Raw genomic sequence first — 72089 nt, 5'->3', positions numbered from 1 at the left:
GAGAGTCCCAACTTTCAGGAGGTACTGGGGACTTGGGGATCAGAGTTCAGGAGCCAGAGCAATCCACCGGCAAAAATATAAAACTGCATATCAGGCGTGTGGAGCTGGAGCAGGGACCAGCTGCAGGAAGGCTGATATCTCTTGTTCTAGGCATAGTAGAGACAAGCTGCCAGTGTCCACCAAAAAGTCAAAGCTTTTAGAGTATACCCTCAGAAAAACTTTTAAGGGGGGTACACACTATACGATTTTAGCCTAAAAAATAAATGATAGTGACACAAATGTCGCTATCATTTATTTGTACGCTTATATCGTCCAGTGTGTATGGGGGCAATATTGGTGACTGATGAACGATGCACACTCCCACACGTCATTCATTACCAATAGTGAGCTGACATGCAGCTCAACCCGTCAATGTTGGGCTGAGCTGCACGTTCGGGAATACCGGCGGTGACGTCACTGAACGTTATAGCTGAACGATAACGTTCAGTGTGTACGCACTATATTGTTGAACGCTATATTGTTCAACATATAGTCGTTCACCGCCAGAATTTAAACATCGGGTAGTGTGTACCCGCCTTTAGTCAGACAGAACCCGAGATATCTGGCTGGGAAGAGCAATTAACAGGCTCGGATGGGGACCACTGCTTTGAAGTCAGATATCTCCAAAAATCTGGTACCCCTGGAAAAAGGGGACCCTCAGCTATCAGCCTAGGCCCAAATACGCCTGGGGCCCTTGGGCAACTGCCTGGCCCTGACCTCACACCTTTGTGACATAGTCCATGGAATTCTATATGTGCTAAGCTTCAATTCATATACCGGCTTCATATACCAGCTTCATATACAGGGATAAGGTAACGTCCAGCATTCCATATGCTGCAGAACTACACATCCCAGCATTCTATTCCAGTTTTCGCATGCCCTACACTAAAACTGGAAGGGCATGTTGGGATGTATAGTTCCACAGCAGCTGGACATGCCACATGCTAACCTTCAAGTTCTTACTAGGGCAAAACTCACAAGCCTAGACAGATTAATAAACAAAAGCATTTTAGATTACTTTAGAAATAGCAGTGTATGCTGTAACACTTTATAAAACCTCCTTTATCCGCTTCCATGATTAAAGATAAAAAATAACCAGCGTTTCCCTGACCATTATCATAGAATATATTTTTTCACTTACTGTATAAAGCAAAGAACTACAGCATAGGGGTAATTCATTTAGGCATGTGGGCTGCCATGCAGGGAAAAGCTCAGAGTTACATGCCCAGAGTTATTCAATTATTTGGCATTTTCCACCCGCGGTAAACTGGATTAACGCACGCTTACTCATAGATTACTCATAGATTCCAATAAAAGTGCTGGTATCTATGGGATTCCCACACATTTAATGCAGAGTCTGCATTTTAATCCAGATTTTACCTAGCAGCTCCTGAGGCTGCAAAGAAAAATCCACCCTCTGGGGCTTAGTGCGTGGGGTTCCCCGCACCAAACTGAATCTCCTCCATAATACCAGCCCCAAGTCAGCTAAAATGGAGGAATTTTTAAAAGCATGCATACGGAATCCAACTATCACTTTCATATGTACTAAAGATACATGGGTTCTGTTCCCCTTAATACTTAGCTAATTTCTGAAAAAAACATTTACAAATTAATAAAACCTATAATTTTATTTTATTTTATTGTTGGTGTTTCCAGATACAAAAAATAGCACCCAAGGTTACAAAAAATGAGAAAAATATCAAATGAATTTATATATTTTTAGTGATCATTCAGCAGGCAATGTAGTTTGCAGACAATTAAGGTTATGCCATCTTTTCTTTTCTTATTTTTTTTATTGTCAGTATGGTCCTAAATATAAAATGTAAAAGGTTACAGTGCCATCTAGTGGCAGCAGGGAAAAAATACTTTACTCACAGAGATACGCATAGATCTCTATAATACAACAACGGTAAACATAAAGGGGGTAATTCCAAGTTGATTGCAGCAGGAAATTTTTTAGCAGTTGGGCAAAACCATGTGCACTGCAGGGGGGGGCAGATATTACATTTGCAGAGAGAGTTAGATTTGGGTGGGTTATTTTGTTTCTGTGCAGGGTAAATACTGGCTGCTTTATTTTTACACTGCAATTTAGATTGCAGATTGAACTCACCACACCCAAATCTAACTCTCTCTGCACATGTTATGTCTGCCTCCCCTGCAGTGCACATGGTTTTGCCCAACTGCTAAAAAAGTTCCTGCTGTGATCAACTTGGAATTACCCCCAAAATCCAAAGCATCCGCCCCTCTATTCCTTCTTTACTCCCCAACCCTTTTTGTTTTCCTATTGTTATTGTTTTTATTTTTGCTGTTATCTTAATTTTACTTTATACTCTATTTGTAGTATATGCAGGTTTCTTGATTATGTCTCACCTTGATGTTTATACTGTGTATTTATTTATTACCAGTTATTTATATAGCGCACACAAATTCCACAGCACTTTACAGAGAATATTTGGTCATTCACATCAGTCCCTGCCCCAGTGGAGCTTACAATCTATATTCCCTATCACATGTACACGCACACACATTCATGCTAGGGTTAATTTTGTTGGGAGCCAATTAACCTACCAGTATATTTTTGGATTGTGGGAGGAAACCGGAGTACCCGGAGGAAACCCACGCAAGTACGGGGAGAATATACAAACTCCCCACAGTTAGGGCCATGGTGGGAATCGAACCCATGACCTCAGTGCTGTGAGGCAGTAATGCTAACCATTACACCATCCGTACTGTTTGATATATATAATACAGGTTGAGTATCCCTTATCCAAAATGCTTGGGACCAGAGGTATTTTGGATATCGGATTTTTCTGTATTCTGGAATAATTGCATACCATAATGAGATATCATGGCAATGGGACCTAAATCTAAGCACAGAATGCATTTATGTTTTATATACACCTTATACACACAGCCTGAAGGTAATTTTAGCCAATATTTTTTATATCTTTGTGCATTAAACAAAGTGTGTCTACATTCACACAATTCATTTATGTTTCATATACACCTTGGCCCTCATTCCGAGTCGTTCGCTCGGTAATTTTCTTCGCATCGCAGCGTTTTTCAGCTTAGTACGCATGCGCAATGTTCGCAATGCGACTGCGCCAAGTAATTTTGCTATGAAGATAGTTTTTTTACTCACGGCTTTTTCTTCGCTCCGGCGAACGTAATGTGATTGACAGGAAATGGGTGTTACTGGGCGGAAACACAGCGTTTTATGGGCGTGTGGATGAAAACGCTACCGTTTCCGGAAAAAACGCAGGAGTGGCTGGAGAAACGGAGGAGTGTCTGGGCGAACGCTGGGTGTGTTTGTGACGTCAAACCAGGAACGACAAGCACTGAACTGATCGCAGATGCCGAGTAAGTCTGAAGCTACTCTGAAACTGCCAAGTAGTTTGTAATCGCAATATTGCGAATACATCGTTCGCAATTTTAAGAAGCTAAGATTCACTCCCAGTAGGCGGCGGCTTAGCGTGTGTAACTCTGCTAAAATCGCCTTGCGAGCGAACAACTCGGAATGAGGGCCCTTATACACAACCTGAAGGTCATTTAATACAAGATTTTTAATAACTTTGTGTATTAAACAAAGTTTGTGTACATTGAGCCATCAGAAAACAAAAGTTTCACTATCTCACTCTTGCTCAAAAAAGTCTGTATTTCGGAATATTCTGTATTTCGGATATTTGGATATGGGATACTTAACCTGTAATACCCCTTTCACACTGCATAAATAACCCGGTATCAGCAGTGTTATTCCTGGGTTAAATACCGGGTCAGGTGCAGTGTGTTTTTGGGAGGCTGGGTGACGTGACCTGCGATCCCTGTAACGGGAAACACGGTGCTGGTGCGCCAACCGGTATTGGCCAATTTCTGCAATGCATTCGCATTTGAAATGCAATCGCATCGCAGGGCGGTGCTTCACATGCTGGGCTGCCTTGCCCTGTGCTGGGCGGCTCTCAGCGTGCAGTTTATATCAGCAGCAGTTCTGTGATTTTAGCAAAACTGCTACTGAAGCTGAATAACCTACTGTATTCTATATTTCAATTTCATATTTTGTATTCATTAAGCATACCTATGCTAATGCGCCATTAACATACAGGTTTTATATGGTCTTAGCAGGCATTACAATTATTCCATACATACAAAACAGCATAAAGACATGATTTAGCATATGCAGTAAATTGCACATGCAACAATTTAAATGGGCAAGTGTCCAGTTCTTTTGTAACACCTATTTGTGGTGTAGTTACAAATGGGTTTCAAATCATTCTTTTGTAATTAGTTCAATGCAATGCAGTAAGTTCATAGGGATGCATGTTCTGGTTTTTGCGTGGACATATAGAATTCCGTGGTTTTCCCCCTCTCATTAATAAGGTAACTTCAAAGACTAAATTCCACTTTGAGATGGAGATGCTGGAAGCCCCATATTCCACCAATCCCTCCAGAGCCGGCCCTAGGCATAGGCAAACTAGGCAATTGCCTAGGGCATCTATATGCCTAGGGGCACAAGCAGCTTCTGCTGATTAAAATGATATGTGGCATGCCTATATTCTGTGTGTAGCATTTTGTATGCAGATACAGCCACAGTCGCACACAGTATATAGGCCTGCCGCATATCATTATAATCAGAAGCTGCTTGTGCATCCTAGCCACAAAGTAATGCAAATAAAATGCATTATCATAAAAAATAGGCACCCGACGTTAGCAGAGCTGCCAGTTGACCCACGCCAGGAACTATATGTGTCATTATGTGTATAAGGTATTAAATAAGATTTTACTCACCGGTAAATCTATTTCTCGTAGTCCGTAGTGGATGCTGGGGACTCCGTAAGGACCATGGGGAATAGACGGGCTCCGCAGGAGACTGGGCACTCTAAGAAAGATTTAGTACTACTTCTGTGCACTGGCTCCTCCCTCTATGCCCCTCCTCCAGACCTCAGTTAAGGAAACTGTGCCTGGAAGAGCTGACATTATAAGGAAAGGATTTTGGAATCCAGGGTAAGACTCATACCAGCCACACCAATCACACCGTATAACTTGTGATAAACTCACCCAGTCAACAGTATGAACAACAACAGAGCATCAACAATGGATGCCCACATAACATAACCCTTTATTAAGCAATAACTATGTACACGTATTGCAGAAAATCCGCACTTGGGACGGGCGCCCAGCATCCACTACGGACTACGAGAAATAGATTTACCGGTGAGTAAAATCTTATTTTCCCTAACGTCCTAGTGGATGCTGGGGACTCCGTAAGGACCATGGGGATTATACCAAAGCTCCCAAACGGGCAGGAGAGTGCGGATGACTCTGCAGCACCGAATGGGCAAACACAAGGTCCTCCTCAGCCAGGGTATCAAACTTGTAGAACTTAGCAAATGTGTTTGTACCCGACCAAGTAGCTGCTCGGCAAAGCTGTAATGCCGAGACCCCTCGGGCAGCCGCCCAAGAAGAGCCCACCTTCCTAGTGGAATGGGCTTTCACTGATTTTGGAGGCGGCAAACCAGCCGCAGAATGAGCCTGCTGAATCGTGCTACAGATCCAGCGAGCAATGGTTTGCTTTGAAGCAGGAGCACCCAGCTTGTTGGATGCATACAGGATAAACAGCGAGTCAGTCTTCCTGACTCCAGCCGTCCTGGCTACATAGATCATCAAAGCCCTGACTACATCAAGCAACTTGGAATCCTCCAAGTCACGAGTAGCCGCAGGCACCACAATAGGTTGGTTCAAATGAAAAGATGACACCACCTTCGGCAGAAATTGCGGACGAGTCCGTAATTCTGCTCTGTCCATATGGAAAACCAGATAGGGGCTTTTACATGACAAAGCCGCCAATTCTGACACACGCCTAGCCGAAGCTAAGGCCAATAGCATGACCACCTTCCACGTGAGAAACTTTAGCTCCACGGTCTTAAGTGGCTCAAACCAGTGGGATTTCAGGAAACCCAACACCACGTTGAGATCCCAAGGTGCCACTGGTGGCACAAAAGGGGGCTGAATATGCAGCACTCCCTTAACAAACGTCTGAACTTCAGGAAGAGAAGCCAGTTCCTTTTGAAAGAAAATGGATAGGGCCGAAATCTGGACCTTTATGGACCCCAACTTCAGGCCCATAGTCACTCCAGACTGTAGGAAGTGCAGGAACTGACCCAGCTGGAATTCCTCTGTAGGGGCCTTCCTGGCCTCACACCAGGCAACATATTTTCGCCATATACGGTGATAGTGTCTTGCTGTCACGTCCTTCCTAGCCTTTATCAGCGTAGGAATAACTTCCTCCGGAATGCCTTTTTCCGCTAGGATCCTGCATTCAACCGCCATGCCGTCAAACGCAGCCGCGGTAAGTATTGGAACAGACAGGGCCCCTGTTGCAACAGGTCCTGTCTGAGAGGCAGAGGCCACGGGTCCTCTGTGAGCATTTCTTGCAGTTCCGGGTACCAAGTCCTTCTTGGCCAATCCGGAACAATGAGTATTGTTCTCACTCCTCTTCTTCTTACGATTCTCAGCACCTTGGGTATGAGAGGAAGAGGAGGAAACACATAGACCGACTGGAACACACATGGTGTTACCAGTGCGTCCACAGCTATCGCCTGAGGGTCTCTTGACCTGGCGCAATACCTTTGTAGCTTTTTGTTGAGACGGGACGCCATCATGTCTACCTGTGGCAGTTCCCAGCGATTTGTAATCTGAGTGAAGACTTCGTGATGAAGTCCCCATTCTCCCGGGTGGAGGTCGTGCCTGCTGAGGAAGTCTGCTTCCCAGTTGTCCACTCCCGGAATGAACACTGCTGACAGTGCTTGCACGTGATTCTCCGCCCAACGAAGAATCCTGGTGGCTTCCGCCATCGCCACTCTGCTTCTTGTGCCGCCCTGGCGGTTTACATGAGCCACTGCGGTGATGTTGTCTGACTGAGTCAGCACCGGTTGGTTTCGAAGCAGAGGCTCCGCTTCACTCAGGGCGTTGTATATGGCCCTTAGTTCCAGGATATTTATGTGCAGACAAGCCTCCTGACTTGACCACAACCCTTGGAAGTTTCTTCCCTGAGTGACTGCCCCCCACCCTCGGAGGCTCGCATCCGTGGTCACCAGGACCCAGTCCTGTATGCCGAACCTGCGGCCCTCGAGAAGGTGAGCACTCTGTAGCCACCACAGAAGAGACACCCTGGCCCTTGGGGACAGGATGATCAGCCGATGCATCTGAAGATGCGATCCGGACCACTTGTCCAACAGATCCCATTGAAAGATCCTCGCATGGAACCTGCCGAAGGGAATGGCTTCGTATGATGCCACCATCTTTCCCAGGACTCGCGTGCAGCGATGCACCGACATCTGTTTCGGTCTTAAGAGGTCTCTGACTAGAGTCACGAGCTCTTGAGCCTTCTCCGCCGGGAGAAATACCTTCTTCTGGTCCGTGTCCAGAATCATGCCCAGAAAAGGCAGACGCGTTGTAGGAATCAGCTGCGACTTTAGGATATTCAGAATCCAGCCGTGCTGTTGCAACACTTCCTGAGAGTGTGCTACGCTGATTAGCAACTGCTCTCTGGACCTCGCCTTTATGAGGAGATCGTCCAAGTATGGGATAATTGTGACTCCTTGCTTTCGAAGCAGCACCATCATTTCTGCCATTACCTTGGTAAATATTCTCGATGCCGTGGAGAGCCCAAACGGCAACGTCTGGAATTGGTAATGAAAGTCCCGTACCACAGATCTGAGGTACTCCTGATGAGGTGGATAAATGGGGACATGCAAGTAAGCATCCTTGATGTCCAGAGACACCATAAAATCCCCCTCTTCTAGGCTTGCAATGACCGCTCTGAGCGATTCCATTTTGAACTTGAATCTTTTCAGATAAATGTTCAGGGACTTTAAATTCAATATGGGTCTGACCGAACCGTCCGGTTTCGGTACCACAAACATTGTGGAATAGTATCCTCTTCCCTGTTGAAGGAGGGGAACCTTTACCACCACCTGCTGGAGATGTAACTTTAGAATTGCCTCTAACACTACTTCCCGTTCCATGGGGGAAGCTGGCAGGGCCGATTTGAGGTAACAGTGAGGGGGCATCACTTCGAATTCCAGCTTGTATCCCTGAGACACAATCTGTATAGCCCAGGGATCCACCTGTGAGCGAACCCACTGGTGGCTGAAATTTCGGAGACGCGCCCCCACCGCTCCTGGCTCCAGTGGAGCCCCAGCGTCATGCGGTGGATTTAGTGGAAGCCGGGGAGGACTTCTGTTCCTGGGAACTAGCTGTATGGTGCAGCTTCTTTCCTCTACCCCTGCCTCTGGCAAGAAAGGACGCACCTCTGACCTTCTTGCTTCTTTGTGATCGAAAGGACTGCATTTGGTAATACGGTGCTTTCTTAGGCTGTGAGGGAATATATGGCAAAAAGTTTGACTTCCCAGCCGTAGCTGTGGAAACTAGGTCCGAGAGACCATCCCCAAACAATTCCTCACCCTTGTAAGGTAACACCTCCATGTGCTTTTTGGAGTCGGCATAACCTGTCCATTGCCGAGTCCACAGGACCCTTCTGGCAGAAATTGACATTGCATTTATTCTAGAGCCCAGTAGGCAAATGTCCCTCTGGGCATCCCTCATATATAGGACAGCGTCTTTTATATGCCCCAGGGTCAGTAAAATGGTATCCTTGTCTAAGGTATCCATTTCCTCAGACAGATTATCTGTCCATGCTGCTACAGCACTACACATCCAGGCCGACGCAATTGCCGGCCTCAGTAAAGTACCTGAATGTGTATAAACAGACTTCAGGATACTTTCCTGCTTCCTATCTGCAGGATCCTTTAGGGCGGCCGTATCCTGTGACGGCAGGGCCACCTTCTTAGATAAGCGTGTCAGAGCTTTATCTACCCTAGGGGAGGATTCCCAGCGCATCCTGTCCGTTGGCGGGAAAGGGTACGCCATAAGTAACCTTTTGGAAATCAGCACTTTCTTATCGGGGAAATCCCACGCTTTCTCACATAATTCATTTAACTCATGTGAATGGGGAAAAGTCACCTCTTGCTTTTTCTCCCCATACATATAAACCCTCTTGTCAGGGACAGGGTTTACCTCTGATATGTGCAAAACATCCTTCATTGCTATAATCATGTAGCGGATGGCTTTAGCCATTTTAGGCTGCAACTTTGCATCATCGTCATCGACACTGGAGTCAGAATCCGTGTCGATATCTGTGTCAACAATTTTGGATAGTGGGCGCTTCTGAGACCCTGACGGCCTCTGCGCTGTAGGATCAGGCATGGGCTGAGACCCCGACTGTCCCAAGGCATCAGCTTTATCCAACCTTTTATGTAAGGAGTTTACATTATCATTTAACACCTTCCACATATCCATCCAATCAGGTGTCGGCTGAGACACGTCATTCATCTGCACTTGCTCTGCCTCCACATAGCCCTCTTCGTCAAACATGTCGACACACGCGTACCGACACACCACACACACAGGGGATGCTCTATATGAGGACAGGACCCCCACAAGGCCTTTTGGAGAGACAGAGAGAGAGTATGCCAGCACACACCCCAGCGCTATATGACCCAGGAATCACACAGTAACTTAGTGTTCACCCAGTAGCTGCTGTATATATAATTAATGCGCTAAATTTATGTGCCCCCCCCTCTCTTTTTACCCTTTCTACCATGAGTCTGCAGGGGAGAGCCTGGGGAGCTTCCTCTCAGCGGAGCTGTGGAGAGAAAATGGCGCTGGTGAGTGCTGAGGAAGAAGGCCCCGCCCCCTCAGCGGCGGGCTTCTGTCCCGCGATTTTGTGTAAAATTAATGGCGGGGGCTCATGCATATAACAGTGTCCAACTGTATATATGCTGCTTTTGCCATGAGGTACTTAATTGCTGCCCAGGGCGCCCCCCCCTGCGCCCTGCACCCTACAGTGACCGGAGTGTGTGGGTTAGTGTGGGCGCAATGGCGCACAGCTGCAGTGCTGTGCGCTACCTCATATGAAGACAGGAGTCTTCTGCCGCCGATTTTGACGTCTTCTTGCTTCAACCCGCCGGCTTCTGTCTTCTGGCTCTGCGAGGGGGACGGCGGCGCAGCTCCGGGAACGGATGACAAGGTCAGGTTCCTGTGTTCAATCCCTCTGGAGCTAATGGTGTCCAGTAGCCTAAGAAGCGCAACCTAGCCACAGTTAGTATGTTTGCTTCTCTCCCCTCAGTCCCACGTAGCAGAGAGTCTGTTGCCAGCAGAAGCTCTCTAAAAATAAAAAACCTAACTAAAATACTTTCTTATTAGCAAGCTCAGGAGAGCTCACTAAAATGCACCCAGCTCTGTCCGGGCACAGATTCTAACTAAGGTCTGGAGGAGGGGCATAGAGGGAGGAGCCAGTGCACACCAGTAGTACTAAATCTTTCTTAGAGTGCCCAGTCTCCTGCGGAGCCCGTCTATTCCCCATGGTCCTTACGGAGTCCCCAGCATCCACTAGGACGTTAGAGAAATAATGTGTAACATATGTGTAAGGGGCACTATGTGTGTCATTATGTGTATAAGGGCACTAATAATGTGCGGCATATGTGTAAGGGACATTATGTGTGTTATTATGTGTATAAGGGCATTAACAATGTGCGGCATATGTGTAAGGGAAATTATATGTATAAGGGCATTAATAAGGTTTGGCATAATGCGTAAGGCGCATTATGTTTATAAGGACATTAATAATGTGTGTCATGCGTAAGGGACATTACTGTGTGGTATTATGTGTATAAATGCATTACCAATGTGTGGCATTATGTGTATAATGTGCTCTACTGTGTGGCGTAATGTATAGAAAGGGCACTACTGTGTGGTCTAATGTGAATAAAGACCAATATGGTGTGGTGTAATGTGAATAAGGAGCAATATGGTGTGGGGTAATGAGAATAAAGAGCAATATGGTGTGGTGTAATGTGAATAAGGAGCAATTCAGTATGATGTTATGTGAATGAGGGGCACTACTGTGAGGAGTAACGTATATAAGGTAAAGTGGTACTACTGTGTGATATAATGTGAATAAGGGACACTATCGCATGACAAATTGTGAATAAAGTTGCACTACTAAGAGGCATAATTTGAATAGGGGATACTATTGCGTGGCCATGCCCCTTGCCAGCAAAAACACATACCTTTTTGGGCTGTGCGCCGAATGTGCACACTGTTCTTATTTAAATTACAGGGGGTAGGAAAACAAAAATAAAGGACTGCTGTGGGTGGGGGGTGATGGTGTTGGGAAAGAGGTGCAGGGTCAGAGGCGGAACTAGCAGTGGTGCTAGGGGGCACCAGCCAAAATCTTGCCTAGGTCATCATATTGGTTAGGGCTGGCTTTGAATCCCTCCTTACCAATCATAAAGTGGTATCCATGGCATGTATGTATCACAGAGGGCAGAGGCGCGTCCATTTTCACGTGCTGCTCCCTTTCTCTGGAATTCTATACCTTTCCCCATCAGACTCTCTACCTCTCTACAAAACTTCAAATGGGCTCTTAAGACCCACTTCTTTACCAAACCCAGCCAAATCTCATCCTAACCCTATGTTCCACGCTCTCTATGTACCCCATCTGTGTCACCCCTGTCTGTCCACCCCTCCCCTTAGAATGTAAGCTCTCACGAGTAGGGCCCTCTTCCCTCATGTGCTTATCCTTTTCTTACTTTAATAATCCTCAACTGCCCAAATCCCGCAGTTTTGTGGCCACCTTGGGACTTATCTCTATGTCGTTTACTAGTGTAGTTATGCTTAGTTACCCTGTACTTGTCCTATATTGTCTTCAACTGTAAATCACTGTTTTCCTGTTTTGATTATGTGCATATGTACTCTGTAATTGGGCGCTGCGGAAGCCTTGTGGCGCCAGATAAATAAAGGATAATAATAATAATATTGCGCTCCAGCTTGGGGCCCTCCCCTTCCCCCTTTGATCTGAACGAAACCCCTAAGCTTGGGACCGATATGCCCCCCCATTTTCCCCTATGTCTTCCCTTTGCTTCTTTTCTGTAACCCAATTTTTTGCATATTTCAATAAAACTGTAATATTCCGGAGATAAGTGTTAGCCGCTTATATTCCTTTATCTTGTTGTGTGCTGTGGGTAAGAAAGCGGGTGTCCACTGTTTTTAAAATGACCAGCTGGAGGGCCTGATTGGGGCTCACTGTCACATGTTCCCAGCGGAGGCGCTGGGTCCAGGATGTGGGCAGCGGTGGTGCACATGCTTCCGGTGCAAGTGTAGATGGACCTTGCATTTTAGATTCTGCGATGTTTGAAGTGGTGTGCGGCATCTCTTCCCAGCAGTGCGATGATTTCACTCAGCTCTGTAGTGCGGTGCTTCATCAGGGACATGTGATGGGATGCCTACATGAACAAGTGGATCAACTGGCACAAGGGTAGGTGTGTATAGATTCTATTGGACAAGTGGACCGAGCGACACCCAGGGGCATGGTGAGTATATGTGAGTGTGAGTATTAAAGTTATACTGTCTGTCAATGGTGTATGTGTGTACTGCCTTAATTTTAATATTTATTTTACGGGATACGGTCGTTAGGTCAACACAGCTTAGATCGACAGTCATTAGGTTGACCACTGAAGGTCGACATGCATTAGGTCGACATGGTCATTAGGTCAACATGTACTAGGTTGACAGGTCAAAAGGTTGACATGAGTTTTTAAAAATGTTTTTATTTTTTTTTGTTTTTTTCCATACTTGCCGATCCACGTGGACTACAATTGGAACGGTAACCTGTACCGAGCGAAGCGAGGCACCTTGCCCGATGCATGGCAAGCGAGCACGGTGCACTAATTGGGGTTCCCCGTCACTTTACGAAGAAAACGACACCAAAAAAAGTACACAAATTCATGTCGACCTTTTCACCTGTTGACCTAGTGCATGTCGACCTAATGCCCATGTCGACCTTCAGTGGTCGACCTAATGACTGTCGACTTAAATTGAGTCGACCCAACAACCTATACCCTATTTTACAGGGGGACTATGGGTATCAGCGGGCCCTTAATGCCCTCCAGGCTGGTATTTGTGGTTCTTCAAGAGCCTGCATATGGGGGAAGCTTGCTGGGACCTGTAGTCCTCCTGTGAAACACAATATTACTCTATTTTTTGCACAACTGCTATCAACTCGGCACCCACTGCCCAGGGGGGCTAAGGGGTTTCCCCCCGGGGCTTAATCCTAGCCATAAGGGATCCTTTATTCAGAAGTCCCCATTTTCAGAGGAATCCTAAGCCTGGGATGGGGGGATGAATGCATTGGCTGGAGAATCCAGTCAATTGTGTCCCCTGGCTGTGGCATTACCCCCTATGCTAATAAGAGCCCAGTGCTAGTCCTGAAAATGCATGTTTTTGCTCTGTATTTTCAGCACCAGGACTAGTCCAAGACCCCAGTGTTGGTTCATTGAAATATGGGGGACACTGCTTTCTCCCCATATTTCTTGAACCATGATCGGCTTACAGAGCCCATTCTTGGTTACGCTTTTCGGGGGAGGGGACCCCCATGCAGTTTCTTTCCTAAAATTAACTCTTTACAACACTTACAACACAAAATCCTGCACGTATCTCGCAGCAAATACATTGTTTTATTACAGCTAAATTTGCTCCAACCAAAAAAACACCACAAAACGACTAGATACACCATTGAAAGACGATACGAAAGCCAACACAATTGTTATATTGTTAGTAAATGTACAATTTGCGGTGCAAAATGTTCCGGCGATAAGGGGTGATTTGGGATTTTGTCTTTTTTTTTTTTAACTATGCTTCAGCATCAGGCTCTTAATTTGGAACCGGCCACGTGCAAAATGAAAACAATGTGTCGTGCATGAGGAAGACTCCCACCCATCAGGAAGCTTCTCCAGTCAGGCATCTTCAGATGAGTTATCAGCGACAAGCTCTGAACAACTAAGATATCAGTGAAATAGCCAGCATAAGCAATCACTTTACTTTTTACTGACAGCCCATGTACCAGCAACTGTCCTTTAATACATTCTGGAGGAAAAAAAGATTACTTATTGTCGCAATTTGCAGCTATAAGGAATCTTAATTTTCAGGGCACATAATGATTAATAATAAATATGATCCTAAATGGATGTTTGACAGAACTACATATCCTCTACCAATAAATAAACGTAGAATGCTTGCAAGGTTTTGTAAAGTAATAACTTTTGACCTGATTTCTGCATAAAAAAGTGCAATGCATTACAGTACCTTATTGGGTCACTGCACCTAGGGGGGAAAGAAACCAATAACGCATTACCTTCCCACTAGGAGTCACAGGTGTGCGGAGCCTACAGGATCGCAGCAACATGTCATGTTCCAGAGACTGGGGGGGTCATTCCGAGTTGATCGTAGCTGTGATAAATTTAGCACAGCTACGATCGTGATCATAGACATGCGAGGGGACGTCCAGCACAGGGCTATCCCGCTGAGCATGTCACTGCCGGCCTCCCCGCAGAAGTGGGTCTGGCCACGCCTGTGTTGGCCGGACCACACCCAAGAAACGGCGGCCAAACGCCACCGTTCAGCCACCCCGCCCAGCGACCGCCTCTGCCTGTCAATCAGGCAGAGGCAATAGTAGCGGTCCGACGGCCGTCTGGCATGTGCCGGCGCACTGCGGCGCCGGCGCAGTTCCGACCTGATCGGCTGCTGTGCGAAAACGCACAGCACCAATCAGGTCGGAATGACCCCCTATGTTTTGACATTGAGCACAAATCTGAGATTTCACTGTTCTGTCATGGCTCCCCAGCCCTGAAGACTGGCGTCTGTTGTCAGAATAATTAACCACACACACAGTGTAATACGGGTGTGTATTGCGTGACCCCGCCGGTCAGCATACCGATGCAGGCATCCTGGCATTCGGGGAGGGTGAGCGCAACAAGCCCCTTGCGGGCTTGGTGGCGACTGGGTTCTATTTCCACGAGTGGGAATAGTCCGTCCGCGTTTTGGGACTACCTGGTCCCTTCTTCAAGGCAGTATACTGTCTTGAAAAAGGGACCAGGTAGTCCCAAAACGTGTTGGCATCACCCACCGGGTGCCCTATTTGACTGATGAACTTTGATGACTGATTGGGGACTCATACTGGGAATCTAAGCGTTTGAGCCATAAGCAGGGTATCTTGCCCGGGAATACTCTGCTTTACTAGACCTGCGGCTCCATCTACCTCAACTGATATGATTATACTCCCATTCGTCTTAATGGCGGGAATTCAAATGTTTGAAAAGTCGGTTGGGCATCTGTTTTTTTCCTGTCTATTAGATAGGAATAACCAGACACCCAACTGAGGGGTAAATTTACTAAGGTGAGAGTTCTATTTAAGATGGGATGTTGCCCATAGCAACCAATCAGATTCTACTTCTCATTTATCTAGCACCTTCTAGAAGATAATACCTGGAACCTGATTGGTTGCTATGGGCAACATCCCATCTTAAATAGAACTCCCATCTTAGTAAATTTACCCCTGACTTTTCAAACATTTGAATTCCCCCCAGAGTTTTAAATTTGCATGGTATATATGTGTTTATCTTTATTTTATTAAATTTTGCACTTTTATTGTTTTTTATATAAGTGTGATGCTTTTCTGATAATTTGCACCTTGCAATCGGTGTATCACACATGCACATCACACCCTATACAAAAGTGTGAAGGATTTAGCGCCGAAGGAAAGTGTCACTCTTTCCAGTCTTAACTGTTTGGTGCCCGTTCTGCTGTTGCTACCAGAGACGTTTCTTGTGGTGGGCGAAGCATGCCGTTGCATTGGGGCGCCCGCCGCGGCTCTTGGTGGCTCTCTTGTTGCTCCCACTCCTCCCCGTCATTACTACTCTGCTCTGGGGGAGGAGTTTCGCATACTGACGTGTTTGCGTTGTGACGTCATGACGCAAACGCTTCATTACGTGAAACTCCGCCCCCGGAACGGAGTAGTAATGACAGGGAGGTGGGGGAGCCAGGACACTCACAAACGGGCGGGCGGAGATTAGGAGATGATGACTGGCGGGTGGCCACCAAAGAGAACACAGCTCTGGCAACTAGCATTACACAGCCCTGCCAACGGACATTACACAGCCCTGGCAACGATGATGACAAACGTCCAAGAGTATGAAACCCCTGGCAACAAGCATGGATCCCAGAGCATGAAACCCCTGGCAACCAGCATGGATCCCAGAGCATGAAACCCCTGGCAACCAGCATGACACCCAGTGTATTGGCAACGAGCAGGCAATTTAAAAGTAATTAGAAGCTTTACTGTAGGGCATAATGTATCAAGGGCATTGCTGTGTGTGGCATAATATGGTGCAGGGGGCATTACTGTGTGGGGCATAATAACGCAGATTTTTTTTTTTCCTGTGTGGCCGTGATCTGTCAAAAACTGGGGTGTAAGGTAATCTTTTCAGACGGGGCATGCCCATTTTAGTGGGACCACGCCTAAAATTTATATTTTTATATCTATTTGGGGGGGGGGGGGCATTTTTAAATCTTGCACTGACTGGAAGCCAAATTGGCTAGAAACAGCCCTTGTTGCTACCTAATATCCCAAGGTAGATCCTGTGGATACCACTGTGGACCCCGATACAGAAATATCCCGTCTGTCTACCCCTCCCCTTTAGAATGTAAGCTCTCACGAGCAGGGCCCTCTTCCCTCATGTGTTTATCCTTTCTTACTTTAATAATCTTCAACTGCACCACATCCAGCAGTCTTCTGCCACCTGATACTTATTCCAGTGTCATCTGCTGATGTAACTATCTTTATTTATCCTGTACTTGTCCTATACTGTCATCAACTGCAAGTTGCTGTTTTCTTGTTTGAATATTTGTTTATGTACTCTGTAATTGGGCGCTGCGGAACCCTTGTGGCGCCATATAAAATAAGATTTTACTCACCGGTAAATCTATTTCTCGTAGTCCGTAGTGGATGCTGGGAACTCCGAAAGGACCATGGGGAATAGCGGCTCCGCAGGAGACTGGGCACAACTAAAAGAAAGCTTTTAGACTACCTGGTGTGCACTGGCTCCTCCCACTATGACCCTCCTCCAAGCCTCAGTTAGGATACTGTGCCCGGAAGAGCTGACACAATAAGGAAGGATTTTGAATCCCGGGTAAGACTCATACCAGCCACACCAATCACACCGTATAACTCGTGATACCATATCCAGTTAACAGTATGAAACATAACTGAGCCTCTCAACAGATGGCTCATAACAATAACCCTTTAGTTAACAATAACTATGTACAAGTATTGCAGACAATCCGCACTTGGGATGGGCCCAGCATCCACTACGGACTACGAGAAATAGATTTACCGGTGAGTAAAATCTTATTTTCTCTAACGTCCTAGTGGATGCTGGGAACTCCGAAAAGACCATGGGGATTATACCAAAGCTCCCAAACGGGCGGGAGAGTGCGGATGACTCTGCAGCACCGAATGAGAGAACTCAAGGTCCTCCTCAGCCAGGGTATCAAATTTGTAGAATTTTGCAAACGTGTTTGCCCCTGACCAAGTAGCAGCTCGGCAAAGTTGTAAAGCCGAGACCCCTCGGGCAGCCGCCCAAGATGAGCCCACCTTCCTTGTAGAATGGGCATTAACTGATTTAGGATGCGGCAGTCCAGCCGCAGAATGCGCCAGCTGAATTGTGCTACAAATCCAGCGAGCAATAGTCTGCTTAGAAGCAGGAGCACCCAGTTTGTTGGGTGCATACAGGATAAATAGCGAGTCAGTTTTCCTGACTCCAGCCGTCCTGGAAACATAAATTTTCAAGGCCCTGACTACGTCCAGTAACTTGGAATCCTCCAAGTCGCTAGTAGCCGCAGGCACTACAATAGGTTGGTTCAAGTGAAAGGCAGATACCACCTTAGGGAGAAACTGGGGACGAGTCCTCAATTCTGCCCTATCCATATGGAAAATCAGATAAGGGCTTTTAAATGACGAAGCCGCCAATTCTGATACATGCCTAGCCGAAGCCAAGGCCAATAACATGACCACTTTCCACGTGAGATATTTTAGATCCACGGTCTTTAGTGGCTCAAACCAATGTGATTTTAGGAAACTCAACACCACGTTGAGATCCCAAGGTGCCACTGGAGGCACAAAAGGGGGCTGAATATGCAGCAGTCCTTTTACAAATGTCTGAACTTCAGGTAGTGAAGCTAGTTCTTTTTGGAAGAAAATCGACAGAGCCGATATCTGTACCTTAATGGAGCCTAATTTTAGGCCCATAGTCACTCCTGCCTGTAGGAAGTGCAGAAATCGACCCAGCTGAAATTCCTCTGGTGGGGCCTTACTGGCCTCACACCAAGCAACATATTTCCGCCATATGCGGTGATAATGTTTTACAGTTACATCTTTCCTGGCTTTAATCAGCGTAGGAATGACATCCTCTGGAATGCCCTTTTCCTTTAGGATCCGGCGTTCAACCGCCATGCCGTCAAACGCAGCCGCGGTAAGTCTTGGAACAGACAGGGCCCCTGCTGCAGCAGGTCCTGTCTGAGAGGCAGAGGCCATGGGTCCTCTGAGATCATCTCTTGAAGTTCCGGGTACCACGCTCTTCTTGGCCAATCCAGAACCACGAGTATTGTCCTTACTCCTCGTTTTCTTATTATTCTCAGTACCTTTGGTATGAGAGGCAGAGGAGGGAACACATAAACTGACTGGTACACCCACGGTGTCACTAGAGCGTCCACCGCTATCGCCTGAGGGTCCCTTGACCTGGCGCAATATCTCTCTAGTTTTTTGTTTAGGCGGGACGCCATCATGTCCACCTGTGGCTGTTCCCAACGATTTACAATCAGTGTGAAGACTTCTGGATGAAGTCCCCACTCTCCCGGGTGGAGGTCGTGCCTGCTGAGGAAGTCTGCTTCCCAGTTGTCCACTCCCGGAATGAACACTGCTGACAGTGCTAGTACGTGATTTTCCGCCCATCGGAGAATCCTTGTGGCTTCTGCCATTGCCGTCCTGCTTCTTGTGCCGCCCTGTCGGTTTACATGGGCGACCGCCGTGATGTTGTCTGACTAGATCAGTACCGGCTGGTGTAGAAGCAGGGGTTTTGCCTGACTTAGGGCATTGTAAATGGCCCTTAGTTCTAGAATATTTATGTGTAGGGAAGTCTCCTGACTCGACCATAGTCCTTGGAAGTTTCTTCCCTGTGTGACTGCCCCCCAGCCTCGAAGGCTGGCATCCGTGGTCACCAGGACCCAGTCCTGTATGCCGAATCTGCGGCCCTCTAGAAGATGAGCACTCTGCAGCCACCACAGCAGAGACACCCTGGTTCTTGGAGACAGGGTTATTAGCCGATGCATCTGAAGATGCGATCCGGACCATTGGTCCAACAGGTCCCACTGAAAGATTCTGGCATGGAACCTGCCGAAAGGAATTGCTTCGTAAGAAGCCACCATCTTTCCCAGGACTCGCGTGCAGTGATGCACCGACACCTGTTTTGGTTTCAGGAGGTCTCTGACTAGAGATGACAGCTCCTTGGCTTTCTCCTCCGGGAGAAACACTTTTTTCTGGACTGTGTCCAGAATCATTCCCAGGAACAGTAGACGTGTCGTCGGAATCAGCTGTGACTTTGGAATATTCAGAATCCAACCGTGCTGGTGTAGCACCTCCTGAGATAGTGCTACTCCTACCAACAACTGCTCCCTGGATCTCGCCTTTATTAGGAGATCGTCCAAGTACGGGATAATTAAAACTCCCTTTTTTCGAAGGAGTATCATCATTTCCGCCATTACCTTGGTAAAACACCCTCGGTGCCGTGGACAGTCCAAACGGCAGCGTCTGGAATTGGTAATGGCAATTCTGTACCGCAAATCTGAGGTACTCCTGGTGAGGATGATAAATGGGGACATGCAGGTAAGCATCCTTGATGTCCAGGGATACCATGTAATCCCCCTCGTCCAGGCTTGCAATAACCGCCCTGAGCGATTCCATCTTGAACTTGAATTTTTTTATGTATGTGTTCAAGGATTTCAAATTTAAAATGGGTCTCACCGAACCGTCCGGTTTCGGTACCACAAACAGTGTGGAATAGTAACCCCGTCCTTGTTGAAGTAGGGGCACCTTGACTATTACCTGCTGGGAATACAGCTTGTGAATTGCCTCTAGCACAGCCTCCCTGCCCGAGGGAGTTGTTGGCAAGGCAGATTTGAGGAAACGGCGGGGGGGAGACGCCTCGAATTCCAGCTTGTACCCCATAGATACTACTTGAAAGATCCAGGGATCCACCTGTGAGCGAGCCCACTGATCGCTGAAATTTTTGAGGCGGCCCCCCACCGTACCTGGCTCCGCCTGTGGAGCCCCACCGTCATGCGGCGGACTTGGAAGAAGCGGGGGAGGACTTTTGCTCCTGGGAACCTGCTGTTTGTTGCAGCCTTTTTCTCCTACCTCTGCCTCTGGACAGAAAAGACCCGCCTTTTCCTCGCCTGTTTTTCTGGGTCCGAAAGGACTGTACCTGATAAAACTGAGCTTTCTTAGGCTGTGAGGGAACATGGGGTAAAATGCTGACTTCCCAGCTGTTGCTGTGGAAACTAGGTCCGAGAGACCATCCCCGAATAACTCCTCACCCTTATAAGGCAAAACTTCCATGTGCCTTTTGGAATCTGCATCCCCTGTCCACTGCCGAGTCCATAAGCCTCTCCTAGCAGAAATGGACAATGCACTTATTTTAGATGCCAGCCGGCAGATCTCCCTCTGTGCATCTCTCATGTATAAGACTGAGTCTTTTATATGCTCTACGGTTAGCAGAATAGTGTCCCTGTCTAGGGTGTCAATATTTTCTGACAGGGAATCTGACCATGCAGCGGCAGCACTGCACATCCATGCTGACGCAATAGCTGGTCTAAGTATAATGCCTGAGTGTGTATATACAGACTTCAGGATCGCCTCCTGCTTTCTATCCGCAGGCTCCTTCAGGGCGGCCGTATCCGGAGACGGAAGTGCCACCTTTTTAGACAAACGTGTGAGCGCTTTATCCACCCTAGGAGGTGTTTCCCAACGTGCCCTATCCTCTGGCGGGAAAGGGAACGCCATTAGTAACTTTTTAGAGATTACCAATCTTTTATCGGGGAAAGCCCACGCTTCTTCACACACTTCATTTAATTCTTCAGATGGGGGAAAAACTACGGGTAGTTTTTTCTCCCCAAACATAATACCCTTTTTAGTGGTACCTGGGTTTATATCCGAAATGTGTAACACCTCTTTCATTGCCTCAATCATGCAACGAATGGCCCTAGTGGACATTAGATTAGACTCATCGTCGTCGACACTGGTATCAGTATCCGTGTCGACATCTGTGTCTGCCATCTGAGGTAGCGGGCGTTTTAGAGCCCCTGGTGGCCTTTGAGACACCTGGGCAGGCACGAGCTGAGAAGCCGGCTGTCCCGCATTTGGCATGTCGTCAAATTTTTTATGTAAGGAGTCGACACTTGCACGTAATTCCTTCCATAAAACCATCCACTCAGGTGTCTGCCCCGCAGGGGGTGACATCACTTCTATAGGCATCTGCTCCGCCTCCACATAATTTTCCTCATCAAACATGTCGACACAGCCGTACCGACACACCGCACACACACCGGAATGCTCTAACAGAGGACAGGACCCCACAGAAGCCCTTTGGGGAGACAGAGAGAGAGTATGCCAGCACACACCAAAGCGCTATATAATGCAGGGACTAACTGAATTATGTCCCCTATAGCTGCTATAATATTTACTGCGCCTAAATTTAGTGCCCCCCCTCTCTTTTTTACCCTTTCTGTAGTGTAGACTGCAGGGGAGAGCCAGGGAGCTTCCTTCCAGCGGAGCTGTGAGGGAAAAATGGCGCCAGTGTGCTGAGGGAGATAGCTCCGCCCCTTTTTCGCGGACTTTTCTCCCGCTTTTTTAAGGATTCTGGCAGGGGTAATTATCACATATATATCCTCTGGGGATATATATTGTGATTGTTTTGCCAGCCAGGGTGTTTTTATTGCTGCTCAGGGCGCCCCCCCCCCCCCCCAGCGCCCTGCACCCTCAGTGACCGAAGTGTGAAGTGTGTATGAGGAGCAATGGCGCACAGCTGCAGTGCTGTGCGCTACCTTGGTGAAGACAGAAGTCTTCATTCCGCCGATTTTCCGGACTTCTTCTTGCTTCTGGCTCTGTAAGGGGGACGGCGGCGCGGCTCCGGGAACGAACACCAAGGCCAGTTCCATGCGGTCGATCCCTCTGGAGCTAATGGTGTCCAGTAGCCTAAGAAGCCCAAGCTAGCTGCAAGCAGGTAGGTTCGCTTCTTCTCCCCTTAGTCCCTCGTTGCAGTGAGCCTGTTGCCAGCAGGTCCCACTGTAAAATAAAAAACCTAAAATATACTTTCTTTCTAGGAGCTCAGGAGAGCCCCTAGTGTGCATCCAGCTCGGCCGGGCACAAAAATCTAACTGGGGCTTGGAGGAGGGTCATAGTGGGAGGAGCCAGTGCACACCAGGTAGTCTAAAAGCTTTCTTTTAGTTGTGCCCAGTCTCCTGCGGAGCCGCTATTCCCCATGGTCCTTTCGGAGTTCCCAGCATCCACTAGGACGTTAGAGAAAATAAGATTTTACTTACCGATAAATCTATTTCTCGTAGTCCGTAGTGGATGCTGGGACTCCGTCAGGACCATGGGGAATAGCGGCTCCGCAGGAGACAGGGCACAAAATTTTAAAAGTTTGACCACTAGGTGGTGTGTACTGGCTCCTCCCCCTATGACCCTCCTCCAAGCCTCAGTTAGGATACTGTGCCCGGACGAGCGTACACAATAAGGAAGGATTTTGAATCCCAGGTAAGACTCATACCAGCCACACCAATCACACCGTACAACTTGTGATCTGAACCCAGTTAACAGTATGACAAACGTAGGAGCCTCTGAACAGACGGCTCACAACAATAACAACCCGATTTTTTTGTAACAATAACTATGTACAAGTATTGCAGACAATCCGCACTTGGGATGGGCGCCCAGCATCCACTACGGACTACGAGAAATAGATTTATCGGTAAGTAAAATCTTATTTTCTCTGACGTCCTAGTGGATGCTGGGACTCCGTCAGGACCATGGGGATTATACCAAAGCTCCCAAACGGGCGGGAGAGTGCGGATGACTCTGCAGCACCGAATGAGAGAACTCCAGGTCCTCCTTAGCCAGGGTATCAAATTTGTAGAATTTTACAAACGTGTTCTCCCCTGACCACGTAGCTGCTCGGCAGAGTTGTAATGCCGAGACCCCTCGGGCAGCCGCCCAAGATGAGCCCACCTTCCTTGTGAAATGGGCCTTGACAGATTTAGGCTGTGGCAGGCCTGCCACAGAATGTGCAAGTTGAATTGTGCTACAAATCCAACGAGCAATCGTCTGCTTAGAAGCAGGAGCACCCAGCTTGTTGGGTGCATACAGTATAAACAGCGAGTCAGATTTTCTGACTCCAGCCGTCCTTGAAATATATATTTTCAAAGCTCTGACAACGTCCAGCAACTTGGAATCCTCCAAATCGCTAGTAGCCGCAGGCACCACAATAGGCTGGTTCAGGTGAAACGCTGAAACCACCTTAGGCAGAAAGTGAGGACGCGTCCGCAGTTCTGCCCTGTCCGAATGGAAAATCAGATATGGGCTTTTATACGATAAAGCCGCCAATTCTGACACTCTCCTGGCTGAAGCCAGGGCCAGTAGCATGGTTACTTTCCATGTAAGATATTTCAAATCCACCGATTTGAGTGGCTCAAACCAATGGGATTTGAGAAAATCCAAAACTACATTAAGATCCCACGGTGCCACTGGGGGCACAACCGGGGGCTGTATATGTAGTACTCCTTTTACAAAAGTCTGGATTTCAGGAACTGAAGCCAATTCTTTTTGGAAGAAAATCGACAGGGCCGAAATTTGAACCGTAATGGACCCTAATTTGAGGCCCATAGACAATCCTGTTTGCAGGAAATGTAGGAATCGACCCAGTTGAAATTCCTCCGTCGGGGCCTTCCTGGCCTCACACCACGCAACATATTTTCTCCAAATGCAGTGATAATGTTGTGCAGTCACCTCCTTCCTGGCTTTTACCAGGGTAGGGATGACCTCTTCCGGAATGCCTTTTTCCCTTAGGATTCGGCGTTCAACCGCCATGCCGTCAAACGCAGCCGCGGTAAGTCTTGGAATAGACACGGTCCCTGCTGAAGCAGGTCCCGTCTTAGAGGTAGAGGCCACGGATCTTCCGTGAGCATCTCCTGAAGTTCCGGGTACCAAGTTCTTCTTGGCCAATCCGGAGCCACGAGTATCGTTCTTACTCCCCTTTGCCGTATAATTCTCAGTACTTTTGGTATGAGAGGCAGAGGAGGAAACACATACACTGACTGGTACAGCCATGGTGTTACCAGAGCGTCTACAGCTATTGCCTGAGGGTCTCTTGACCTGGCGCAATACCTGTCCAGTTTTTTGTTGAGGCGGGACGCCATCATATCCACCATTGGTCTTTCCCAATGGACCACAATCATGTGGAAGACTTCTGGATGAAGTCCCCACTCTCCCGGGTGCAGATCGTGTCTGCTGAGGAAGTCTGCTTCCCAGTTGTCCACTCCCGGGATGAACACAGCTGACAGTGCTAACACATGATTTTCTGCCCAGCGGAGAATCCTTGCAGCTTCTGCCATTGCCCTCCTGCTTCTTGTGCCGCCCTGTCTGTTTACGTGGGCGACTGCCGTGATGTTGTCCGACTGAATCAACACCGGCTGACCCTGAAGCAGAGGTTTTGCCAGGCTTAGAGCATTGTAGATTGCTCTTAGCTCCAGTATATTTATGTGAAGAGACGTCTCCAGGCTTGACCACACGCCCTGGAAGTTTCTTCCCTGTGTGACCGCTCCCCAGCCTCTCAGGCTGGCATCCGTGGTCACTAGGACCCAGTTCTGTATGCCGAATCTGCGGCCCTCTAACAGATGAGCACTCTGCAACCACCATAGCAGAGACACTCTTGTCCTTGTGGACAATTTTATCCGCTGATGCATCTGCAGATGCGATCCGGACCATTTGTCCAGCAGATCCCACTGAAAAGTTCGTGCATGGAATCTGCCGAATGGAATCGCTTCGTAAGAAGCTACCATTTTTCCCAGGACTCTTGTGCATTGATGCACAGATACTTTTCCTGGTTTTAGGAGGTTCCTGACTAGATCGGATAACTCCCTGGCTTTCTCCTCCGGAAGAAATACCTTTTTCTGAACAGTGTCCAGAATCATCCCTAGGAACAACAGACGTGTCGTCGGGATCAGTTGGGATTTTGGAAAATTCAGAATCCACCCGTGTTGTTGGAGCACTACTTGGGTTAGTGCTACTCCGACCTCCAGCTGTTCTCTGGATCTTGCCCTTATCAGGAGATCGTCCAAGTAAGGGATAATTAAGACGCCTTCTCTTCGAAGAAGGATCATCATTTCGGCCATTACCTTGGTAAAGACCCGGGGTGCCGTGGACAATCCAAACGGCAGCGTCTGAAACTGATAATGACAGTTTTGGACCACGAACCTGAGGTACCCTTGGTGTGAAGGACAAATTGGAACATGAAGGTAAGCATCCTTGATGTCCAAGGACACCATAAAATCCCCTTCTTCCAGATTCGCTATCACTGCTCTGAGTGACTCCATCTTGAACTTGAATTTTTGTATGTACAGGTTCAGAGATTTTAGATTTAGAATCGGTCTTACCGAGCCGTCCGGCTTCGGTACCACAAATAGCGTGGAGTAATACCCCTGTCCCTGTTGTAGGAGGGGTACCTTGACTATCACCTGCTGAGAATACAGCTTGTGAATGGCCTCCAATACCGTCGCCCTGTCGGAGGGAGACGTTGGCAAAGCAGACTTTAGGAAACGGCGAGGAGGGGACTTCTCGAATTCCAACCTGTAACCCTGAGATACTACCTGCAGGATCCAGGGGTCCACCTGCGAGTGAGCCCACTGTGCGCTGAAATGTTTGAGGCGACCCCCCACCGCCCTTCTGGCAGATATGGACATCGCACTTACTCTTGATGCCAGAGTGCAAATATCTCTCTGTGCATCTCGCATATAAAGAAATGCATCCTTTAACTGCTCTATAGTCAGTAAAATACTGTCCCTATCCAGGGTATCAATATTTTCAGACAGTGACTCTGACCAAGCCACGCCAGCACTGCACATCCAGGCTGAGGCGATTGCTGGTCTCAGTATAACACCCGTATGTGTGTATATACTTTTTAATGTATTCTCCAGCCTCCTATCAGCTGGATCCTTGAGGGCGGCCGTATCAGGAGACGGTAACGCCACTTGCTTTGATAAGCGTGTGAGCGCCTTATCCACCCTAGGAGGTGTTTCCCAGCGCGCCCTAACCTCTGGCGGGAAAGGGTATAATGCCAATAACTTCTTTGAAATTAGCAGTTTTCTATCTGGGGTAACCCACGCTTCATCACACACTTCATTCAGTTCCTCTGATTCAGGAAAAACTATCGGTAGTTTTTTCACACCCCACATAATACCCCTTTTTGTGGTACTTGCAGTATCAGAGATATGCAAAGCCTCCTTCATTGCCGTGATCATATAACGTGTGGCCCTACTGGAAAATACGTTTGTTTCTTCACCGTCGACACTGGATTCAGTGTCAGTGTCTGTGTCAACCGACTGAGGTAAAGGGCGTTTTACAGCCCCTGACGGTGTCTGAGACGCCTGGACAGGTACTAACTGGTTTGCCGGCTGTATCATGTCGTCAACCGACTTTTGTAGCGTGGACACTATCCCGTAATTCCATAAACAAAGCCATCCATTCTGGTGTCGACTCCCTAGGGGGTGACATCACCATTACAGGCAATTGCTCCGCCTCCACGCCAACATCGTCCTCATACATGTCGACACACACGTACCGACACACAGCAGACACACAGGGAATGCTCTGATAGAAGACAGGACCCCACTAGCCCTTTGGGGAGACAGAGGGAGAGTTTGCCAGCACACACCCAAGCGCTATAAATATATATAGGGACAACCTTAATAAGTGTGTTCCCTTTATAGCAGCTCAAATATTATAAATATCGCCAATAAGTGCCCCCCCTCTCTGTTTTTACCCTGTTTCTGTAGTGCAGGGGAGAGTCCTGGGAGCCTTCCTCGCAGCGGAGCTGGGCAGGAAAATGGCGCTGTGTGCTGAGGAGAATAGGCCCCGCCCCCTTTTCGGCGGGCTTCTTCTCCCGGTTTTTTTGGAACCTGGCAGGGGTTAAATACATCCATATAGCCCCAGGGGCTATATGTGATATATTTTAGCCAGAATAGGTATATTACATTGCTGCCCAGGGCGCCCCCCCCAGCGCCCTGCACCCTCAGTGACCGCTGGTGTGAAGTGTGCGGAGAGCAATGGCGCACAGCTGCAGTGCTGTGCGCTACCTCATGAAGACTGAGACGTCTTCTGCCGCCGGTTTCTGGACCTCTTCTCTATTCGGCATCTGCAAGGGGGTCGGCGGCGCGGCTCCGGTGACCCATCCAGGCTGTACCTGTGATCGTCCCTCTGGAGCTAGTGTCCAGTAGCCTAAGAAGCAAATCCATCCTGCACGCAGGTGAGTTCACTTCTTCTCCCCTAAGTCCCTCGTTGCAGTGAGCCTGTTGCCAGCAGGACTCACTGAAAATAAAAAACCTAACAAACTTTTTCTAAGCAGCTCTTTAGGAGAGACACCTAGATTGCACCCTGCTCGGACGGGCACAAAAACCTAACTGAGGCTTGGAGGAGGGTCATAGGGGGAGGAGCCAGTACACACCACCTAGTGGTCAAACTTTTAAAATTTTGTGCCCTGTCTCCTGCGGAGCCGCTATTCCCCATGGTCCTGACGGAGTCCCAGCATCCACTAGGACGTCAGAGAAATAAAGGATAATAAGAATTTACTTACCGATAATTCTATTTCTCGGAGTCCGTAGTGGATGCTGGGGTTCCTGAAAGGACCATGGGGAATAGCGGCTCCGCAGGAGACAGGGCACAAAAAGTAAAGCTTTATGATCAGGTGGTGTGTACTGGCTCCTCCCCCTATGACCCTCCTCCAAGCCTCAGTTAGGATACTGTGCCCGGACGAGCGTACACAATAAGGAAGGATTTATGAATCCCGGGTAAGACTCATACCAGCCACACCAATCACACCGTACAACCTGTGATCTAAACCCAGTTAACAGTATGATAACAGAGGAGCCTCTGAAAGATGGCTCCCTACAACAATAACCCGATTTAGGTAACAATAACTATGTACAATTATTGCAGATAATCCGCACTTGGGATGGGCGCCCAGCATCCACTACGGACTCCGAGAAATAGAATTATCGGTAAGTAAATTCTTATTTTCTCTATCGTCCTAGTGGATGCTGGGGTTCCTGAAAGGACCATGGGGATTATACCAAAGCTCCCAAACGGGAGGGAGAGTGCGGATGACTCTGCAGCACCGAATGAGAGAACTCCAGGTCCTCCTTAGCCAGGGTATCAAATTTGTAGAATTTTACAAACGTGTTCTCCCCCGACCACGTAGCCGCTCGGCAGAGTTGTAATGCCGAGACCCCTCGGGCAGCCGCCCAAGAAGAAACCACCTTCCTTGTGGAGTGGGCATTTACCGATTTTGGCTGTGGCAGGCCTGCCACAGAATGTGCAAGCTGAATCGTACTACAAATCCAGCGCGCAATAGTCTGCTTAGACGCAGGAGCGCCCAACTTGTTGGGAGCATATAGTATAAACAGTGAGTCAGATTTCCTGACTCCAGCTGTCCTTGAAATGTATATTTTTAAAGCTCTGACAACGTCCAACAACTTGGAGTCCTCCAAGTCGCTTGTAGCCGCAGGCACTACAATAGGCTGGTTCAGATGAAATGCTGACACCACCTTAGGGAGAAAATGCGGACGAGTCCGCAGTTCTGCCCTGTCCGAATGGAAAATCAGATATGGGCTTTTGTAAGATAAAGCTGCCAGTTCTGACACTCTCCTGGCCGAAGCCAGGGCTAGTAGCATGGTCACTTTCCATGTGAGATATTTCTTCTGGAAGAAAATCGACAGGGCCGAAATTTGAACCTTAATAGATCCCAATTTGAGACCCATAGACAATCCTGATTGCAGGAAATGTAGGAATCGACCCAGTTGAAATTCCTCCGTCGGAGCACTCCGATCCTCGCACCACGCAACATATTTTCGCCAAATGCGGTGATAATGTTGCGCGGTTACTTCCTTCCTTGCTTTAATCAAGGTAGGAATGACTTCTTCCGGAATGCCTTTTCCCTTTAGGATCCGGCGTTCAACCGCCATGCCGTCAAACGCAGCCGCGGTAAGTCTTGAAACAGACAGGGACCCTGCTGAAGCAGGTCCCTTCTCAGAGGTAGAGGCCACGGATCCTCCGTGATCATCTCTTGAAGTTCCGGGTACCAAGTCCTTCTTGGCCAATCCGGAGCCACTAGTATCGTTCTTACGCCTCTTTGCCGTATAATTCTCAATACTTTTGGTATGAGAGGCAGAGGAGGAAACACATACACCGATTGGTACACCCAAGGCGTTACCAGCGCGTCCACAGCTATTGCCTGCGGATCTCTTGACCTGGCGCAATAGCTGTCCAGTTTTTTGTTGAGGCGAGACGCCATCATGTCCACCATTGGTCTTTCCCAACGGGTTACAAGCATGTGGAAAACTTCTGGATGAAGTCCCCACTCTCCCGGGTGAAGGTCGTGTCTGCTGAGGAAGTCTGCTTCCCAGTTGTCCACTCCCGGGATGAACACTGCTGACAGTGCTATCACATGATTCTCCGCCCAGCGAAGAATCCTTGCAGCTTCTGCCATTGCACTCCTGCTTCTTGTGCCGCCCTGTCTGTTTACATGGGCGACTGCCGTGATGTTGTCCGACTGGATCAACACCGGTTTTCCTTGAAGCAGAGGTTCTGCCTGGCTTAGAGCATTGTAGATTGCTCTTAGTTCCAGAATGTTTATGTGAAGAGACGTTTCCAGGCTCGACCACACGCCCTGGAAGTTTCTTCCTTGTGTGACTGCTCCCCAGCCTCTCAGGCTGGCGTCCGTGGTCACCAGGATCCAATCCTGTATGCCGAATCTGCTGCCCTCCAATAGATGAGCACTCTGCAACCACCACAGAAGAGATACCCTTGTCCTTGGAGACAGGGTTATCCGCTGGTGCATCTGAAGATGCGACCCTGACCATTTGTCCAGCAGATCCCTCTGGAAAACTCTTGCGTGGAATCTGCCGAATGGAATTGCTTCGTAAGAAGCCACCATTTTTCCCAGGACTCTTGTGCATTGATGTACAGACACCTTTCCTGGTTTTAGGAGGTTCCTGACAAGTTCGGATAACTCCTTGGCTTTTTCCTCCGGGAGAAAAACCTTTTTCTGAACCGTGTCCAGAATCATCCCTAAGAACAGCAGACGTGTTGTCGGAATTAACTGGGATTTTGGAATATTCAGAATCCACCCGTGCTGCTTTAGCACTTCTTGAGACAGTGCTAGTCCCATCTCTAGCTGTTCTCTGGACCTTGCCCTTATTAGGAGATCGTCCAAGTATGGGATAATTAATACGCCTTTTCTTCGAAGAAGAATCATCATCTCGGCCATTACCTTGGTAAAGACCCGAGGTGCCATGGACAATCCAAACGGCAGCGTCTGAAACTGATAGTGACAGTTCTGTACGACGAACCTGAGGTACCCCTGGTGTGAGGGGTAAATTGGAACGTGGAGATACGCATCCTTGATGTCCAAGGATACCATAAAGTCCCCTTCTTCCAGGTTCGCTATCACCGCTCTGAGTGACTCCATCTTGAACTTGAACTTTTTTATGTACAGGTTCAAGGATTTCAGATTTAGAATAGGTCTTACCGAGCCATCCGGCTTCGGTACCACAAATAGAGTGGAATAATACCCCTTTCCTTGTTGTAAAAGGGGTACCTTGACTATCACCTGCTGAGAGTACAGCTTGTGAATGGCTTCCAAGACCGTCACCCTGTCGGAGGGGGACGTTGGTAAAGCAGACTTCAGGAAACGGCGAGGTGGAGACGTCTCTAGTTCCAACCTGTAACCCTGAGATATTATCTGCAGGATCCAGGGATCCACCTGCGAGTGAGCCCACTGCGCGCTGAAATTCTTGAGACGACCCCCCACCGCCCCCGAGTCCGCTTGAGAAGCCCCAGCGTCATGCTGAGGCTTTTGTAGAAGCGGGGGAGGGCTTCTGTTCCTGGGAAGGAGCTGCCTGTTGCAGTCTCTTCCCCTTTCCTCTGCCTCGTGGCAGATATGAATATCCCTTTGCTCTCTTGTTTTTAAAGGAACGAAAGGGCTGCGGCTGAAAAGTCGGTGTCTTTTTCTGTTGGGGAGTGACTTGAGGTAAAAAGGTGGATTTCCCGGCTGTAGCCGTGGCCACCAAATCCGATAGACCAACACCAAATAACTCCTCCCCTTTATACGGCAAAACTTCCATATGCCGTTTTGAGTCCGCATCACCTGACCACTGTCGCGTCCATAAACTTCTTCTGGCCGAAATGGACATAGCACTTACCCGTGATGCCAGTGTGCAAATATCCCTCTGTGCATCACGCATATAAAGAAACGCATCCTTTATTTGCTCTAAAGACAGTAAAACATTGTCCCTATCCAGGGTATCAATATTTTCAATCAGGGACTCTGACCAAGCTACCCCAGCACTGCACATCCAGGCTGTCGCTATAGCTGGTCGTAGTATAACACCTGTATGTGTGTATATACTTTTTTGGATATTTTCCATCCTCCTATCTGCTGGATCTTTAAGTGCGGCCGTCTCAGGAGAGGGTAACGCCACTTTTTTTGATAAGCGTGTGAGCGCCTTGTCCACCCTAGGAGGTGTTTCCCAGCGCGCCCTAACCTCTGGCGGGAAAGGGTATAAAGCCAATAACTTCTTTGAAATTAGCAGTTTTTTATCGGGGGCAACCCACGCTTCATCACACACCTCATTTAATTCATCTGATTCAGGAAAAACTATAGGTAGTTTTTTCACACCCCACATAATACCCTGTTTTGTGGTACCTGTAGTATCAGCAATATGTAACGCCTCCTTCATTGCCAAAATCATATAACGTGTGGCCCTACTGGAAAATACGGTTGATTCGTCACCGTCGCCACTGGAATCAGTGCCTGTGTCTGGGTCCGTGTCGACCGACTGAGGTAACGGGCGTTTTACAGCCCCTGACGGTGTTTGAGGCGCCTGGACAGGTGCTGATTGATTGTCCGGCCGTCTCATGTCGTCAAACGACTGCTTTAGCGTGTTGACACTATCCCGTAATTCCATAAATAAAGCCATCCATTCTGGTGTCGACTCCCTAGGGGGTGACATCCCCATATTTGGCAATTGCTCCGCCTCCACACCAATATCGTCCTCATACATGTCGACACACACGTACCGACACACAGCAGACACACAGGGAATGCTCTTAAAGAAGACAGGACCCCACTAGCCCTTTGGGGAGACAGAGGGAGAGTTTGCCAGCACACACCAAAAGCGCTATATATGACAGGGATAGCCTTATAATAAGTGCTCCCTATATTTTTTATATATAATTTTGCCACAATTTTGCCCCCCCTCTCTTGTTTTACCCTGTTTCTGTAGTGCAGTGCAGGGGAGAGCCTGGGAGCCTTCCTGACCAGCGGAGCTGTGTGAGGAAAATGGCGCTGTGTGCTGAGGAGATAGGCCCCGCCCCTTTTTCGGCGGGCTCGTCTCCCGCTCTTTAACGGATTCTGGCAGGGGTTAAATATCTCCATATAGCCCCCGGAGGCTATATGTGAGGTATTTTATGCCAAAAAATAGGTTTACATTGCTTCCCAGGGCGCCCCCCCCCAGCGCCCTGCACCCTCAGTGACTGCCGTGTGAAGTGTGCTGAGAGCAATGGCGCACAGCTGCAGTGCTGTGCGCTACCTTAAGAAGACTGAGGAGTCTTCTGCCGCCGATTCTGGACCTTCTTCTCTTTTCAGCATCTGCAAGGGGGCCGGCGGCGAGGCTCCGGTGACCATCCAGGCTGTACCTGTGATCGTCCCTCTGGAGCTAATGTCCAGTAGCCAAAGAAGCCAATCCATCCTGCACGCAGGTGAGTTCACTTCTTCTCCCCTAAGTCCCTCGTTGCAGTGATCCTGTTGCCAGCAGGACTCACTGTAAAATAAAAAACCTAAGCTAAACTTTTCTAAGCAGCTCTTTAGGAGAGCCACCTAGATTGCACCCTTCTCGGACGGGCACAAAAACCTAACTGAGGCTTGGAGGAGGGTCATAGGGGGAGGAGCCAGTACACACCACCTGATCATAAAGCTTTACTTTTTGTGCCCTGTCTCCTGGAGCCGCTATTCCCCATGGTCCTTTCAGGAACCCCAGCATCCACTAGGACGATAGAGAAAATAATAATAATGACATCCAGTGTGGGTACTAAAAGCTCAGTGGCATTACTGTAATCTCAGTCTACATAACTGAGCTGCACTGTGTAACATCAGCAGCTGCTGCATGTTAGTACCTGTCTGGGTAATGGGGTAATCGTATAACATTGCACACTGACAGGGATGGGGCCAGGCGGTCACGGTGATGGTGCAATGCCTCCATGTAGGCGGATGTGGTGTTCCTGTGATACATGTGGCCAGCAGCGGCGGCCATGTTCTCGCTCGCTATGGCCGGGCAGCTGAGCGCTGTAGCCGGCGTCTGGCTGCTGCTGGATGTCATCTTCTTGCTGGCCCTGTTCCTGCATCTGCTGGGCGGCCGCTCTAGCTTGTGCTGCCGCGTCTTCCAGGATCTCATTCGCTATGGGAAGACGAAGCTGGGCGGGCGCCCTGGCTGGCTGCGCCACTGTGACCTGCCGAAGAGGTAGCGCCCGAGCCTAGTGCAGTGTTCTACGGGCTTATTATGTGGTTCTATCTCACCACGCTCAACACACAGTAGTGTCTCTCCAGGCCCAAGTGGTTTTGGGCATGCTGGGAATTGTAGTTCCACAGCACAGCAGTAAGGTCACAGGCTGTATACAGTACTACTAAAATGAACTTCTTACAGTTTGAAAGTGGTGTAAAAATTGTGTGTATGTATATATACATGTGTGTATACTATATATATATATATATATATATATAATATAGAATTTATTTTATCCATAGTTATGAAGTTTCAATAAACTATGCCCTTCTCTTCCTTCCCAGGTGGTTCTCTCATTTCTATTATGTGTCTGTCTTCTGGAACGGAGCGCTGCTGGGATTGCTTGTTTGGTCGTTACTGTTAGGCGGCCACATGCCAGCGTGGATTCAGTCCTTAATTAATTTCTTCAACAAGGACCCACAACACAAAGTACCAGGTTAGTGTGATGTAGTAAAAATTCCCTTTGTAGATTTGTGCAATTAAAATGGGTTTATAATAATAAAATAAACAACTCCCCTCAAGTTGGCAAAAGGACCTCTGACACCACCAGGAGGAGGAGCTAGGCCAGAACATGGTTCCACAAATGTACCCTCGTTTCGCTTGCCACCTGGTTACTAAAGGGAGTATGTGTTGGCGTGGGTAGTGAAAGTGCTATCCTGTCGGTCTAGCTCCTCCCTCTGATGTCAGAGGTTCTTTGGCCCCCTTGGTTCTAGCATCTACCCTCAATTTACTCCAGACATGGGCTGTGCTGTAGCTGAACAGTCTCCAGCCAGTTTCCTCCATGACCCTATGTCGTCTTGCTAGCAAGAAGTACTGATGATGGCGCTGATGATGATAGCATATTGGGTGCAGTTACTGGCACATCTATAATGGATATATACAGGGAGTAAAGGTCAGCTCACACTGCACCCATGAAATATATTTGCTTTTGCCTGCTCCGCTTAAGAATTCACTGGAAAAATGGCATTGGTTCCATTTACACAAAGATATGCGCAATAGAGAAATCGCCACAAAATTAGGGCCATCCTCCCATAGATATGTGTGAACACATTGGATTCTGGGACACTGCCGGATTCTTCACTGCACATCAGCATGAGAAGGGAATGCAAAATATTGCACACAGGCCCCCTCCTCCAATAAAATGCCTCTCTGTACAGTACCAGTGTGGCACCTATTGTGTAAGTGGGGAGGGTTTTTTCTTTCAAGTTATACTGCAAAATAAAATACCTTACTCAGAGGCAGTGTCTGTAGCAAGCATTACCTAGGCCAAGTGTACTCTGCGGGGCTAGTGCTCACGCATGCGAACAAAGAACCCGGTGTCTGGCTTAAGGAGCCAAACATGGGCGGTCTTCACAACCTGGGATTCCTTCCCGGGACCAGGAACCAGCACCCTCTGAAGATGGCGAAGGTTCCCACTGTTGATATGTATGTAATGTAATATTCAATAGCATGGGGCGACAGCCCAGATCAGGAGTGACATGTAAGCAGAAGATAACTGATATCTCCTGCTTTACCTTTATAATGGAAATTTCTCAGAAAGTATGTGAAAATTGTAATTTCACCTACTTATGAAGAAATTAAGGGACAATTTGAATAATACACCCCTAAAATGTAAAAGGATTTTGAACAAGGTGTCCCCTATTTGTGTAATTGGGATTAGAAAAACAATAATTTACTGTGCACAGTGACAGCTACATAAATCGAATTTGTCTCTTTATATAAAGTAGTTCACACAATTTCCAAGTAAATGCCTCTTATAATACATGAAGATGAATGGTCACTCAGGGGTTACCAGGTGAGCCCTATGTAAGAATTGCAGTGCATTTCCTAAATTAATAAATTCTTAAAACCATAACTCAATGTTTATGCTGAAGAACTCTGCCAGCTAGGAGCAGCGAGTTGGAAAAGGAAGATGCCAGTCTTTCAGAGTCCTCCCTACCTCTTTCACTATAGCGAAAATTCTACATTCAGTCACTGTTCATATGTTGTTATAGGAACAGTGTGTCTGATTCCAATGGTATTGCACAACCTCAGGGAAGCGGCTGTACAATTCCGTACAACTAAAATGTGAATGCAGCAGGAGGCGTCTGTAGGAAAAGACGCCTTCTGCATGCATCTACGATCTGAGTGCTGTGTCCGGAGATGCAGTACCAGATTATCATCGCAACCATCGGCCAGTCTCTGTATTCCGAAGCTTACGCAGACTGGCTGTCGGAACTTGTCAGCAGGGTCCAGGAAGTCTGCCTCAGATGACCTAGACCCTGAGCTCAACATACCTACAAAACGGAGGCAATAAATGGTCCTAGTCGCCTCTGCCCAAAATCCACAGCATGGCAATCATGCTGCGGCAAAGGGGGGGACTGCGAGCGATACTGCAGAGTGTGTCCTGCACATGCGCAGTTCCAACAGCATCGGAATTGTACATAAATCACCAGGCCCAATGTTTTCTCTGGAAAAGGACAACCCTAGTGCGGGTGTCAGATTTCATGAACGCCATGTTCCACAGACCGTAATTCCAGTGTTCATAAGCTATCAGTGGGGATAAGGCAGTCGTACAAGTGCTTCAGGTCTAAAAATGAGAAATCACTTTGACATACTCTGAATGTAGAGTCTAGCTGGAAGGAAAATAATAGTCAGAATGATCAAAACTAGTGCAAGGCAGATCATGTTGGCCATAGCAAGCAGTCACATTTGCTTCCATTTTGGAAAATGCAGTTGGACTGTGGCTGCTGTGGGCACCACCACCTGGATAGTGTGACAGATGCTGCTGCAGAAAAACATAATTTCTCTGACGTCCTAGTGGATGCTGGGAACTCCGTAAGGACCATGGGAATAGACGGGCTCCGCAGGAGACTGGGCACTCTAAAGAAAAGATTAGGTACTATCTGGTGTGCACTGGCTCCTCCCTCTATGCCCCTCCTCCAGACCTCAGTTAGAATCTGTGCCCGGCCAGAGCTGGGTGCTCCTAGTGGGCTCTCCTGAGCTTGCTAGAAAAGAAAGTATTTGTTAGGTTTTTTATTTTCAGTGAGCTTCTGCTGGCAACAGACTCACTGCTACGTGGGACTAAGGGGAGAGAAGCAAACCTACCTGCTTGCAGCTAGCTTGTGCTTCTTAGGCTACTGGATACCATTAGCTCCAGAGGGTTCGAACACAGGCACCTGTCCTCGATCGTCCGTTCCCGGAGCCGCGCCGCCGCCCCCCTCGCAGAGCCAGAAGAACAGAAGCTTGAAGACGACGAAATCGGCGGCTGAAGACTCCTGTCTTCATCAAGGTAGCGCACAGCACTGCAGCTGTGCGCCATTGCTCCCAGCACACTTACACACTCCGGTCACTGTAGGGTGCAGGGCGCTGGGGGGGGGGCGCCCTGGGCTGCAATTGTAGTACCTTTTGGCATTAAAAATACATATATACAGTCTGGCACTGTATATATGTAAAAACCCCAGCCATTTTTTTACACGGAAAGCGAGACAGAAGCCCGCCACTGAGGGGGTGGGGCCTTCTTCCTCAGCACACCAGCGCCATTTTTTCTTCACAGCTCCGCTGGAAGCAGCTCCCCAGGCTCTCCCCTGCAGTATCCAGGTACTAGACGGGTTAAAAAGAGAGGGGGGGCACATAAATTTAGGCGCAAATAAGACTTATAAAGCAGCTATTGGGTAAATCACTTATTGTCAGTGAAAATCCCTGTGTTATATAGCGCTGTGGTGTGTGCTGGCATACTCTCTCTCTGTCTCCCCAAAGGACTTTGTGGGGTCCTGTCCTCAGTCTGAGCATTCCCTGTGTGTGTGCGCGGTGTGTCGGTACGGCTGTGTCGACATGTTTGATGAGGAAGGTTACATGGAGGCGGAGCAAGGGCAGATAAGTGTGGTGTCGCCCCCGTCGGAGCCGACACTTGATTGGATGGATATGTGGAAGGTCTTAAATGACAATGTAAACTCCTTACATAAAAGGTTTGATGACGCTGCAGCTTTGGGACAGCCGGGATCTCAGCCCGCGCCTGCCCAGGCGACTCAGAAACCGTCAGGGGCTCATAAACGCCCTCTATCTTAGATGGTTGACACAGATGTCGACACGGAGTCCGACTCCAGTGTCGACGATGATGAGGCACATTTAAAGTCTAAAATGACCAAGGCCATCCGATACATGATTGTTACAATGAAAGATGTATTACACATTTCTGAGATTAACCCTGTTAATACCAAGAGGGTTTATATGTTTGGGGAGAAAAAGCAGCCAGTGACTTTTCCCCCATCTGATGAATTAAATGAATTGTGTGAAGAAGCGTGGAGTTCCCCTGATAAGAAATTAGTGATTTCTAAGAGGTTACTGATGGCGTACCCTTTCCCGCCAACGGACAGGTTACGTTGGGAAACATCCCCTAGGGTGGACAAGGCGCTGACACGCTTATCTAAAAAGGTGGCCCTGCCGTCTCAGGATACAGCCGCCCTAAAGGAGCCTGCGGATAGAAAGCAGGAAGCTATCCTGAAGTCAGTGTATACACACTCTGGTACTCTACTGAGACCTGCTATTGCTTCAGCCTGGATGTGTAGTGCTGTAGCAGCGTGGACAGATACTCTGTTAGACGACATAGATTCCCTCGACAGAGATACTGTTTTGCTAACCCTGGGCCATATCAAAGACGTCGTCTTATATATGCGGGATGCTCAGAGGGACATTTGCCTGCTGGGCTCTAGAATTAATGCTATGTCCATTTCTGCCAGGAGGGTCTTATGGACTCGGCAATGGACAGGAGATGCGGATTCTAAAAAACACATGGAGGTTTTGCCTTATAAGGGTGAGGAATTGTTTGGGGATGGTCTGTCGGACCTCGTGTTTACAGCGACAGCTGGAAAGTCGACTTTCTTGCCTCAGGTTTCCTCACAGCCTAAGAAAGCACCGTATTATCAAATGCAGTCCTTTCATTCCCAGAAAGGCAAGAGAGTCAGGGGCGCATCCTTTCTTGCCAGAGGCAGGGGTAAAGGTAAGAAGCTGCACCATGCAGCCAGTTCCCAGGAACAAAAGTCCTCCCCTGCTTCCACTAAGTCCACCGCATGACGTTGGGGCTCCACAGGCGGAGCCAGGTGTGGTGGGGGCGCGTCTCCGAATATTCAGCAACCAGTGGGTTCGCTCACAGGTGGATCTCTGGGCTATACAAATTGTATCTCAGGGATACAAGCTGGAATTCGAAGCGACTCCCCCCCGCCGTTACCTCAAATCAGCCTTGCCAGCTTCCCCCATGGAAAGGGAGGTAGTACTGGCGGCAATTCACAAGCTGTACCTCCAGCAAGTGATTATCAGGGTCCCCCTCCTTCAACAGGGAAGGGGTTACTATTCCACAATGTTTGTGGTACCGAAACCGGACGGTTCGGTGAGACCCATTCTGAATTTAAAATCCTTGAACACTTATATAAAGAAATTCAAGTTCAAAATGGAATCGCTCAGAGCGGTTATTGCAAGCCTGGAAGAGGGGGATTTTATGGTGTCGCTGGACATCAAAGATGCTTACTTGCATGTCCCCATTTACCCACCTCACCAGGAGTACCTCAGGTTTGTGGTACAGGACTGTCATTACCAGTTCCAGACGTTGCCGTTTGGCCTGTCCACGACACCGAGAATATTTACCAAGGTAATGGCCGAAATGATGATACTCCTTCGGCAGAAGGGAGTTATAATTATCCCGTACTCATAAAGGCGAGGTCCAGGGAGCAGTTGTTGATCAGCGTAGCACTCTCTCAGGAAGTGTTGCAACAGCACGGCTGGATTCTGAATGTTCCAAAGTCGCAGCTGATTCCTACGACGCGTCTGCTTTTCCTGGGCATGATTCTGGACACAGAACAGAAGAAGGTGTTTCTCCCGGTGGAGAAGGCCCAGGAATTAGCATCTCTGGTCAGGAACCTCTTGAAACCAAAACAGGTATCGGTGCATCACTGCACGCGAGTCCTGGGAAAGATGGTGGCTTCATACGAAGCCATTCCCTTCGGCAGGTTCCATGCGACTTTCAGTGGGATCTGTTGGACAAGTGGTCCGGATCGCATCTTCAGATGCATCGGCTGATCACCCTGTCCCCAAGGGCCAGGGTGTATCTTCTGTGGTGGCTGCAGAGTGCTCACCTTCTCGAGGGCCGCAGGTTCGGCATACAGGACTGGGTCCTGGTGACCACGGATGCAAGCCTCCGAGGATGGGGGGCAGTCACTCAGGGAAGAAACTTCCAAGGGCTGTGGTCAAGTCTGGAGACTTCTCTACACATAAATATACTGGAACTAAGGGCCATTTACAACGCCCTGAGTCAAGCAGAGCCCCTGCTTCGAAACCGGCCAGTGCTGATTCAGTCAGACAACATCACGGCGGTCGCCCATGTAAACCGCCAGGGCGGCACAAGAAGCAGGACGGCAATGGCGGAAGCCACAAAGATTCTTCGGTGGGCGGAGAATCACGTGCAAGCACTGTCAGCAGTGTTCATTCCGGGAGTGGACAACTGGGAAGCAGACTTCCTCAGCAGACACGACCTCCACCCGGGAGAGTGGGGACTTCATCAAGAAGTCTTCACACAGATTGCAAAGCGATGGGAACTGCCACAGGTGGACATGATGGCGTCCCGCCTCAACAAAAAGCTAAAAAGATATTGCGCCAGGTCAAGGGACCCTCAGGCAATAGCTGTGGACGCCCTAGTGACACCGTGGGTGTACCAGTCGGTATATGTGTTTCCTCCTCTTCCTCTCATACCCAAGGTACTGAGAATAGTAAGAAAGAGAGGAATAAGAACAATACTCATTGTTCCGGATTGGCCAAGAAGGACTTGGTACCCGGAACTGCAAGAAATGCGCACAGCGGACCCATGGCCTCTGCCTCTCAGACAGGACCTGCTGCAACATGGGCCCTGTCTGTTCCAAGACTTACCGCGGCTGCGTTTGACGGCATGGCGATTGAACGCCGGATCCTAGCGGAAAAAGGCATTCCGGATGAAGTTATTCCTACGCTGATAAAGGCTAGGAAAGACGTGACAGCAAAGCATTATCACCGTATATGGCGAAAATATGTTGCTGGTGTGAGGCCAGGAAGGCCCCTACAGAGGAATTCCAGCTGGGTCGTTTCCTGCACTTCCTACAGTCAGGGGTGACTATGGGCCTAAAATTGGGGCCCATAAAGGTCCAGATTTCGGCCCTCTCCATTTTCTTTCAAAAAGAACTGGCTTCACTGCCTGAGGTTCAGACGTTTGTTAAGGGAGTGCTGCATATTTAGCCCCCTTTTGTGCCACCAGTGGCACCCTGGGATCTTAACGTTGTGTTGGATTTCCTGAAATCCCACTGGTTTGAGCCACTTAGGACCGTGGAACTAAAGTATCTCACGTGGAAAGTGGTCATGCTGTTGGCCTTAGCTTCGGCTAGGCGTGTGTCGGAATTGGCGGCTTTGTCATGTAAAAGCCCATATCTGATCTTCCATATGGACAGGGCAGAATTGAGGACTCGTCCCCAATTTCTCCCAAAGGTGGTATCATCGTTTCATTTGAACCAACCTATTGTGGTGCCTGCGGCTACTCGGGACTTGGAGGACTCCAAGTTACTGGACGTAGTCAGGGCTTTGAAAATATATGTTTCCAGAACGGCTGGAGTCAGGAAGACTGACTCGCTGTTTATCCTGCATGCACCCAACAAGCTGGGTGCTCCTGCTTCAAAGCAAACTATTGCTCGCTGGATCTGTAGCACGATTCAGCTAGCTCATTCTGCGGCTGGATTGCCGCATCCAAAATCAGTAAAAGCCCATTCCACAAGGAAGGTGGGCTCTTCTTGGGCGGCTGCCCGAGGGGTCTCGGCTTTACAGCTTTGCCGAGCGGCTACTTGGTCGGGTTCAAACACATTTGCAAAGTTCTACAAGTTTGATACCCTGGCTGAGGAGGACATTGTATTTGCTCATTCGGTGCTGCAGAGTCATCCGCACTCTCCCGCCCGTTTGGGAGCTTTGGTATAATCCCCATGGTCCTTACGGTGTCCCCAGCATCCACTAGGACGTCGGAGAAAATAAGAATTTACTCACTGGTAATTCTATTTCTCGTAGCCCGTAGTGGATGCTGGGCGCCCGTCCCAAGTGCGGACTTTCTGCAATACGTGTATATTGTTATTGCTTAAATAAGGGTTATTGTTATGAGCCATCCGTTCAGTGAGGCTCAGTTGTTGTTCATACTGTTAACTGGGTAAGGTTATCACAAGTTGTACGGTGTGATTGGTGTGGCTGGTATGAGTCTTACCCTGGATTCAAATTTCCTTTCCTTGTAATGTCAGCTCTTCCGGGCACAGTTTCCCTAACTGAGGTATGGAGGAGGGGCATAGAGGGAGGAGCCAGTGCACACCAGATAGTACCTAATCTTTTCTTTAGAGTGCCCAGTCTCCTGCGGAGCCCGTCTATTCCCATGGTCCTTACGGAGTTCCCAGAATCCACTACGGACTACGAGAAATAGAATTACCGGTGAGTAAATTCTTATTTTCTCTAACGTCCTAGTGGATGCTGGGACTCCGTCAGGACCATGGGGAATAGCGGGCTCCGCAGGAGACAGGGCACATCTAAATAAAGCTTTTAGGATCACATGGTGCGTACTGGCTCCTCCCCCTATGACCCTCCTCCAAGCCTCAGTTAGGTTTTTGTGCCCGTCCGAGAAGGGTGCAATCTAGGTGGCTCTCCTAAAGAGCTGCTTAGACAAAGTTTTTTTAGGTTTAAATCTCAGTGAATCCTGCTGGCAACAGGATCACTGCATCGAGGGACTTAGGGGAGAGATTTCCAACTCACCTGCGTGCAGGATGGATTGGAGTCTTAGGCTACTGGACACTTAGCTCCAGAGGGAGTCGGAACACAGGTCATCCTGGGGTTCGTCCCGGAGCCGCGCCGCCGACCCCCCTTACAGACGCTGAAGATCGGAGGTCCGGAAAGCAGGCGGCAGAAGACTCCTCAGTCTTCATGAAGGTAGCGCACAGCACTGCAGCTGTGCGCCATTGTTGCTACACGTCTCACTGATTCAGTCACGGAGGGTGCAGGGCGCTGCTGGGGGCGCCCTGGGCAGCAATATTAAATACCTTTAGTGGCGAAAAATACATCACATATAGCCATTAAGGCTATATGTATGTATTTAACCCAGGCCAGTTTTCTTAAAACCCGGGAGAAAAGCCCGCCGAAAAAGGGGCGGAGCTTATTCTCCTCAGCACTCAGCGCCATTTTCCTGCTCAGCTCCGCTGGTGAGGAAGGCTCCCAGGATTCTCCCCTGCACTGCACTACAGAAACAGGGTAACAAAGAGAAGGGGGGCATAATTTGGCGATATTGATATATTAAAAGCGCCTATATCAAAAACAACACCTTCTAGGGTTGTTTATATACATTTATAGCGCTTTTGGTGTGTGCTGGCAAACTCTCCCTCTGTCTCCCCAAAGGGCTAAGAGGGTCCTGTCTTCGATTAGAGCATTCCCTGTGTGGCTGCTGTGTGTCGGTACGTGTGTGTCGACATGTATGAGGACGATGTTGGTGTGGAGGCAGAGCAATTGCCGGTAATGGTGATGTCACCCCCTAGGGAGTCGACACCGGAATGGATGGCTTTAGTTATGGAATTACGTGATAATGTTAGCACATTACAAAAGTCAGTTGACGAAATGAGACGGCCGGAAAACCAGTTAGTACCGGCTCAGGCGTCTCAGACACCGTCAGGGGCTGTAAAACGTCCCTTACCTCAGTCAGTCGACACGGGTACCGACACAGATGAATCTAGTGTCGACGGTGAAGAAACAAACGTATTTTCCAATAGGGCCACACGTTATATGATCACGGCAATGAAGGAGGCTTTGCAGATCTCTGATACTGCTGGTACCTCAAAAAGGGGTATTATGTGGGGGGTAAAAAAAAACTACCTGTAGCTTTTCCAGAATCAGAGGAATTGAATGACGTGTGTGATGAAGCGTGGGTTAACCCAGATAGAAAACTGCTAATTTCCAAGAAGTTATTGGCATTATACCCTTTCCCACCAGAGGTTAGGGCGCGCTGGGAAACACCCCCTAGGGTGGATAAGGCGCTCACACGTTTATCAAAGCAAGTGGCGTTGCCGTCTCCTGATACGGCCGCCCTCAAGGATCCAGCAGATAGGAGGCTGGAAACTACACTGAAGAGTATATACACACATACTGGTGTTATACTGCGACCGGCAATAGCCTCAGCCTGGATGTGCAGTGCTGGGGTAGTGTGGTTGGATTCCCTGACTGAAAATATTGATACCCTGGATAGGGACAGTATTTTATTGACTCTAGAGCAATTAAAGGATGCGTTTCTTTATATGCGAGATGCTCAGAGGGATATTTGTACTCTAGCATCAAGGGTAAGCGCGATGTCCATATCTGCCAGAAGAAGTTTATGGACGCGACAGTGGTCAGGTGATGCGGATTCCAAAAGGCATATGGAAGTATTGCCATATAAAGGAGAGGAATTATTTGGGGTCGGTCTTTCGGACCTGGTGGCCACGGCAACTGCCGGCAAATCCACTTTTTTACCTCAGACCCCCTCCCAACAGAAAAAGACACCGTCTTTTCAGCCGCAGTCCTTTCGCTCCTATAAAAACAAGCGACCAAAAGGACAGTCTTATCTGCCGCGAAGCAGAGGAAAGGGTAAGAGAGGGCAGCAAGCAGCCCCTGCCCAGGACCAGAAGCCCGCCCAGGGTTCTACAAAGCCATCAGCATGACGCTGGGGCTTTACAAGCGGACTCAGGAGCGGTGGGGGGTCGACTCAAGATTTTCAGCAATCAGTGGGCTCGCTCACAAGTGGACCCGTGGATCCTGCAGATAATATCTCAGGGTTACATGTTGGAGTTCGAAAGGTCTCCCCCTCGCCGGTTCCTAAAGTCTGCTTTACCAACGTCTCCCTCAGAAAGGACGTCGGTATTGGAAGCCATTCACAAGCTGTATTCTCAGCAGGTGATAGTCAAGGTACCCCTCCTACAACAGGGAAAGGGGTATTATTCCACACTATTTGTGGTACCGAAGCCAGACGGTTCGGTAAGACCTATTCTAAACCTGAAATCCTTGAACCTGTACATACAAAAATTCAAGTTCAAGATGGAGTCACTCAGAGCAGTGATAGCGAATCTGGAGGAAGGGGACTTCATGGTGTCCCTGGACATAAAAGATGCTTATCTGCATGTCCCAATTTACCCCTCACACCAAGGGTATCTCAGGTTCGTGATACAAGACTGTCATTATCAGTTTCAAACGCTGCCGTTTGGTTTGTCCACGGCTCCTCGGGTCTTTACCAAGGTAATGACCGAAATGATGGTTCTTCTACGAAGAAAAGGCGTATTAATTATCCCTTACTTGGACGATCTCCTGATAAGGGCAAAGTCCAGAGAACAGCTGGAAGTCGGTGTAGCACTAACCCAGGTAGTGCTTCAGCTACACGGGTGGATTCTGAATCTTCCAAAATCTCAATTGACCCCGACAACACGTCTGCTGTTCCTGGGAATGATTCTGGACACGGTTCAGAAAAAGGTGTTTCTCCCGGAGGAGAAAGCAAGGGAGTTATCCGAACTTGTCAGGAACCTCCTAAAACCAGGAACTGTGTCAGTACATCAATGCACAAGAGTCCTGGGAAAGATGGTGGCTTCTTACGAAGCAATTCCATTTGGCAGATTCCATGCACGAACATTTCAGTGGGATCTGCTGGACAAATGGTCCGGATCGCATCTGCACATGCATCAGCGGATAACACTGTCACCAAGAACAAGGTTGTCTCTCCTGTGGTGGTTGCAGAGTGCCCATCTGTTAGAGGGCCGCAGATTCGGCATACAGGACTGGGTCCTGGTGACTACGGATGCCAGCCTACGAGGCTGGGGAGCAGTCACACAGGGAAGGAACTTCCAGGGCGTGTGGTCAAACCTGGAGACGTCCCTTCACATAAATATACTGGAGCTAAGAGCGATCTACAATGCTCTAAGCCTGGCAAAACCGCTGCTTCAGGGTCAGCCGGTGTTGATCCAGTCGGACAACATCACGGCAGTCGCCCACGTAAATCGACAAGGCGGCACGAGAAGCAGAAGAGCAATGACAGAAGCGGCAAGGATTCTGCGCTGGGCGGAAAATCATGTCATAGCACTGTCAGCAGTGTTCATCCCGGGAGTGGACAACTGGGAAGCAGATTTCCTCAGCAGACACGACCTTCACCCGGGAGAGTGGGGACTCCATCCAGAAGTCTTCCACATGATTGTGAACCGTTGGGAAAAACCAAAGGTGGACATGATGGCGTCTCGCCTCAACAAAAAATTGGACAGATATTGCGCCAGGTCAAGAGACCCTCAGGCAATAGCTGTGGACGCTCTGGTAACACCGTGGGTGTACCAGTCAGTGTATGTGTTCCCTCCTCTGCCTCTCATACCAAAGGTACTGAGAATTATACGGAAAAGGGGAGTAAGAACAATACTAGTGGCTCCGGACTGGCCAAGAAGAACTTGGTATCCGGAACTTCAAGAGATGCTCACGGAGGATCCGTGGCCTCTACCTCTAAGAAGGGATCTGCTTCAGCAGGGACCTTGTATGTTCCAAGACTTACCGCGTTTGCGTTTGACGGCATGGCGGTTGAACGCCGGATTCTAAAAGAAAAGGGCATTCCAGAGGAAGTTATTCCTACCTTGATGAAGGCTAGGAAGGAAGTGACTGTACAACATTATCACCGCATTTGGCGAAAATATGTTGCGTGGTGTGAGGCCAAAAAGGCCCCAACGGAAGAATTTCAATTGGGTCGATTCTTACATTTCCTGCAAGCAGGATTGTCTATGGGCCTAAAATTAGGGTCCATTAAAGTTCAAATTTCGGCCTTATCAATCTTCTTCCAGAAGGAATTGGCGTCAGTTCCTGAAGTACAAACTTTTGTCAAAGGTGTACTACATATACAACCCCCAATGGTGCCTCCAGTGGCACCGTGGGATTTGAACGTAGTTTTGAATTTTCTCAAATCTCATTGGTTTGAGCCTCTAAAATCGGTAGATTTAAAATACCTTACATGGAAGGTAACCATGTTATTGGCCCTGGCTTCAGCCAGGAGAGTTTCAGAGTTGGCGGCTTTATCGTACAAAAGCCCATATCTGATTTTCCATTCGGACAGGGCAGAACTGCGGACACGTCCTCATTTTCTCCCTAAGGTGGTTTCGGCTTTTCACTTGAACCAGCCTATTGTGGTGCCTGCGGCTACTAGCGACTTGGAGGACTCCAAGTTACTGGACGTTGTCAGAGCATTAAAAATATATATTTCAAGGACAGCTGAAGTCAGAAAATCTGACTCGTTGTTTATATTGTATGCACCCAACAAGATGGGTGCTCCTGCGTCTAAACAGACGATTGCACGTTGGATCTGTAGCACAATCCAATTTGCACATTCTGTGGCAGGCCTGCCACAGCCTAAATCTGTAAAGGCCCACTCCACAAGGAAAGTGGGCTCATCTTGGGCGGCTGCCCGAGGGGTCTCGGCGTTACAACTTTGCCGAGCAGCTACGTGGTCAGGGGAGAACACGTTTGTAAAATTTTACAAATTTGATACTCTGGCTAAGGAGGACCTGGAGTTCTCTCATTCGGTGCTGCAGAGTCATCCGCACTCTCCCGCCCGTTTGGGAGCTTTGGTATAATCCCCATGGTCCTGACGGAGTCCCAGCATCCACTAGGACGTTAGAGAAAATAAGAATTTACTTACCGATAATTCTATTTCTCATAGTCCGTAGTGGATGCTGGGCGCCCATCCCAAGTGCGGATTGTCTGCAATGTTTGTACATAGTTATTGTTACAAAAATCGGGTTATTACTATTGTTGTGAGCCATCTTTTCAGAGGCTACTTCATTTGTTGTTATCATACTGTTAACTGGGTTCAGATCACAAGTTGTACGGTGTGATTGGTGTGGCTGGTATGAGTCTTACCCGGGATTCAAGATCCTTCCTTATTGTGTACGCTCGTCCGGGCACAGTACCTAACTGAGGCTTGGAGGAGGGTCATAGGGGGAGGAGCCAGTACGCACCATGTGATCCTAAAAGCTTTATTTAGATGTGCCCTGTCTCCTGCGGAGCCCGCTATTCCCCATGGTCCTGACGGAGTCCCAGCATCCACTACGGACTATGAGAAATAGAATTATCGGTAAGTAAATTCTTATTTTAAAATGTTTTGCTTTTAGGAGGTGCTTAAGAAAACATTGGGGTAAATGTACTGGAAAGCTGTCACTTCTTGGCAGTTCTAGCCACTGGATTTAAAAGGGCAATGATATTAAATGCAAAACCAGGAGTATTTTGTAATTAACATTATTACCCTATTCATTTCCACCACAGCTGCAAAGCTTGGTAATTCTACCCCAATGTCTTTATTCTTGAATGTGTCTTAACTCATAGTTATACCACTGACCATGTCTTGTGTATTCATGCATTTTGTTCCTTTATCTGTAGGTGAAGAATTTTCCACTCTTGTGGCTCTCTTCTTGCTATGGTTACACAGCCTCAGAAGGTTGGTCGAGTGTCTCTTTGTGAGTGTCTACTCCAATGGGGTCATTCACATTTGCCAGTATTGTCTTGGCATTGGCTACTACTTTCTCATGGGGATAACCTTACTAGATCATGCCCAGATGGAAAACAAAGGTAAGTGTCTGTTAGCTGCATGACACTAAACAAAAAGGCTTCTCTATTCACTCAACTAGACTGGCCTTATGTTGGGCACACATGGGTATTGCCTGGCTTATGGATGGAACAGATCTGTCCATTCAGTGTAAAGATAGAATTGCGTGATGGTACAGCATTAACCGTGTGGTCAGCAATGACTGCACTCACCTGCCACTAGAAATCCAGTCAATAGGCTAACAAATCCTATTGGTTGAATTATAAAACTACCACAGTACCAACTCTGTCAGCATATTACACATTTACAAGACTAAGGAAGAGGAGCTATAATGATTTAGGTATCTACTTCCACCAATAACTTGTAGCCTAATAAAAAATGAGGCTACAACATGCCTAAATAAATCTCTAAATAATTGTTATTGTATAAAATATGTTGGTATGTCATATAATATATATTGTTGCAAAAATACAGCCTACAAAGACATTCTAGAGACTTGTGTGCTTCCAGCCATGTGACCTAGTTTAGGGAAGACCCTTTCCTGACTCAGAGTGACAATGGTCCATCATAAAATTATTTAAAGAACGTGGTGTGGAAGTATTTGATTGGCCTGCTCAGAGTCCTTACCTTAACCCCATCAAAAGCCTTTGAGCTGAATTGAAACACTGACTGACTTATCGCCAGCATCAGTTCCCAACCTTACTAACGCTCTTGAGGCTGAATGGACGTCTATTTCTCCAGCCATAATACAAAATCTAGTAGAAATCCTTCCTAAAATAGTGGAGACTATTAGAGTAGCAGAATTGGTGGGTGGGGTGGAACCAAGTCTGCACTAATGCCCATGGTTTTTGAATTGGATATTCAACAAGCTCATACGAGTGTGATGTTTGGGTGTCCACATACGTCTGGCCAAGATGCATTACATGGCCAGACACTCACACAGGCAGAAAAGCGTTCCCCTGCATTCATACCTACAATGCATTTGCCTTGAGTGTACCACCAGAGAGAGTGACATTACTTTCCACCACCTTCTCATGTGGCTTATATCAGAGCCATGTCCAGTTACAGTGGTCCTTAGCAAAACTGAGTCTAAATCTGGTGTGTGCTTTTCTCCCGTACCAGTCTTTGGCTGATTAATTGCTCCTGGGCACACAATTATAAACAAAAAACGCTACTTGCTGTTGCTAGTATTAACTGGGTATAAAAGACCAGCTAGGTGCACACTATGGTGCCATAACATGTGTTTCTAACTTTGGTGCTTATCTTTGCTTTGATGTTGTTATAATTTTGTCCAGGTCTGTCCCTGGCCATTCTTGTGCCTGCCGTCTGTTTGCCTGTCTGAATCTCCATTGCTGACATTAGCTCATCCATCCTTGAATCTGCCCACATGTGAACCTGACCTCCAGCCTCACTCTAACTTCATTCTTATAACTACTATTTGTATCTGTCTGTAGTTAACTGCTGCCTAACGGGGGACCTGGGAACCATGACCTTTGTGAATTTGCTGGAAAGCTCAGTCCCTGTTTGGGGTGTTCATACTAAATGCCAGTCTCACCTATTAAACACGGGAAAAAGGTGGTAGCCTCGGGTGGCTATTCAATTACAGCTGCTTTTCCTTGAGTGGTAAATTGCCCGCTACTGCGTGTTAACCATTAGAATCTGGGGTAAGTTCTCAAAGTTGTGGGTTAACAGCCATGACCAGGGCATTTAATACAGATTTCTGTTTGAGCCTCTTCATGCTTGAATAGAAATCCAGCCTACAGGTTGCCAAAGGCTATAAATCAGTGGTCGCCAACCTTAATTGGGGTGTGAGCTACTTTTGGAAAATAAAACCTCTGAAGGAGCTACCCCCTCCCCACAATGCGCGTGCGTTCCTGCAAAAGTGGGTGTGGCCTCACAACTACAAGTAATGCCCCGCCTCCCACGCGTAGTGCCAGATACACAAATAATGCCCCCAGCAGTGCCAGATACAATTCCCTCTCGCAGTGCCATTTAAAATGCCCCCCTGCAGCGCCAGATAAATTGCCCCACCGCAGTGTCTGATACAGTGCCCCACACAGTGCTAACCCTTGCTGGCTTCTTCTACTGCCGCCGGTGCTGCTCCTCCTGTATGAGGGACGGAAGGGGAGGAGAGCGCAGCGCGCGCCTCTCCTGTGAAGTCCGGAGAGCGGCTGCGGTGAGGGTGACAGAGTCTCCGGCGGCGGTGGCATTTAAAATATGGGGCCGGTAAGTGAGCCAATCAAAACTCGCGGTCCGGCAGCCAATCTGGTGCCGCCACTGCCGGTTCACGAGCTCTGATTGGCTGACGGCCGACACCATATTAAAAATGAAGGGAGGAGGAGTGCCAGTGACTGCCCAAGCCCGTGCGCTCTGTGAGCTACCAAAAATACTACGGCGAGCTACCGGTAGCTCGCGAGCTACGGGTTGGAGATCACTGCTATAAATGAATAGCCCTGGCAGATCAGTTAGCCCGCAGCAAGTATTTTGAGTCCCTTTTGTAAATCAAGCAAGTTTTACTGCCTATAATATGCAAGTTTTACTGCCTATAAGTATATAGAGCAGTTTTATTCTGTTGTATAGCCATCTATGACATGTAAAGATTTATACACTGAATAGATCAATAAACCTCTCTTTATTCAAACAGAACTGCAGCTATAGGAGCAATAGTTTGTTGTGTTAAACATATTACTATACTTATTTTCTCTTGCTGGCAATTGTCTCTGTAAAATGTTACACTTTTCAAAGCTGCATCTGAGCTATGCTTTTTCATCTGTCATTTTGTTACCAGTTTTGCTATATACTGTTTACACAAGAATAACTTGTCTCTTCTTCTCTCAGTCACTGCCACAGAACTTGTGCTGCAAGTGCGCTGGTACCATCTCCTCGGGGTGCTCCTGTATGCCTGGGCATCGCTGCATCAGCACAGGTGTAGCGTTATTCTTGCCAATCTTAGGAAAAGTAAATCTGGTGAGTAAATGTCTACTTCAAACATTGTAAATGGGGACGTCAGCGTTTTTATAATTATGCAAAGACTGAGAGGATGCTTTTTGGGGAATTCAGTTAGCTGCATGGTAAATCAGGGGTTAATGTGCACTAACACTGATTCAGCGTAATCCCCACTAACTGAATTGCCTGGGCGTAATATTCCATTACACTTTACCAGTAACTGTGGGGATGGGTAACATACTATAATAACCTAATACACACACACACACACACACACACACACACACACACACACACACACACACACTACATCGACATTTGTCTTTCTGACGTCCTAGTGGATGCTGGGAACTCCGTAAGGACCATGGGGAATAGACGGGCTCCGCAGGAGACTGGGCTCTCTAAAAGAAAGATTAGGTACTATCTGGTGTGCACTGGCTCCTCCCTCTATGCCCCTCCTCCAGACCCCAGTTAGAATCTGTGCCCGGCCAGAGCTGGATGCACCTAGTGGGCTCTCCTGAGCTTGCTAGAAAGAAAGTATTTGTTAGGTTTTTTATTTTCAGTGAGATCTGCTGGCAACAGACTCACTGCTACGTGGGACTGAGGGGAGAGAAGCAAACCTACCTGCGTGCAGCTAGCTTGTGCTTCTTAGGCTACTTGACACCATTAGCTCCAGAGGGTTCGAACACAGGGCCTGACCTCGATCGTCCGTTCCCGGAGCCGCGCCGCCGTCCCCCTTGCAGAGCCAGAAGACAGAAGAAGGAGATAAAAATTGGCGGCAGAAGACTCCGGTCTTCATTAAGGTAGCGCACAGCACTGCAGCTGTGCGCCATTGCTACCACTGCACACCACACACTCCGGTCACTGTAGGGTGCAGGGCGCTGGGGGGGGGGGGGGCGCCCTGGGCAGCAATAAGTATACCTTTTGGCAATATATACACATAATACAGTCTGGAAAACTGTATATGTGTAAAACCCCCGCCATTTTTAGTCAGAAACAGGACAGAAGCCCGCCGCTGAGGGGGCCGGGCCTTCTTCCTCAGCACACCAGCGCCATTTTCTCTTCACAGCTCCGCTGGAAGGAAGCTCCCCAGGCTTTCCCCGGCAGTATCCTAGTACACAAAGGGTTAAAAGAGAGGGGGAGGCACATAAATTTAGGCGCAAAGTTTGTATATACAGCAGCTACTGGGTAAACACTGAGTTGTAGTGTAATCCCTGGGTTATATAGCGCTGGGGTGTGTGCTGGCATACTCTCTCTCTGTCTCTCCAAAGGGCCTTGTGGGGGAACTGTCCTCAAATAGAGCATCCCCTGTGTGTGTGGTGTGTCGGTACGCGTGTGTCGACATGTCTGAGGTAAAAGGCTCCTCTAAGGAGGTGATAGAGCGGATATGTGTGTGAGAGGGTGTCTCCGTCGACAACGCCGACACCTGTTTGGATATGTGTAAGTGCTAAGGTGAATTTATTGCACAAAAGGTTAGGGAACAGACAGGAAATCTACCCATGTCTGTCCCTATGTCACAGAGACCTTCAGAGTCTCTCAATGCTCACTATCCATAATAACAAACACTGGTATCAACATGGAGTTTAACTCCACTGTCGACTACGATAATGCAAAGTTACAGCCAAGATGGCTATAAGGTATTCAATATATGATTATTGAAATAATAGATGATTTGCATATCACTGATGACTCATCTGTCCTTTACACAAGAGTACACATGTTTAAGGGGAAGAATGCTGAGGTAAATTTCCTTCCTCTCATGAGGAAAAAGAGCGGGAATCTCCAGACAAGAGACAGCAGCTTCCCACAAGAGAATTCTCAGGCTGTATCCTTTCCCCACTAGGGCCAGGATATGTTGAGAATCTTCCCCTGGGGTGTCCTGTTTGCACAGACTGTAGCACTTGCTATTCTCAGGGATCCTGCAGATAGCGTGCACATTCTAGTATACTACCCAGACTGGCGATTGTGTCGGCATGGGTTTATAGCGCTGTGGCAGCGTGGACAGGTACCTTATCAGCAGAGATGAGACCCTAGTATGCAATATAAATATATTAAAGATGCTGTCTTAAGTGATAGATATATAGTTATAAAGCATGCCCAAAGAGACATGAGTATACTGGGTCCTAGAGTCAAAGCTATGTCGATCTCTGCTTGACGTGTCCTGTAGAATATGCATTGGACAGATGATGCCGACTTAAGAGGCATATGGAAGGCTGAGGATTGTGTGGAGAAGGGTTCTCGAGCCTGGTCTCCACAGCTATAGCTGGTAATTCTGCTAGTTTGCCTTATATTCCTGCACAGCCTAAGAAAGCACGACATTATTAAATGCAGCCTTTCGTATAAAGAAACAAGAAAGTCTGAGGGGCGTCCTTTCTTGTTAGAGCCGGGCAGCTAGTTCCCAGGAACAGAAGTCCTCCCTGGCCCCTACAAAAATCCACCAATGTCGCTGGGGCTCCACAGGCGGAGCTAGGCCCGGTGGGGACACGCCTTCGTAAGTTCAGCCACAAGTGGGTTCACTCCCTGTTCGATCCCTGGGCAATAGATATTGTGTCTCAGGGATACAAGCTGGACTGTGAGAAGATGCCCCCTCACCGACGGCCCTGCGGGCTTCCCCCCAAGAGAGGGAGCCAGTGTTATCTGCTATTCACAAATTGTATCTTTAACAGGTGGTGGTCAAGGGTCCCCTCCTTCAACAAGAGGGTGTTATTATTAGACCATGTTGTAATCCCGAAACCAGACGGTTCGGTCAGACCCATATTGAATTAAAAATCCCTGAACATATACCTGAGAAGGTTCAAGTTCAAGATGGAATCGCTAAGAGCGGTCAGTGCAAGCCTAAAAAGGGGAAGACTTTATTGTGAATCGGGACATAAGGGATGCATACCTTCAGGTCCCCATTTATCCACCTCATTAGGCGTACCTCAGAATTGCGGTACGGGATTGTCATTACCAATTTCAGATGTTGCCGTTTGGTCTCTCCACGGCCCCGAGAATATTCACCATGGTAATGGCGGATATGATTGTGCTCCTGCGGAAGCAAGGTGTCACTATTATCACGTACTTGGACGATCTCCTCATAAAAGCGAGATCAAGAGAGCAGTTGCTGAACAGCGTATCACTTTCTCTGGAAGTGTAACGGCAACACGGCTGGATTCTATATATTCCAAAGTCGCAGTTGGTTCCTACAGCTCATCTGCCTCTCCTAGGCACGATCCTAGACACAGACCAGAAAAGGGTTATCTCCCGATAGAGAGCTCAGGAGCTCATGACACTGGTCAGGAATCTATTAAAACCAAAACAGGTGTCAGTGCATCACTGCACTCGAGTCCTGGGAAGGATGGTGGCATCATACGAGGCCATCCCCTTAGGCAGGTTCCATGCGAGGACCTTCCAATGGGACTTACTGGACAAGTGGTCCGGATCACCTCTTCAGATGCATCGGTTAATCACCCTATCCCCCAGGGCCAGGGTGTCTCTCCTGTGGTGGCTGCAGAGTGCTCACCTTCTCGAGGGCCGCAGATTCGCCATTCAGGACTGGATCCTGGTGACCACGGATGCAAGCCTCCGAGGGTGGGGGGCCGTTACACAGGGAAGAAATTTCCAAGGTCTGTGGTCAAGTCAACTGACTTGCCTTCACATCAATATCCTGGAACTAAGGGCCATATACAACGCCCTAAGTCAAGCAGAGATCCTGCTTCGTGACCAACCGGTTCTGATCCAGTCAGACCACAGGGGTTCATGTAAACCGCCAAGGCGGCACAAGGAGCAGGGTGGCGAGGGTAGAAGCCACCAGAATTCTTCGCTGGGCGGAGAATCAAGTAAGCGCACTGTCAGCAGTGTTCGTTCCGGGAGTGGACATCTGGGAAGCAGACTTCCTCAGCAGGCACGACCTCCACCCGGGAAAGTAGGGACTTCATCAGGAAGTCTTCACGCAGTTTGCAAATTGATGGGAACTGCCTAAGGTGGACTAGATGGCGTCCCACCACAATAAAAAGCTAAAAAAGGTTTTACGCCGGGTCAAGGGACCCTAAGGTGATAGCTGTGGTCGCACTAGTAACACCGTGGGTGTTCCAGTCGGTCTCTGTATTCCCTCCTCTTCCTCTCATACCCAAGGGCTGAGAATTGTAATAAAAGGAGGAGTGAAAACAATATTCTTTGCTCCGAATTGGCCAAGAAGGACTCGGTACCCGGAGCTGCAGGAAATGCTCTCAGAGGACTCAGGGCTTCTGCCTCTCAGACAGGACATGTTGCAACAGGGGCCCTGTCTGTTCCAAAATTTACCGCGGCTGCATTTGACGGCATGGCGGTTGAACGCCGGATCCTAGCGGAAAAGGGCATTCCGGATGCAGTTATTTCTACGCTGATAAAGGCTAGGAAAGACGTGACAGCAAGACTTTTTCACTGTATATGGCGGAAATAGGTTGCTTGGTGTGAGGCCGGGAAGGCCCTACAGAGGAATTCCAGCGGGGTCGATTCCTGCACTTCCTACAGTCAGGAGTGACTATGGGCCTAAAATTAGGATCCATAAAGGTCAAGATTTCGGCCCTATACATTTTCTCTAAAAATGAACTGGCTTCACTGCCTGAAGTTCAGACGTTGTTCCGGGGGTGCTGCATATTCAGCCTCCTTTTGTGCCACCGGTGGCACCTTGGGTTCTTAACGTTGGTTGGATTTCCTGAAATCCCACTGGTTTGAGCCACTTAAGACCATGGAGCTAAAATATCTCACGTGGAAAGTGGTCATGCTATTGGCCTTAGCTTCGGCTAGGCGTGTGTCAGTATTGGCGGTTTTGTCATGTAAAAACCCTTATCTGATCTTCCATATGGACAGGGCAGAATTGAGGACTCGTCCCCAATTTCTTCCTAGGGTGGTATCATCGTTTCATTTGAACCAGCCTATTGTGGTGCCTGCGGCTACTAGGGACTTGGAGGATTCAAGTTGCTGGACGTAGTCCGGGCTTTGAAAATGTATGTTTCCAGAACGGCGGGAGTCAGAAAGTCTGACTCGCTGTTTATTCTGTATGCAGCCAACAAGGTTGGCGCTCCTGCTTCGAAGCAGACTATTGCTCGCTGGATCTGTAGCACGATTCAGCTGGTTCACTCTGCGGCTGGATTGCCGCATCCAAAATGGTGAAAGCCCATTCCATAAGGAAGGTGGGCTTTTCTTGGGCGGCTGCCCGAGGGGTCTCGGCTTTACAGCTTTGCCGAGCTGCTACTTGGTCGGGGTCAAACAAGTTTGCTAAGTTCTACAAGTTTGATACCCTGGCTGAGGAGGACCTTGAGTTTGCTCATGCGGTGCTGCAGAGTCATCCGCACTCTCCCGCCCGTTTGGGAGCTTTGGTATAATCCCCATGGTCCTTACGGAGTTCCCAGCATCCTCTGGGACGTCAGAGAAAATAAGAATTTACTCACCGGTAATTCTATTTCTCGTAGTCCGTAGTGGATGCTGGGCGTCCGTCCCAAGTGCGGACTCTCTGCAATACATGTATATAGTTATTGCTTAACTAAAGGGTTATTGTTATGAGCCATCTGTTACTGAGGCTCAGTTGTTGTTCATACTGTTAACTGGGTATGGTTATCACAAGTTATACGGTGTGATTGGTGTGGCTGGTATGAGTCTTACCCTGGATTCCAAATCCTTTCCTTGTAGTGTCAGCTCTTCCGGGCACAGTTTCCTTAACTGAGGTCTGGAGGAGGGGCATAGAGGGAGGAGCCAGTGCACACCAGATAGTACCTAATCTTTCTTTTAGAGTGCCCAGTCTCCTGCGGAGCCCGTCTATTCCCCATGGTCCTTACGGAGTTCCCAGCATCCACTACGGACTACGAGAAATAGAATTACTGGTGAGTAAATTCTTATTTTTTAGCTGTTAAATCCTCTATATATTGCTCTCTATTGATGTATTTGGAATATAGCTGATGCACTGCAGTAAAGTAAGGCTTTCTTCTGTGTTGCAGGTAAAGTTAGAACAATGAACCATTCTGTGCCGACTGGAGACTGGTTTGAGAGCGTATCCTGTCCACACTATTTTGCGGAGCTGCTGATTTATATATCTATAGCGATCCTCTTTGGATTAGCACATATTACCTTGTGGCTTGTGGTTTTGTTTGTTTTATTTAACCAATCATTGGCTGCTATACTGTGTCATGAATTCTATCATGAGAAGTTTGACTCTTACCCTGCTCACAGGAAAGCATTCATACCATATGTGTTTTAAAGGGACACTAAACAAAGCATCTCGTTCCATTCCTAAAAGTATATGTTACCATACCACAAACTGAGTTATGCCACGGATACTGTATTTGCCGTCTAAGGCTCGGAAAGGGAATCGGCACTCCCATTATGTGAGTGTTAGGTACTCAATAGCCTGTGTGCATGGCTGTGTGTATATTTTGCATATTGTTCATACCACAGTATTTGTTTGCTAGCAGGATGGAGAACCAAACTTCCGTTTTTGTTATTTATAGAGCTTGTGCACAAGTGAAACTCTGCGCTGCCTGAGAAAAAGTTTTTCATGCTTTTTAACAAAATGAACCCCGAAAAAAAATACAAATAAAATAAAATAGTCTTCACACAACGGCTTCCCTCTGTGTGCACAAACTCTACATTAAAGGGAGCCAGATGTCAAATACTGCATACAAACAAATCAGGGGAACATAATAATGCTTTTAGTGTTTTCCTCTGGTTCCCTCAATGGTACCTAGATAGAAGTACGCCTAAAGAAAAGACATATTGCTTGTGTACCCATACTCTACTTTGTGGGTCCACCTCCTGGTTGCAGAGCCATTCCTCTAAGTGCCTTTTCCAGAGAGTGGGTTCTACCTTCGGCTGGTTGGTAAAACCTGAACTTTCTTTATTTACAAACTGTTTGCACTAGATGTATGAACCATTTTTAGAACTTGTATGTGTAATGAACGGTCTGTTTTTTTGTATTAAAAAGCTTTTAATTAAAAAAATAAATAAAATACAACATACACAAAGTCGTTAGTGATGCCCCTTATTCTATGTGCATGATTGGATAGATGCTGAGATATTGTCACCTTAATATATTGGGGTATATGCAATTAGCGGCGAATCGCGGCAATTTTTCGGCCGTTTTTTAATTCGACCGTCTAATTTCGGCAAGTGGGTGCCGAAATTGACCATATTCAATAAAAAACGGATTCGACAGTCCCGCTGACGAAAAACGGCCGATTTGACGGATTTTGTTCCGATTTTTAAAAAACGGGTAAAAACGGGAGAAAACACGAAAAAAATTGCGTGGGGTCCCCCCTCCAAAGCATAACCAGCCTCGGGCTCTTCGAGCTGGTCCTGGTTCTAAAAATCCGGGGGGAAAATGGACAGGGGATCCCCCGTATTTTTTACACCAGCATCGGGCTCCACTAGCTGGACAGATAATGCACAGCCAGGGGTCACTTTTATACAGCGCCCTGCGGCCGTGGCATTAAATATCCAACTAGTCACCCCTGGCCGGGGTACCCTGGGGGAGTGGGGTCCCCTTCAATCAAGGGGTCCCCACCCAAGGGCCAGGGGTGAAGCCAGAGGCTGTCCCCCCCCATCCAAGGGCTGCGGATGGGGGGCTGATAGCCTTGAGAAAATGACAAGAATATTGTTTTTTTCTGTAGTACTACAAGTCCCAGCATGCGGGAGAAAAACGGGCCCGCTGGTACCTGTAGTACTACTGGAAAAAAAATACCCAAATAAAAACAGGAGACACACACCTTGAGAGTAAAACTTTATTGCACACCTGCCGACACACACATACTTACCTATGTTGACCCGCCGACTGCCACGTCTCCTGATCCGACGATCCGGGGTACCTGTGAATAAAATTATACTCACCTCAATCCAGTGTCCAGATATAAATCCTCGTACTTGGCAAAACAAATAAACGAACACCCGGACCAGCGGACTGAAAGGGGTCCCATGTTTTTACATGGGACCCCTTTCCCCGAATGCCGGGACCCCACGTGACTCCTGTCACAGAGGTCCCTTCAGCCAATCAGGAAGCGCTACTTCGTTGCACTCACCTGATTGGCTGTATGCGCGTGTGAGCACAGACAGCGCCTCGCACAGCTCCCTCCATTACTTTGAATGGTGGGAACTTTGCCGTCAGCAGTGGGGTTACCCGCGGTCAGCCGCTGACCGCGGGTGACCGCACAGCTGACGCAAAGTTCCCACCATTGAGTATAATGGAGAGGCTTTGCGATGCGCTGTCTGACAGCCAGACGTGCAGCCAATCAGCAGAGTGCCAGGACGTTGCGCTCGCTGATTGGCTTAAGAGACCTTTCTGTGACAGCAGTCATGGGGGGGGGGGGTCTCTGCATTCGGGGAAAGGGGTCCCATGTGAAAACATGGGACCCCTTTCAGTCCGCTGGTCCGGGTGTTCGTTTATTTGTTTTGCCAAGTACGAGGATTTATATCTGGACACTGGATTGAGGTGAGTATAATTTTATTCACAGGTACCCCGGATCGTCGGATCAGGAGACGTGGCAGTCGGCGGGTCAACATAGGTAAGTATGTGTGTGTCGGCAGGTGTGAAATAAAGTTTTACTCTCAAGGTGTGTGTCTCCTGTTTTTATTTGGGTATTTTTTTTCCAGTAGTACTACAGGTACCAGCGGGCCCGTTTTTCTCCCGCATGCTGGTACTTGTGGTTCTCCAAGTACCAGCTTGCGGGGGAGGCTTGCTGGGACTTGTAGTACTACAGGAAAAAACAATATTCTTGTCATTTTCTCAAGGCTATCAGCCCCCCATCCGCAGCCCTTGGATGGGGGGGACAGCCTCGGGCTTCACCCCTGGCCCTTGGGTGGCTGGGGGGGGGGGACCCCTTGATTGAAGGGGTCCCCACTCCCCCAGGGTACCCCGGCCAGGGGTGACTAGTTGGACATTTAATGCCACGGCCGCAGGGCGCTGTATCAAAGTGACCCCCGGCTGTGGCATTATCTGTCCAGCTAGTGGAGCCCGATGCTGGTGTAAAAAATACGGGGGACCCCTACTCTTTTTGTCCCCCGTATTTTTTGCACCAGGCGCAGAGCCCGGTGCTGGTTTTAAAAATACGGGGGATCCCCTGTCCATTTTCCCCCCGGATTTTTAGAACCAGGACCGGCTCGAAGAGCCCGAGGCTGGTTATGCTTTGGAGGGGGGACCCCACGCCATTTTTTTCCGGGATTTTACCATTCCATCTAAAAATATAAAAAAATAAAATATATTTTTAAAAATATATAAATAATACTTGTGCCTCCCAAAAAGACAAACCAAGTACCTAATCCCTTCTAATATAAATAGATATGCTATTACCAATAAAAAAAACACCAAAAAAAAACATGTTTTAAATTTTTTTTTATTAGATTCACCCACCAAAGTGTGGCGGATTGAAAATGACGAATTTACTGTCTAAAAGCACTGTTGTCGAATTTCCAAACTTCAATTGAATATACTTTTGTCGAATTGCCGCATTTGTACCATTGCAGAAATGTCGAATTTCACAAATGTCGAATTTCAAAAAGTCGAATTTTGAAGGTCCGTTTTTTTGACGGAAAGTACTGAATTGCATTGTCGAATTTTTTTTGGGGGCGAAAAAGTCCCGTTTTTCGACAATTTCGGGAATTCGACCGCAATTGCATATACCCCATTGTCTATTGTAGTGCGAGCAGAAATCAGCATGAACTGCTGCTCATGAGTTGATCTCTGTTCTGGTCTATAACAAGAAAATGCCAGCACATCCTGCAGCTAATTCACTCTGCCCTTTAAGTGTTATGAGAGGTGAAAGCTACACATTCCACATTCATTCTCTCCATGCTCCTTTTTGGTATCGTAGTTAATGGTAATCTTTCTGCTTTGGAATCTTTGACCTCTTCTGTAAATTGGCTCATCATTGTGAATTTGGCAGCAGTCACGCTTGTGCGGTAATAAAATTGAGATATAGAAATAGTTGTGCCGCTTTTAGAGGAATCTTTGGGAAATCTAAAAACACCTTGCATTCACAAGACTTGGGATAAAAGCAAATATGTGTTAAGAAGAAACAGACTCTGACAAATACCTAAGTAACTCATTATCTTACAATAATTCCCTTCTGCAGGTACTTTTATACTGTTATTAGCACTGGGAATGTTAAACCATTTGGATTGTGTCACAGAGCTGGTGTGATATACTGCCACTTCATCTGAAGATGGTCACATTCTGTACAAGTAGATGCTGCACCCTCATCTGAAGAATACAAGATAAAATGAAAGATAAATGACACTTTCGTAGCATGTAATTCTAGCAACCTATGTCCAACAGTAGATAGAGCAACACTCGCACAGTTCCTCAGAGAGCATGAAGTACACAAATTCTAATATCATGCAATGGTGATTAGAATATACCATACATTAGCGTTATTTCCCTTAGGGTACTGATGGAAGCTGTTTCCCCTCTTTCAGCTTCAGTGTGGAGAGATACAGTTGTATGCAATAAAACCGAGACACACACACACACACACACACACACACACACACACACACACACACAGAGATCTTTGTGTAATACAGTTTTAAATCCTTATGTAAATTCAAATGTGCAAAGTATGGTAAAAACACCCTTTGAGGGTAGTGATTTCTCAGGAATGCCTCCCAACCAATTCACTCACAAGAAGAAGTATAATAGAAAGCCCATCACAAGATAGTGGTGCTTCTACTTAGGTATAACACATCACCATATAAAGCATTCACCGGGGATGCCCCCTCTGCAAGGCCCTCAGACTCGGCAGTTACAGTGGGCACATCTGGTGGGTCTTCATTCTGGAACAGCTCTTTTGCTCATATGATAGAAACAGATGAGCAGAAGCGGTAGGTCTCCAATACTCTCTTCTGATATCTGGACTGCTTAGAATTCTCATCACATCACAAACCTAACACTTGGGCCGAATGAAACAATTCAAATAAAACACAACTTGCATATGACATACATCCCTATTGCTTGAAATAAATCCTGTGTTGAATTGCTCAGCAATATGTGCTGTCAGTGTGACTGGAGAATTTTTTACTTGAAATCCCCCTCTCCCTATACACTATTTTCTCCTGCAGGGTCCACAGATTATCCATAGGATATACATTGGGATATGAGGTAACGTCAGCGGATTGGCACCAACGATCAAAAGCTTTCGGCCTCCCAGAATGCAATGGGCCAGTCCCCTATATCCCCGCCTCCTGGCTCAGGGAATTCAGTTTTCTTTGTTGGTACGGCAGGAGCCGGACCACGATCTTTGGGCTGCTAATTTTGGCAGCCATAAGCTTGTTATGTAATTTATTTTTAGTCTTACGTTTTTTGAGCGAGTTTTCTAAAAAGCGTCTTACATGCACCTTAGAGTTGCTCCAACAACTCTCCGCCGGGTCGCGACAACGCTGTACAGTGCTGTTTTGGTGGGTGTCTGTGTAGGATGTACAAGCAAGTCCAGCTGATGTTACCAGGCTGTGGCTGGAGCACAGGAAAGAAGGTAAGGCGTCAGTTCCGCTTAGCGGGGGAGACGCAAGACACAGCCACACTGTTTTCGGGAAGGAGACTACCGAACAGTCGTTGACGCGGCTGCAACCTTGGGTGTGTACCAGCGCTAGGCTCCAGGGATTAGTGTGAGGCCGCGATCCCTGGGGTTGATGTCGGCAGTGGGGAGTAAGACGCTCCCCTGGTCACCCCACCCACCGGTTCATGACCAGTTTCCACAGAGTTTCCCGCCATGAACTGATTTCCCGCTTCCGTCTGAGATGCTTTGTATCTAAAGGACCCAGTCGCAGCATTGGCGGCTGTGTGACTGGTGCGTTGGTACTCACTTGGGCGTCTGTGTTCACTGTTGCATTCACTGTGCGCTTGTGTACACTATTGGCTACTGGATCCACTGAGCGTTCACTAACGTATTGATCGATCCTGGAAGCGGTGTGAAGTCTCCCTGTATTCCACTCTAGTGGGCCAGGTGATACAACACTAAGTCTCTACCTACCATTAAGTACGAGTAGTTGGATAAGTGGTTGATGCATATGAGTCGGTAAACTATTGCTGCCGTTTCTTTCGCTGTGCGACTGAATACGTTTAAAAATCCTATATAAGATAATACAGTAATATGTTTTTCCTACATACTTGAACTGTATCTGTAGTTGAATATGTGCCCATATTGCTTATTTCTCTTATGTCCTAGAGGATGCTGGGGTCCATATTAGTACCATGGGGTATAGACGGGTCCACCAGGAGTCATTGGGAGTTTATTAGTGTGGGCTGGCTCCTCCCTCTATGCCCCTCCCACCAGACTCAGTTTAGAAAATGTGCTCTAGTAAAAGTTTTTTTTAGAGTTTGTTATTTTACAGGGAGGCTGCTGGCAACAGCCTCCCTGTATCGAGGGACTGAGGAAGGGGGGAGCAGTGTCCGCCCTGCAGGGTCTTTAGCCACTGCCTCCGCTGACTGGACATTGAGCTCCAGAGGGGACAGATCGCGCCCTGCCACAGGGAACGCTCACCCCGGCAGCCAGCCTCCACCCCCTTGCAGAGCTGAAGTGTGGCGAGTGAGTCACTGTCCCCCCTTACTTACAAGCGGGGGGTCAGTGTGAAGAGGGCGGCTTAAGGGTAGGAGCGCGGTATTAACCGCGCTCCCCGATGGCTCAGCGGTACTGCGGTGGGGCTCCCTGACCCTACACTGACCAACACAAGCCTGTCGGGGTCTGCGGATCTCAGCCAGCACAAAATCCTCAGGCCAGTATAATCTACGAAGAGCGGGAAGACAGCGCCATTGAGGCGGGCGGAACTTCTGAGAGCGGACCCAGCAGCGTTCAGCGCCATTCTCCTGCCTGCAGACACGATGCAAGTGGATGAACAGTCCCTCCAGAGCAACTCCAGCTATTTGTACGGCACAGGGGGTTGTAGTAGGGAGGGGAGGCTGTGTACAGACTGTATCACCTATTAAGGGACATATTCAGCGCTCGTTTAGCCCTATACTTGTTATAGCGCTGCGTGTGGGTTGGCTCCAATCTCTGAGTCTCTGCCATGCTTTGGGGGGAAGCTGTGTCTGATGTGTATGTGGGTGCTCAATACCTTTTCATTGCCATGTCTAGGGACTCGGTGACATGCTATTGAGATGGTTCCCTCTCAGGAGGAATCCATTTCATATACACAGAAAAGTAATCTCGCTGCTGAACCAGCGTCTTGCATACCCTATAACGGTCAAAATCGCTAGCAGGGGACTGAATCCCCAGACTAACGACGGAATCCTCAGTGCTCAGACGCTGGCCGGGGACTGAATCCCCCGGCTAACGACAGAATCCTCAGGCGGGTGTATAGAAGTTGCGCGGGAAGACGCGCCATCTTCGGTGGGCGGAGCTTCTCAGTGGAGTTCAGCTCTGTTTTACATCTGCAGCTCCCATTACTGGAGAATGGCACCTTTGCAAGGGATGCAGTTCATGGGGGAGGCCATTAGCTATATATGTTTAAATATTGCTGTGGAGCTTACGTCACTGACGATATGAGAACCTCACTGTCCTTCCCTGAGTCTATGGTATTAGACACTGTTTGGTAATATCCTGGGAGGAGGATAGAATAAATTGGGACCTCTGTGTCCAGACTGTTAATTTTACCAGTCCCGGGCTCTGCAGCGTTCAAGGACCTGGCTGATCGCGGGATTGATGCTATGCTCAAATCCAAGGGCGATGACCTACCATTTCCCGTGTATGGATTTCTAAAGCTAGAGTAAAGTTGACACGTTACTTGAGTAATTGATTACAGTGGTTGAAAGTGACGTTGCATTGTTCCTACATAACTTACAGGATTCTGAAGGGCTCCTGGCAGAATCCATGAACGATCTGGATTCCATGGCTGCGGAGATCTACTCCATGTCAATCTCGGCTCGCGGGGGTCTCTGGCTGCGCCAATGGTCGGCGGACGCGGAATCCAGGAAGAGTGTGGAGGGCCTACTATACAATGTCAGGGTCTCTTTGGGGGAGGCGCTGGATGCGTGGATTGCCACGGCTGCTGCGGGTAAGTCTCATTTTCTCCCCTCAGCTGCACCGGCTACGAAGAAGCCTTTTACAGCAGCCACGTCACTGTCCTTTCGGCCCGCGAGGCCTAGAAAGAACAAGCCTTTGAACACCTTCAGAGGCGGTCGTGCAAAAAGAAAGAAACCTGCTCCCGCAGTTTCCCATGACCAGAAGCCTACTTCTGATGCCCCTAAGTCCTCCGCATGACGGTGGACAGCTAGGCCTGGAGGAAGGTCAGGTGGGGGTGAGACTTCGGCATTTCAGCCACATCTGGTTGTTGTCTGGCCTGGACCCCGGGATGCTAGCTATTGTGTCCAGGGGGTACAGACTGGAGTTTCAGGATCCCCCACCTCACAGTTTCTTCAAGTCAGGCTTGCCAGCTCTACCGGCAGACAGAACAATTCTTCTGGAGGCCATCAGAAAATTGGTGGTGTCAGAGGTCATTGTTCCAGTTCCACCTCGGCAGTGGAACAAAGGTGGTTATTCGAACCTTTTTGTGGTACCGAAACCGGATGGTTCGGTACGGCCTATTCTGAACTTAAAGTCTTTGAACCCTTATCTCAGGGAGTTCAAATTCAAGATGGAATCTCAGAGTTGTCATCTCAGGACTGATGGAGGGGGAGTTCCTGGTGTCTCTGGACATCAAGGGTGCGTACCTCCACATTCCCATTTGGTCGCTGCATCACGCATATCTCTGGTTTGCTCTATGGGACGATCACTATCAGTTCCAGGTGCTGCCGTTTGGCCTCTCCACGGCACCAAGGATCTTCACCAAGGTGATGGCGGAGATGATGGTTCTCCTCCGCAAGCAGGGGGTGAACATAATTCCATGTCTGGACGATCTCCTAATCAAGGCGTCGTCCAGGGAGAGGTTGTTGCGATCCATCACGGCTGCTCAAGAAGCACGGTTGGATCCTGAACCTTCCAAAGTCTCATCTGGAGCCGACAAGGAGCCTGTCTTTCCGGAGAATGATCCTCGACATGGAAGTGCAGAGGATATTTCTCCCGGTGGAGAAAGCATTGGTGATTCAAACAAAGGTCCGGGATGTCTTAAAGCCTACCCGGGTATCGGTTCATCAGTGCATCTGCCTTCTGGGGAAGATGGTTTTCCGCCTACGAGGCTCTGCAGTACGGCAGGTTCCATGCTCGACCTTTTCAGCTGGATCACTTGGACCAGTGGTCGGGCTCTCACCTACATGTGCACCAGAGGATACGCCTGTCTCCGAAAGCCAGGATTTCGCTCCTCTGGCGGCTACAGCTTCCACACTTTCTGGAAGGCCGAAGGTTTGGAGTTCAGGACTGGATCCTTTTAACCACAGATGCAAGTCTAAGAGGTTGGGGAGCAGTCACTCTGGGGGAAACCTTCCAAGGAAGGTAGTCGAATCAAGAATCCCTTCTCCCAATAAACATCCTGGAGCTAAGGGCCGTGTACAACGCCGTTATGCAAGCAGCACACCTTCTACAGGTTCGGGCTGTTCAGGTGCAGTCGGACAACGTGACCACAGTGGCCTACATAAACCGACAAGGCGGAACGAAGAGCAAGGCTGCAATGTCAGAGGTGTCAAAAATCCTCTTCTGGGCAGAAAGGCACACTGTAGCGATGTCGGCAATCTTCATTCCGGGAGTAGACAACTGGGAAGCAGACTTCCTCAGCAGACACGATCTCCATCCAGGGGAGTGGGGCCTCCATCCGGAGGTGTTCGAGGAGGTAACCGGTTGGTGGGGGGGTTCCTCACATAGACATGCTGGCCTCCTGCTTCAACAAGACGCTGGGGAGGTACTGTTCCAGGTCGAGAGACCCTCAGGCAGTGGCGGTGGATGCACTGGTCACACCGTGGGTGTTCATGTCAGTGTGTGTGTTCCCTCCACTTCCTCTGATTCCAAAGGTTCTTCAGCTGGTAAGAAGAACAAAGGTTCTGGTAATCCTCATTGCTCCGGACTGGCCAAGGAGGGCTTGGTATGCGGATCTGCTGGATCTTCTGCTGGAAGATCCTCAGCCCTTACCTCTTCGGGAGGATCTGCTACTGCAGGGGCCATTCGCCTATCAAGACTTACCACGACTACGTTTGAAGGCATGGCGGTTGAACGCCAGATCTTAGCTCGGAAAGGTATCCCGAGTGAGGTTATTCCTACCCTGATTCAGGCTAGGAAGGGGGTAACGTCTAAATATTACCACCGTATTTGGAAGAAATATGTTTCTTGGTGTGAGTCCAGGAAATTTCCTGCGGTGGAGTTTCAACTTGGACGTTTTCTCCTTTTCCTGCAAGCGGGAGTGGATATGGGCCTGAGATTGGGCTCCATCATGGTCCAAATCTCTGCTTTGTCCATCTTCTTTCAAAAACAATTGGCTGTAGTCACTGAGGTTCAGACCTTTTTGAAAGGGGTTCTGCACATCTAACCTCCCTTTGTGGCGCCAAGGGCACCCTGGGATCTGGATGTGGTGTTGCAGTTCCTACAATCGGCTTGGTTTGAGCCTCTACTGGAGGCTGACATCTAGTTTTTCACGTGGAAGGCGGTCACTTTGTTGGCCTCGGAATTGGGGCTTTATCTTGTAAAAGTCCTAATCTGATCTTCCATGAAGACAGGGCGGAACTTAGGACTCGTCCACAGTGCCTGCCTAAGGTTTTATCGGCATTCCATGTCAACCAACCTATTGTGGTGCCAGTGGCTACTGACTCCTCAATTGCTTCAAAAGCCTTGGATGTTGTGAGGGCTTTGAAGATCTATGTGAAGAGGACAGCTCGTCAGAGGAAAACTGACTCTCTTTGTCCTCTACGATCCCAAGAAAATTGGGTGTCCTGCTTCTAAGCAGTCGATTTCACGCTGGATCAGGTTCACTATCCAACAGGCGTATTCTACGGCAGGATTGCCGTGTCCGAAATCGGTTAAGGCCCACTCTACTCGTAAAGTGGGTTCTTCCTGGGCGGATGCTCGGGGTGTCTCGGCCTTACAGCTATGCCGAGCTGCTACTTGGTCTGGTTCGAACACGTTTGCCAAGTTTTACGAGTTCGATACTTTGGCCTCTGATGACCTCAAGTTTGGTCAAGCAGTGTTGCAGGAGCCTCCGCGCTCTCCCTCCCGTACTGGGAGCTTCGTTACATCCCCATGGTACTAATATGGACCTCAGCATCATCTAGGATGTAAGAGAAAATAGGATTTTGGTTACCTACCGGTAAATCCTTTTCTCGTAGTCCGTAGAGGATGCTGGGCGCCCGCCCAGCGCTTCGTTTTCCTGCATTGATTTTATAGTTCAGTACTGCCTGGTTCCTGGTAAGTTAATTACTGTTTCAGCTGTTGCTGAGTTTTCCGGCATGTTAGCCGGATTTGTATGTTGTGTGAACTGGTGTGAATCTCGCCACTATCTGTGTAATTCCTTCTCTCGAAGTATGTCGTCTCCTCGGGCACAGTTTCTAGACTGAGTCTGGTAGGAGGGGCATAGAGGGAGGAGCCAGCCCACACTATTAAACTCTTAAAGTGCCAACGGCTCCTGGTGGACCCGTCTATACCCCATGGTACTAATATGGACCCCAGCATCCTCTACGGACTACGAGAAAAGGATTTACCGGTAGGTAACCAAAATCCTATTTATACTAATATATAACTTGTGACTGATTGCTAGTGTGATAACTGACTTTACTATTCACTGTCAGTTTCTGTATATATACTGATCCTCAATGCAAGGCAGGGAGGGATCGGATTGTGTGTCACTTTAGCTAGCTATAAAGTGATTTCAGTCAAAAATTGTGTAGTTAACACCGTATAGGTGTGTGATTTGTTTATCATGTCTAAGAGAGGCAAGGGAGAGGAGGATACACTCTCCACAGCAGCACCAACACTGATTTCATGTTTGTCTTGCAAAACTGGGTTTTACCTCTCAGGATCTGGTTCAAAATGGATTATGTGCAAATTGTTTTCTCTGACGTCCTAGTGGATGCTGGGACTCTGTAAGGACCATGGGGAATAGCGGCTCCGCAGGAGACAGGGCACAAGAATAAAAGCTTTAGGATCAGGTGGTGTGCACTGGCTCCTCCCCCTATGACCCTCCTCCAAGCCTCAGTTAGATTTTTGTGCCCGAACGAGAAGGGTGCAGGCTAGGTGGCTCTCCTGAGCTGCTTAGAATAAAAGTATATTTTAGGTTTTTTATTTTCAGTGAGTCCTGCTGGCAACAGGCTCACTGCATCGTGGGACTAAGGGGAGAAGAAACGGACTCACCTGCGTGCAGAGTGGATCGGGTTTCTTAGGCTACTGGACATTAGCTCCAGAGGGACGATCACAGGTTCAGCCTGGATGGGTCCCGGAGCCGCGCCGCCGGCCCCCTTACAGAGCCAGAAGAGCGAAGAGGTCTGGTGAAATCGGCGGCAAAAGACGATCCTGTCTTCAGACTAAGGTAGCGCACAGCACCGCAGCTGTGCGCCATTGCTCTCAGCACACTTCACACTCCGGTCACTGAGGGTGCAGGGCGCTGGGGGGGAGCGCCCTGAGACGCAATATAACAGATAATACCTTAGGTTGGCTAAAGAATACATCACATATAGCTCTTGGGCTATATGGATGTATTTTAACCCCTGCCATTTTTTACAGAAAAAGCGGGAGATAAGGACGTTGTGAAGGGGCGGAGCCTATCTCCTCAGCACACAAGCGCCATTTTCCCTCACAGCTCCGCTGGAAGGACGGCTCCCTGACTCTCCCCTGCAGACTTGCTACTGAATCAGGGTAAAAAAGAGAAGGGGGGGGCACTATTGGCAGCTAAAAACTATATAAACAGCAGCTATAAGGGAATAACACTTATATAAGGTTATCCCTGTATATATATATATATAGCGCTTGGTGTGTGCTGGCAGACTCTCCCTCTGTCTCTCCAAAGGGCTTGTGGGGTCCTGTCCTCTATCAGAGCATTCCCGGTGTGTGTGCTGTGTGTCGGTACGTGTGTGTCGACATGTATGAGGAGGAAAATGATGTGGAGGCGGAGCAATTGCCGGGGTTAGTGATGTCACCTCCTAGGGAGTCGACACCTGACTGGATGATCGTATTTAAAGAATTAAGTGATAATGTCAGCACTTTGCAAAGAACGGTTGATGACATGAGACAGCCGGCAAATCAATTAGTGCCTGTCCAGGCGTCTCAGACACCGTCAGGGGCCCTAAAACGCCCGTTACCTCAGTGGGTCGACACAGACACAGATACTGAGTCTAGTGTCGACGGTGAGGAGACAAACGTAATGTCCAGTAGGGCCACACGTTACATGATCACGGCAATGAAGGAAGCATTGAACATTTCTGACACTACAAGTACCACAAAGAAGGGTATTATGTGGGGTGTAAAAAAACTACCAATAGTTTTCTCTGAGTCAGATGAGTTAAATGAGGTGTGTGATAAAGCGTGGGTTTCCCCCGACAAAAAACTGCTAATTTCTAAAAAATTATTGGCACTATATCCTTTCCCGTTAGAGGTTAGGACACGTTGGGAAACACCCCCTAGGGTAGATAAGGCGCTCACACGTTTATCTAAACAAGTAGCGTTACCGTCTCCTGATACGGCCACCCTCAAAGAACCAGCAGATAGAAGGCTGGAAAATATTCTTAAAAGTATATACACACATACTGGTGTTATACTGCGACCAGCAATCGCTTCAGCCTGGATGTGCAGTGCTGGCGTCGCGTGGTCGGATTCCCTGACTGAAAATATTGATACCCTGGATAGGGACAATATACTGTTAACTATAGAGCATTTGAAGGATGCATTACTATATATGCGTGATGCACAGAGGGATATTTGCACCCTGGCATCAAGAGTAAGTGCTATGTCCATTTCTGCCAGATGAGCGTTATGGACGCGACAGTGGTCAGGCGATGCGGATTCCAAACGACATATGGAAGTATTGCCGTATAAAGGGGAGGAGTTATTTGGGGCTGGTCTATCGGACCTGGTGGCCACGGCAACGGCTGGAAAATCCACCTTTTTACCCCAGGTCACTTCACATCAGCAGAAAAAGACACCGTCTTTTCAAACTCAGTCCTTTCGTTCCCATAAGTACAAGCGAGCTAAAGGCCATTCCTTCCTGCCCCGGGGCAGAGGAAGGGGAAAAAGACTGCACCATGCAGCCGCTTCCCAGGAGCAGAAGCCCTCCCCTGCTTCTGCCAAGTCTTCAGCATGACGCTGGGGCTTTACAAGCAGACTCAGACATGGTGGGGGCCCGTCTCAAGAATTTCAACGCGCAGTGGGCTCACTCGCAAGTGGACCCCTGGATTCTACAGGTGGTATCGCAGGGGTACAAACTGGAATTCGAGGCGTTTCCCCCTCGCCGGTTCCTGAAGTCTGCTCTACCAAAGTCTCCCTCCGACAGGGAGGCAGTTTTGGAAGCCATTCACAAGCTGTATTCCCAGCAGGTGATAATCAAGGTACCCCTCCTACAACAGGGAAAGGGGTATTATTCCACGCTGTTTGTGGTACCGAAGCCGGACGGCTCGGTGAGACCAATTTTAAATCTGAAATCCCTGAACACTTACATAAAGAGGTTCAAATTCAAGATGGAATCACTCAGAGCGGTGATAGCAAACCTGGAAGAAGGGGACTATATGGTGTCTCTGGACATCAAGGATGCTTATCTCCACGTCCCAATCTACCCGTCTCAGCATCTTCAGATGCATCAGCGGATAACCCTGTCGACAAGGACAAGGGTGTCTCTT

General features: G+C 48.3%; 1 protein-coding gene across 1 annotated transcript; it reads left to right on the top strand.

Moving 5' to 3' along the window:
- Positions 1 to 33598: 33598 nt before the first annotated feature.
- Positions 33599 to 58392, top strand: SRD5A3 (steroid 5 alpha-reductase 3). The gene is made up of 5 exons (XM_063920916.1): positions 33599 to 33828; positions 34155 to 34306; positions 48304 to 48492; positions 51308 to 51436; positions 57370 to 58392. Exons 1-5 carry the CDS (start codon positions 33599 to 33601, stop codon positions 57627 to 57629), a joined length of 960 nt encoding a protein of 319 aa, XP_063776986.1. The 3' UTR covers positions 57630 to 58392.
- The last annotated feature ends 13697 nt before the right edge of the window (positions 58393 to 72089 follow it).

The sequence above is a fragment of the Pseudophryne corroboree genome, chromosome 1 (assembly GCF_028390025.1).
Source record: "Pseudophryne corroboree isolate aPseCor3 chromosome 1, aPseCor3.hap2, whole genome shotgun sequence".
In the NCBI taxonomy this organism is placed as follows: Eukaryota; Metazoa; Chordata; class Amphibia; order Anura; family Myobatrachidae; genus Pseudophryne; species Pseudophryne corroboree.
The sequence above is the reverse complement of the archived record's forward strand: the minus strand, read 5'-3'. Positions and strand labels throughout refer to the sequence as shown.

Bases quoted from the DNA above. Each gene is read 5' to 3' on its own strand.
- SRD5A3 (XM_063920916.1), top strand. From the start codon at position 33,599: ATGTGGCCAGCAGCGGCGGCCATGTTCTCGCTCGCTATGGCCGGGCAG. The intron at 48,493-51,307 runs GTAAGTGTCTGT...TTCTTCTCTCAG, and splicing joins TGCCCAGATGGAAAACAAAG to TCACTGCCACAGAACTTGTG. The intron at 51,437-57,369 runs GTGAGTAAATGT...TCTGTGTTGCAG, and splicing joins TCTTAGGAAAAGTAAATCTG to GTAAAGTTAGAACAATGAAC.